Raw genomic sequence first — 72089 nt, 5'->3', positions numbered from 1 at the left:
CAAAACAGCCATGTAGATGGGGTTCCTTCTTCCTAATTTTTTTCAGAATCTCTCTTCTGGAGTAGCTTATTTCAAAATAAGGCTGCAGTGTAGACATAACCTTTGTATTACAGTTACCCTATTTTTTTACCTGTTTTGTGTTCCTGTTTTTACATAAAACAAAAGCTGTTCAAAGTATGTCTGGTGGCACATTGTGTAGGGGAAGTATAAAACCAGGTAAGTCCCAAAATCATTAAGGTGTGTTTTCTGCATACATTGCTTCCAGGGTTCCAGAAACTACTAGAGTTACTGTAGAGACGGTTGGGCAATGATCGCATTGTTTTTGCAGAATAGGTCCAATCATAAATTCCTTTTGTTGTCTGTTTCTCTTCACCACTGATTACTCAAGGAGAGAATTCCAGCACTAGACCCATACGTCAAATCCAGGCCATACTTAAATTATCTATTTTTTCCTAAAGGCCCACATGCTACTCCCACTGATGTCAATGGTGGGGGCAGGATCAGGCCCTTAACTGAGAATTTTTATTTCAGTATTTCACTACACAATTTACACGTGCAGCTGGTGCATGCCAAAATATTCTACCAGACATAGCCTTTCAGGATGACACACTGTAAATCCATAGATGCTACAATCCAAAAATCCTCTAAGTACACAGAGGAATAATGGCCTAGTTAATCTGTGAAAGAATAACACTGGACTATAGTAAAACTATTGGGCAGACTAAGATAATCAAAACAGTTTTCAAAACTGACTTTTAATAGGCTCTAATGTTTTAAAGAGGCAAGAACTACACGAGTACCTACAACAACAGTTTATTCTGCAGCACGTTTAAAGACATCACATGTTCTGCAAACTTTTTTTGGAAAGGTTGAGTCTAATTCTTGTCTTGCACCATTTTTCCACCAGTGAAGCTTAACTCTGTCAGCATCACTGGAATATCTCCTGAGTTAGGGTAACGGAGAGGAAAATCAGACCCTGGGTCTCTAAAGATGTATGATACGCATGGCAGTGAAAAATGCTTTTCTGCTTCTTGCATTTAAGGAGGCCCACTGAAAGGCTGATATTTTCACTCCCCAGCTCCACAACATGTAGGAACCCCCAGCTGAAGGTTGAGAAAACCCTTTTTCCTGTTAATTGAGAGGTAGTCTGCAAAACCTAAACCTGTTAAAATCCCTCTTTTTCAGGACTGGAGTTTTAGCAGTTAACATTCTTGCTTAGCACTCCATTCTTTGTTCAGTCTTTGTCCATCCCCCACACACTGCTCAGTTCAAAGTACAAAAGTCTTCTCTGCCAAATGCTGTGTTTTAAGCTCTCCTGTGCTGCACATTGCATGATGTGGCCTCTCATAAGACACTGTTAGAAATCCACCCCCCACCCCATATGTTAACTGGAGTGTCTATTCAGTATTTTCCAAATGTTTACTCTGTATCTTTAGACAGGGAGCTGGATTCTTGAGACACTGAGCTTGCCAGAAGAGTCCTCTAAATATATCTATCACTCTGTTTCAAGAGATCTGGAAATTATTTCTTATGGGACACATGATTTAACTTTCTAAGCACCCTGGATGTGAGAAGCATGAGCCATTCTTCACAAAAGTTGTGTTTATGAAAAGAAACCAGAAGCATCCTGTCATATTTATAGTTGGCATTTTGAACATTGTTGTGTAAACTGCTGCAGTGCATCAGCTGGTTTAATCAATGAAAAAGAAATTCAGGGCTTGATCCAAAGCCTATCAAAATCTATGGAGAGCTTCCTGCAGACTTCAATAGGCTTTAGATCTGGACCGTGCTCCACATGTTTATTCCTCAAGATATTTTTGGTTTGGAAGTACTGTAATATATCATAAATGTATATCATTCTCACAGGAATTTTAGCTGGCTGCACATTTCTGAATGGGGAAATTTCTTCATGCATTACTTACTGGATGCAAGGCTGGGGGAAAAAGAAACACTCTAGCCTGACAAGCTGCAAAGTCCAGCGTATACTCCATCACAAATGGAATTATACTGTCAAATTAATGTTATAATTCTTGGTGGGATTTATGCCAACTTTTGACCTAGCTAGCAAATTGGTCATCATTTCAAATGGGGATGTAAATCTTAATAGGAACTGAAAGAACATAACTGTTAGAGAGAATTCCCTATGGAGCTCTTAAACAGTACACAGAGTAGTCATTGCAGCTGTGAGTAGGAGGAAAGGATAGACTCCGAAAGTTCCACCTGCACACAATAGTGTGTTCTAGATTAATGAATATCTCTGTGTGCTACCAGTAAAATGGATCCTTCCTTATATCTGGTGGCTCTGCTCTTCTTACTTTTTGTAGCTGATTGGAAATCCGTTCAGGAAGCAAGATGCTATTTTTGAAATCATTTTGTATATAAGAACAGGATGGTGAAGCCTTGACATGCACACAAAGCAAATGCTCAGCAAGTAGCTTTCTGTGTTGATTTTCTAAACCAACTTTGAAGAATACTATTTAATTAATCAACAGAGGCATGGAAAGGGGATTTGTCCTTAAACTTTTCTGTGTGACCTTCTCAGGTCCTAGATAAATATATATTCTTTATCTCTCTAATCTCCTTTTCTTGATCTCACTCTAGTCTAGTAGCATCATAAAATTACTTCAGTTGAATTGAGTTCTGGTGAATGGTGGTGGACTCGCAATGGTGGAGGCTGAATTCCTGTACTGTTTCCTACCAAACAGCCTGAGCAGCAAAAGTACTGAACCAGAGAGTAGCAGATTTCAGAGGTGCAATCTGTATTACACTGCAGGGCTGGACCACAGGCCAACAGTCTGGCCTATGGACTTTTGCTGTGGAGATATTCAGATTTAGCTCTCCTGGAGCTTTGATCAGCAGCCACATTTCTGGCTGTAAGAAGAGCAAGAATATCACAGGGTCTGAAGAGCTCACTTGTTCTCTAAACTAATACATTTAATACTTTATTTCCATTTAATACTCTACATTAGTTCTCTAAACTAATACATTTAATACTTTATTTAAGAGGCATTCTATTCAGATTTTAATTGAACCTGTGATGATTGCACACTGGCATAAATAAGGACCTTTCTCTGTCAAATCCCTATAATGACATGATATTGAAAAAGAATTTAATGATTGATATGGCTGGCTCTGCTGTAGTATAGTAATATGTACTGTTTTGTAATAGAGACAATTTTCAGACAGCGGGAGAAAACAATGGGTCAACAAGTCTCTGTGGCCAGGGACTTTAAGGATGTTTACTTTAAAGATGTATTTTTGGAAGGTCCAGTTGGACTTCCAGGGATATTTGGAAACCTTTCAGCCTAGGTAAGACTTGAGTAGTTGTGGTAAACAGAAGGGACTGTGAGAACATGTGGCTCCATCTATATAGGAGCTGTTATCTTATCTTCTGCAGTAATAGAGCCACAAGAGAATCTTAGGGGTTCAAGAGATTCCTCACTCCATGTTGATAGAATGTCATTTCGGGAGAGACATCTGACCCCATGCTTACAGCAGGTTCTTTTGCCAGTTTGCTTTTTAATTCATCACTGGAACTCTAGCTGTCTTTTGGCCAGTTGAAATTTGGCTTCATATTTTATTCTTGTTCAGATGTAAAAACAAATCATGTCTGGTACTGAAACTATGGGACAACCCTCTGCTTGCAGATGTATTTGCACCTGGACCTGAACTTAAAGTGCATAATCTGCATTGCACATATGTTACTGTCATTGAAAAGAGAGAGAGAGAGAGAGAGAGAAGCAAAAACCCTAGAAACAAAATGATACGTTAATAAAAAATAAACATTCCAAATCAATGTATTTCTAATATTACTTTTTGGCTTTCTACCCCCAATCATGGAGCAAACAATCTTTCCTGGTGGAAAACCATTCCAGATAATGGAAGTGGCAAAGAAGAGCCAATATTGGAAGGTTTGGAGGGAAGGGTGTTCTGTTCTGGGGTGGCTGGACCTCAGGCAGCCACAAGAGCATGGACTCTTTTGCAGCTAGCCCTAATGAGGACTAATAGCTAATATAACTCTCCCTTTTCCCTGTGCTGGTGTTCAGTTTATTGAGTTAGCTCAAATGATGTTGGGGGGGGTTTAACCAAAAGTGGAAGGTGGGCCATTCTTTTTGACTCATCTTCTCACTGCCCACTTAGCTGAGCTTTTTTTGCAGTGTGTTCCTCCAGCTGCCAACTACCACAAGCAAACCTTCCCAGATACAGAATTGCTCCTTTCTCTAATGGCCACAGAACATGACTGGTCCTTGGAGCCAAGAGTGCAGAGTTCTGTCCCAGACTTGGTTTTCCTGTGTGATAGCCTCATGCACAATAAGCCAAGTCATTGGGGAGGCCTTTTTTCAATGCTTTTTGGTTTATGACATTATCCACCCACCCCCCGCACTTTTTCTCCTGGAAGCCTTTGGATATTATTTCCATTGGTTTTACTCTGTCTTGCAGTGAGGCAGAGCTGAACAATCGCTGAGCTCCCTGAAGGGCCATCTGTAGGGGGGTAAGGGACTGGGGGCACCCCTCCTCTTGTTCCCCCAGGCATGGGGCAGATCTGCTTGCAGACCCCATCCTACCTCTGCTCCACCCCCACTGAGACCTTTCCCATCCCATTCCCCTTTCCCCCACCCTGCACCACACAAGCTCCTGCTGTTGTGGTGAATGTAGAAATCGGCGGGGGGGGGAACACCTCTCTTGCCACCCTGCCAGGACCCTGTCAATCTCATGGGTCCTGTCCATAGGGTTGTTGGGACAACTGCTGTAGAGCCCCCAAAAGCACAGGACCTGGAGCAGCCACCACGAACCATCCTATGGACAGGACGGCTCTGCCTCTATGTTGCTGAAGTCAGACAATAGCCAGCTCATAATTCCAGCAGATGTTTTGGCTTTTTGAGACAGATGGGCCAATTTAATTTTCCTCCCAAGAGCAAATGCAAGCATTGCCAAGGCCAAGCCATTTAGAGCTAGCTTCCAGAAACCAAGTATGGATTTGTGCAGCAATCCAGTGGTTACACAAAGGTCCTTCAGTAATGACAGTCCTTCTGGTTAGACTAGCAGTCCACTGAACAGCCAGCACAGGGGGAAAAAAGCAACATGTCTTACTGCTTGTATTCTATTCTGATTTAACATGGTGTGCTAAAACCCACTGTCTGCTTTGTATACCACCTTTACAGTGGCAAAGAGTTCTCTGCTGCTTGATTTCAATCACCGATGTATGAAAACTGCAGCCATCTTAAATCACTGTTAACATGAAATGCATCCAAGTAAGCTATGTCACTTCTTGTTTTTTCAATTAAAAAAAAATTCTTTGTAAACTACTTCTGGCCTTTCTTCTCCATGGTTTATGAAATCTGCGAAAATTAAATCAGAGAAACGGGGAAACACATTTAAATGTTTAATGTTTCTAGTTAAGAAAACTTTTAACTGGATTTCTTGTTTGGATTAAGAGAGGCAAAACATAAGACTTTGATGTTCCTCATATGCCTATAAAAGAGAGAGAGCGAGAGAGAGAGAGACCCGTCAATAGGATGAAGTTGGCATGAATCCCTCTTTGACACAGCAAGCACGATGTTAAGGATTAAAGGTCTAATCTAGAAGATATATTGCATCCTAAACAGCGGAACCATTTAGGAGAACATTAAATGGCACTTAAGCTAAACAGTTGTCCTTGGGAACTGTAGTTTATATGTGACTGCTCTAATATTCATTTTAAACTTGCAGGGCTTTGAAAACAAGATGTCATTGTTTTATGAAAACACACACATATTTAATCTTCCCCTTTTGAAGCTGCTCTTGAAATCTCTGGCTGCTAAATTGGCAAAATGCTTCAGAGGGAAATAAATTGGGCTGATGTCAAAACTGGTTCTGTTGCACTTCCTCGCTAACATTATTTGCATGTGCTTGTTGGAATTTTCTGATCCCAAATAAGCAAACCACAAACTTGTTCAATGATGGAAGTCTCAGTTGATTTTTAAGCAGTATTTCCATGGTTTTTATAAGCAAATATTAATAGTACACTAGAAGGTGATGTGAGAACACCAAGAAGGTGGGTGGTTCTACATTCACTTGTGTTCTGGGCTCTTCAGAAACTTACATTTGTGGGACTTTCAGGAGTCTTCAGCCAAAAATAAAGACCACCCAGAGCAACATTTCAATTTTAGTATTCTAGGCACAATCCATTTTCAAAAATCCCTCTTGTATGCCTTATACAGTACACAGATTTTCATGCATATCACACAGTAAAAGTGTGGCCCATATTTCATTCCTATCAAATTACAGGATACATTTTTATCATTAATTTACTACTTTTCCTCATTAAGAAAAAGGCCAACATATCATATCTACCAGAAAGCCAAAAAACAGCATACAAGAAAGTATCAGGAAGAAGACTCCATTTATTCCAGAAATCTATAGTACATTCAAAATACTCTCACATTTGAAGTAGCCACTTGAATCTAAAATTAAAAGAAAAAACGATACTGTCAATCTGACAATACCTTCTGGAAATTTTTCAAATAAATGTAACAGCAACGCAGGGTCCTGTGGCACCTAATAGAGTAACAGAAAAGTTTTGAGCATGAGCTTTCGTGAGCACAGACTCACTGCCCAGCATCTGATGAAGTGAGTCTGTGCTCATAAAAGCTCATGCTCAAAACTTTTCTGTTAGTCTATAAGGTGCCACAGGACCCTTCGTTGCTGTTACAGATCCAGACTAACACGGCTACCCCTCCGATACTTCAAATAAATGGTTTCTTTGCTGAAACATGTAGTTTTTATTGACCTGAAACTATGTGCAACTTTCACAAGAATATACTAAAAAATTTCATCCAATTTTTTTCATAACTGTTGCAGTAGCAAACAACACCCTACTTACCTTCAGCCCTCTGCTCAGGATACTCACCTGGGAGTATATGCGAGACCTTGGTTCGCGTCCTTCCTCTGTGTGTTGTGGAGATGGGATTTGAAATTGTATCTCCCACATGGCAGGAGAATTCCCTCACCAAAGGCAATGGAATATCCTGGGAAGGGTCTCTCTTGAGCTTTCCCCTTAACATTCCACTATGCCTAAAAGAATTAAACAATTATTGGAGCAGGAACTGGAACCTAGGTTTCTGACAGTCTGGGAGATTAAAATAAACACAAGACTATAAAGTCATTTTTTCAATGGGCTAATGAGTATTCATTGTCATTCAGGATCCTTCATTTTTTAGAATTGACACCAAATAAAAAAAAATAATTTATTCACCTAACTCTAGTATGACTATCCAGCCTCCTGACTCCTTCCTTGTGCAAATAGCATCACAGATTTAAATGGAACAGCACCTATAAGGATGACTTGAAACAAAGGTTCAGAATCAGGCCCAAGAGTTTGCTGACAAAATGTGCACCGTAGCGAGTAGATACTTTAGAGTTTGATAATGCAGTGCAGAGTCTCTCTCCTCTACGATGTTCCATTTCAGCCCAAGTTGGGAGTGACTGAAAGATGTCGCCAGCTGGAGGATCATTGGTAGTTTATATGGAAAGGAGTTAGTGGTTTCAGTCCTGTCCTCAGTGCATAGAAGATCCCAAAACTATTTATACCAAGTCATCACTGTTTTGGGCTATTTCAGAAAAGCAGCCCAATGTTGAATCAGGAAGGAGAAGGAATGACTCACTGAGTTCTTAAATTGAGTCCTACTCACCTGCAAGGTAGGACCTGAGGGTGAGGAAGTCTACCATGCAACAGCTAAATAGACTCCAAGGATCAATCCAGCACCTTTCATGAGCACTAAGACTGTATGAAATGTTCCCCACCAAGCTATTCATGCTTCTTATCATTATCACGTGTTTAGCATTACAGCATTTGCAAAGCTGTATTAATCAGGCTGGGATGGATTAAAAATAACAGCTGATGCCTCCTGGAAAACATTTTGTTTAAAAACAAGGTAGATTCTATCACTTTGTTTGATACCTCTGCATAGTGTTCTGTCCCCATTCTATATTACTCATAACATTTGCATGAGTCCAGTGTTAAGATAGGCAAAACAGCAGTTTTGGGACTGAGGCAAGCTAAGTGCCCAGAGAGACCTTGGCTCAACAACAGCAAAGAGCAAAATAAATCTCTGGGGTGGTGTAAATGGCTTTACAAAAGGAGAGCTCTATTGAGCTGATGAATGCTGATTTCAATCCCTTTAGGAGTAATGAGCGGAAATATGGATGGGGAAGGCTAAGTAGATTTTACTCATCCTGCCAGCCTGCCTATGGAGCCTTCAGCATTGTACTGCTCCTCCACCATTTTTAGATGCCTTTCCCAAATATCCTCCTGTTCCTCACACTGTGGCCTTCTTCCCAAATGAGGCAAGCCAACCCAATACAGCAGACAATGAGCTGTGAGATGTTTGCCTCTGGATCACTTCTCTATCTAGGCCCCCATCCATCATCAGAGATAAATATCTTAAGATTTTGCCTTCATCTGTTTCTGAACTTCATAGTACATTGTGATAGGCATTGGAAGAAGTGTTACCTCCTTAATGATGGCAATATTCCTGCATTTGTACCATTAAACCTCCTCTTCCCGACAGCAGTTTTGCTCTTTCCTCCAATGTCCCCACTGGCCCGTGTCCTATACCTGGTTCTGCTCCACTTCCTGCCCTCGATCCCACAGATGGTTGCTCAGCGTCTGACTGAAAACGTGCTGTCTGTACACACACAACCCTCATTATCCTCACATAGCAATTGCTTGATTACATTAAGTTAAGAAGTGCAGGAGGGAGGGTCAAACACAAGCTTTACTTAGAATTCCATACCTGATTTTGAAAATTCCTATCATTTTTTGCATTGCTGATATCTTGTATGTTTCCTGGGTCTGTGTAAATTCTTCCTGTTGGCCAGTGCTCATTACAGAGTCTCTGGCGAGAACATAGAGTTTACTGGACAACTTAGGAGAAACAGTTTCTTGTTAGGAATGTCAGCTATTAACGGAGATGGAGAATTTGAGTAGATGATGATTTAATTCTAAGAGATTTATAGTGGGACAGCCCTAAACCAAATGGTGCACAAGGGAAGAGTGTTCCCTTTTCCCCATTTGTTCAACTTTTGAATACCTCATTTTTTATTTCATTTGTAGAACACTTCATGACTTTGATGCATGATTTCTCTGTCATATAAGATGATAAATTTACACTCCAGGATCAGTAAATCTGCATTTATTCATGCCATATATAAGCAAATCAAAATTCATTTCCTCTAAGCTTAGGCAAACTTTGTAGTTTTAAGAATAACTGACATACACTAACTTCAAGAAACTGAATAGTGCACCAACATCGGGAGGACCAATATACAACAGAGTTACGGAAGGTGCCAGCCTTAGAATGTTTACCCTAGCCCATTAGTTCACAAATCACTTTTCTTTCCTTTGCCCTCACAGACTTAAGCACAACATCAGAGAGAGCTAAAGAGTGGCCAATGGCAGGTTTCAAGTGATAAAACAGCAAGCAATGTCACACTCTTGTCAGCCATCATTGGTCAAAGATATGTTTTAAGATGTGAAAAGTTCAACTGCTGTCTAATTTGAAGCAAGGGGCAAATCTGAAAGGAAAGTATCTGAAACAGAACAACACAGGCAAGGAATTAGCAGATATACCTGAAATTAAGGACCGGAAATGTGAGGAAAGTGATGGAGAATAATTTACTTTTCCTGGTGGTATAAAGGAGAGTATGATTCAGAATATGGGTCATATCAAAAGGAGCGTAATGACATAGAAAAATCTGATTTACATGAAAAGGAGAGAAATGATAAAGAAGAATCAGCCCCTTGTGACAACAGAAAAATTACAGACTGCAAGCCAATACATCATAGCATGCTTTGTGACTGGCAATCCTAAACTCTGCCAAAATTGATCAGAACATTTTGAACAGGCTGCACTAAATCATGGACTGTTTCCAGTAAATGAGCAGAAGGAACACTTCTCAAAGTCACATGGGGAAAAAGTGCTCAAGAATGATGAGAAATTGAGTTGGCGTTGCTTAGTTTACTTGGAATTGACTGACGAAGTGTTCTGGTTTTGTTGCAAAATATTTAACACGAATGGGGGAGGCAGCTTTTATTTTCTATAGGGGAAAACGGGGAAAGCAAAAGTTGACTTTCTGCAGTCTTGGAGCATGGCAAAAGAAGTAACAGTGTTTCTATTATGTTATTGCCTAGATAGGGGTTTGATACATAAAACTGGCTTCTCAATGTGTCCCCTATTAGTTGCCACCTACATTCTTGGGCTATGTCTACACTGCTCCCCCCACTTTCAAAAGGGGCTTGCAAAAATGGCCTACTGAAAATGCAAATGAGGTGCTGAGTTGCATAGTCAGTGCCTCATTTGCATAATGTCAGCGACTCACCGTTCAGGAAGTGCTGTTTTTGAAAGCCAAAACAGCTGTGTAGATGGGGTTCCTTTAAAGGGAAGCCCCACTTACAAAAGTACCCTTCTTCCTATTTTTTTCCAGGAAGAAGGGTGTTTTCAAAAGCAGGGCTTCCTTTTAAAGGAATCCCATCTACATGGCTGTTTTGGCTTTCGAAAACACTTCCCAAACAGTGAGTGGTTGCCATTATGGAAACAAGGCACTGAATATGCAAATCAGTGTTATTTGCATTTTGATCCATCATTTGTACATGTCCTTTTCCAAAGGGAGGGGCCAAGGTAAACATAGCCTTGAAGTCTTAAAACACAAGTGTACTTTCACAACTACACAATAAAACAAGGTTCACCATATTGCAGCTGAGCTCTTCACTTCTTTCTTATATCTTTCTGACTGACTGGTGATGCCCTACCCCTTATATATACCTGTAAGACATGGCTGACAACATTTTAAGATGTTCAAGGAAAACAGAGGTCTCAGAAAATCTGGAAGGTTCTACAAGATTCTACAAAGGTGCATAACATTTTAGGAGTTTAGTGAAAAATAAATTCACATACAGAATATCTGAAACATTTTACCTCAAATGTCCCATTTTCCCTTTTGTTGCTATCAAAATCAACACCCTGAGCTCAATGCCCCCAAGCTTGACATCCATGTATCCAGCCCTGGCTTATTCAGGGCACTAAAATTAAGTTTAATTTGGAGTAGGCCAAATTCAGTGTGAGGTTGGAGGCAGGGGCTAGGGGAGTTAGGTAGCAGCAGCTGCCTAAATCTAAACACCGAAAATGGGATGTTGTGAATTTTAAAGAAGTTGTACAACCGTGATATGTTCCAGATCTGAAAACTAGGTGACAAACTATCTGACATGAGGAGAAAGTTCCCCTGGGCCTTACACGGTTTCTGTTGTGTGCTTTCATTCTATCACTGCATGTGCCCACAGTAGTCAATCACAATAGCCCCTTACAATTCCTGATAAGATTGTCTGCCATTTGTTTTTTCTAACTACTTGAGCGGATATTGTAGATGGATCAACATGATAAAGGAGTAATCAAATAACTATAATTTTAATGCTTTCAGCTTTCGGATATAAAGTGCTTTGAACCAGAAGCTCTCAAAGCACTTAACAGTGGGTAAGAATTAGTATTATCCTCATTTTACAAGGTAAAGCAGACTGGCTAGAAAGTTGGTGTGTTGTTTAGCAGTGCACAGGATGCAGGTCTAACTTGTGCCTTGGCTCTTTACAGGGGATTTACAGGACTACAGTGTTTATTGTGTCTTTCAATAAAAAGCAGCTGCAGAAACACACAGTTGGCAAGCTCTAGTACCTCAGAGATACTGTACATTTTATCCAGAACGCACATTCAAAGGTTCATTGTGATTCAGATCAAATGGTTTTTACAATGCTTTAAATTAACAGCCAACTTTTTAACTAACAGTTGTATTCACTTGAAGTGTTTGTTTATGTACAAAATTGTCTTTTGTCTGTGGCTACATCTACACTAGGAAGTTTTGTAGACAAAGCTGGGGTTTTATCAACAAAACGCATGAGAATCTACACACAAAACATGTTTTGTTGACAGGAACTGTCAGCAAAAAAAAGCTGTGTAGATGCTCCAGGGGCCCTTTAGTTGACAGAGTGGATCAAAAGATCAAACCGCTTTTATATGTAAATGTGACCTGTCAATGGAAGTTTCGTTGGAACATCTCTTCCGACAGCAACTTCTGTAGACAGATGCATCTAGTGTAGACACAGTCTGTATGTCCTCTGCCTAACGAACATCCCTATAATCCTTTTAGATTTGGCTCACTGAAACCAGATGAAGAGGTGGTTCCTACTACATTAGGCTTTGGCTGGAATTGCTGTTAATTACCTGCCAGAGCTTTTGGCGTTAACTGTATAAAATCCTTTACTTCAGCTTATGCAGGGGATGTGTTTGGAGAAAGTAAACTTCATAGTGAATAATCCTGTCTTCTTAGACCTGAGGTGAAAGAAAGGAGAGAAATACACGTCAGTGCTGGAAATCCCTTGCCCGATTTAAAAGGCATCTTTTCGTATTTGCATTACTTCATATCACATTATAGGTCAGGGGCATTGAGTACTGACTTATGTTATCTCAAATGGTGTTAGGTCTAAATAACATAACCTATTATTTCCTAGAAAATGTGAGACATAAATGATCTCTGATGACTAGTTGAGTTGGCTAGTTATGTGACAGAGGCTGTCTTTTAATTTAACCATCACCTTGTTCTTAGTGTTAGGATCCAAAGCCCACAGAAGCAAGTGGGATCCTTTCTCTGCACATATCTAAATAAACTGCATAGAAGGTCATTCAGTCAGATCCTGATTACTTTGGACCTGATTCTGCCATTATACCTCCTAGAGAGAACAAACTTAATCAAGGGTGGCAAAATCAGCCCTCTAGCCAGCAATTTGTTGAGATCATTGAGATAGTCAAATTCGCATGAGCCTACAATTTCACACCTCTTTCAGATAAAGAGTTGTACCAACACAATATTATGCCACACAATATTAGCTCTGTTGTTAAGAATTTTGCCCACATTTTTCCCACAGAATACTTGTTCATAAATAAATGATGTTGCTATTCAACCACCTCTAGAAATACTTATGCTATTCCCTAAAATAATTAAACATGTACACTCCCTCATTCTGGACAAATTTACATCCCAGTCTGAATTTTGCACCTTAGGTCCATCTCTGTCTGGGATTTTGTGACAGTCCCCTATGTTAGGTGAGAGAGAGGGCCTGTGAAACGGACACAAATCATATAGACTAATTATTGAACATAGCAAGAATAGGATCCGTCTCACCTCCTGCAAACTTAGGAGTAATTGAGTGCTTAGGGACCTGCAATAACCCCCACAAAGTTGTATTTTCTGCTGTAAGGGAGGGGAGTAGGTTTTGCAAGTATTCATGTATTCAGTTTAGTCACCAACATACAAAAATCTGTCACACAAATACGATGGTTTGAAAGACTCTGGGTGGATGTTATGATATAGTTATTTTCCCCATGAGGACTCAGTAGAGACTAGCAACTTACGATCCCATCTGACCCTAATTGGTGGAATCCTAAGGTCGTATGTATAAAGGCTGTTCCTCTTTCCCTGGCTTTAGTTTTATGAAAAACTCCTTATATATTTCATGACATTTTTTGAACATTTCACAAGACACTCAAAAATCAGAATTATCTTCTTTCGCTTCTTTTAATAGAAACCCCCTCAAATGGTTATTAGTCATTGTCGTACAATAGTTTCTTGTCTATGAGTACTTTGATGTTGTACATAAGAGCCATGGATCAATTACATCCATTTTTCCCATTACCAGGCAAATATTTGGACACTTTCTGTTGAGTTGATTCAAGGCAGAACTACAGAAAAGGAGTTACATACTGTGCAGACATTTTTAACCTTCAGAAGCTGAAGGTTTTGTGACCTGGGAGAATTAATAGATGTTTATTTTAGCAGCATAAATGGAAAAAGGCCATTTTTATTCTAGTGGGATAAATGAAAAGCAGCTAAAATGGGGTTTGTTATGACAAAAATATTCAGAAGTGGCATGTAAAAATGAGGAAAAGCAGTTATGTATTTATATTGTAGTCCTAATGGAATATTTATTGAGAGATCTTCAAGTGGCAAAATGCATTAGTAGTTGTTGTGTTCCCTCAATTATCAAAACAAATGTTTCAGCTGAAGCTTGGCAGTTGTGTTTAAATTACTTGGGAACATCCAAAATATACATCCTCGTGTCTTGTGGAAGGGAGAATCTGTGACTATTTAATTAAAATATTTATTTTTGAACAAGCACTACAGATTGCCTTTATTTTTCTTGTTTGTTTGACAAAATAGCCAGTGGGTTTTTACAACTGTACCAGAAAGACATTGAGGGAAGAGCAACAGAAGGAAAGCCGTGCTAGTCTATATACTATCAAAACAAAAAAGCAGTAAAGTAGCACTTAAAAAACTAACAAAATAATTTATTAGGTGAAGAGCTTTCATGGGACAGACCCACTTCTTCAGACCATAGCCATACCAGAACAGACTCAATATTTAAAGCATGATATTTTTGGTTCTCTGTGCCTTAAATATTGAGTCTGTTCTGGTCTGGCTATGGTCTGAAGAAGTGGGTCTGTCCCACGAAAGCTCACCTAATAAATTATTTTGTTAGTCTTTTAAGTGCTACTTTACTGCTTTTTTGTACTGAGGGAAGAGTTCACTAGCCAAGACTTCTGTGAAAAATGGAAGGCCAGCAAGGAGCCAGCTGGCATATCTAATTGTGGTAAATGCATAATGCTCACCAAAACCAGATATCTAACACCCCCGCCCCCAAGAAAATAAAGACTGACTGGACAGTATTCTCCAAAAATGCTGCTTTGTATATGCTTTAGAGGGTTCCATCCTTCTGTTTTTACTCAGGAGAAATTCCCATTTGGTTAAATTCTCAGAATCAGGTGGAGAAAGAGCTAAAAACCTCCATCCTGTGGTGGTGCAGATATGCCAGTGCTAAGAGTGCACACATGGAGAGGTGCACATCTCATAGAGCTGGAAGGGACCTTTGGAGGTCATGGAGTCCAGTCTGCTGTATTCAGAGCAGGACCTATCACCATTCCTGATTTTTTTTTTAAATCTAACCTATCCCAAATGCTTGGAAGACCCCTCAGAGTTTGAGCTTATAACCCTCAGTTTACAATGCCAGTGCTCTAACCACTAAGCTACCCCTCCCCAGTTCCTCTTCAAATTTTAAACCCAGGATTCAGTTTGAGAAAGAGTATCCCAGCTGGAATTCTGCATTAGCTGGCACAGATGAGGGCAATGGAGAAGAGATTGCGTGAGAATTGGCATTGAATATAGTGAGACCACCAACAGCCCACATGCACAGAGAGGGTGCCAGCCAGAGTACTGAAGTAACTTGTGATCATATCTTGGCCCTACCTTGGAGGTGAAATGGATTTCACTTCTCCACCCCTCACACTTCAACTCCATCAAACAAAATTCCTTCTTGTGGGGGTGTGTCTACACGACAGCTCTGTTTTGAAAGAACGTCTTTCGAAAGAGAACATCGAAAGATGCTCTTTCAAAATGGAGCGTCCACACATGTCAGTGGGGACCGAAGTTCCGATCCGTTATTTTGAAAGGCCCCCCCAGCACAATTTCAAAAGAGAACGTCCACACACACTAGGGCGCTCTTTCAAAAGAGCAGGGGCAGGCAGCGCCATGGGCAGGGTTGCATGGCAGATGAGCCCTTCCAGGGCTGCCGCCTGCCGCTCCCTTAAAGCCTCCCCCCACAGGCCTGTATCCAGTCAGAGAGAGAGAGAGAGAGAGAGAGAACAAGGAGCGGGAATCCTGGGCCCTCATGGACCCCAAGCAGCAGCATTCCAGCATCGAGGCTGTGGCTAGTGCACTGGCCGCAGTCCTGGCCACTGTACTCCAGTGGATCTGGGTAGCCACTCTGCTAGCCGCTCTCCCAGAGGCCGTCCTCAGGGCATGATGCCCCCAGCCAGTCCCCCGGGTCACCCGCCACTTGTGGAGCTTCCCCACAAGCAGCGACTGGAGGGACTGGCTGGTGCTGGAGGACTGGGGCAATGACCAGTGGCTACAGAACTTCAGGATGACCAAGGCTTGCCCCAGTCCTCCAGCACCAGTCCACCTGCATGAGGCCAGCACTCCCCCTACAGAAAAGGGTGGCAATCACCCTATGAAAGCAGGCCACCCCGGACAGTTACCAATCCATCAGCCATCAGTTTGGGGTGGGCAAAGCCACCATCAGGGTCGTCCTCATCAAGGTAAGCTATGGCCGCATCACACCCACACTGCATGCGGGGAGCCAGGGGCGGGGGGGGTGCCCCAGCAAGGGGACCTATTGGAGAGTGGTGGGGCATCCCCCACCGGGGACAGGGGCAGGGAGTGGTGGGGCATCCTCCACCGGGGATGGGGCGGGAAATGGTGGGGGGGTGGGTGTGCAGAATGTAGCCCAGGTCACACTCATAAGCACACCTGCTCACCACCCCACAGGTCGTCTGCACCATCAACAAGGTGCTCCTGCGGCAGTTGATCCACATCAGGGACCTGGACACTTCATGCGGGGCTTCCAGAAGCTGGACTTCCCCAACTGCTTCGGGGCCCTGGACAGCACCCACATTGCCATCAGGGCCCTGGAGCACAGTCATGGGGCCTGTGTGAACCGGAAGGGCTACCATTCTGTGGTCCTACAGGCGCTCGTCGATGCCAACAGCCAGTTCCAGGACATCTGGATGGGCTGGGCTGGCCGTGCCCATGACACCAGGGTTTTTAGGAACTTGGGACTGGGATGCAGCATGGCCGAGGGGACCTTCCTCCCCCAGCGGGAGCTGCCCGTCGGGGACACAACAATGCCACCACATATCGTGGCAGATGCAGCCTACCCCTACAGCCCTGGCTCATGAGGCCGTACACGGGGCCACCCAGCCGAGCCAGGACCGTTTTAACGAGGGGCTGAACTGGGCCCACAATACCATGGAGCAGGCGTTCAGCCGCCTGAAGGGGTGCTTCAGGTGTCTCCACATGAGGCTGGAGGTGGCCTGGCCAATGTCCCGGCAGCGGTCAGGGCCTGCTGCATCCTGCATAACATTGTGGAGGCCAAAAACAAGCCCTATACGCAGGGATGGGCTGCCCAGCTGGGGCACAGGTATGAGCAGCCCCATGCTGCCTGGCCCAGCAGGATGGGGTGCAGATCCGGGAGGCCCTGTGCCAGGCCTTTGAGCAGGGCACGTGGTGAGCCCCCCAACCCTGCACACACACACACACACACACACACACCACCATTCTGCACACGCGCAGATGCATGCACGTGCACACACCACCACACTGCACACTGCCCCCTCCCCACCACCCATGCACAGGAGACACAGGGTGGAACACAGAAATAAACATTTTATGTAAGTAACTCAAGACCTGGACAACTATTTACAGGGGGGGTGGAATGGCTGGTGGGAGCAGGGGGGTAACTATTTACAGGAGTGGAGAGGCCCTGGGTGGGCGGGCTCCCAGGAGGGGGGGCAGCTTAGTCCCCCTCGGGGTTCTATGGCCGTGTTCCCCGTCGTCCACACCGTACCCATCTCCCCCGTGTCTGGGGGCCCCATTGGGGTCGGGACGGTTCCATGGGCAGGTAGGGGTGCACCTGAGGCAAGGTCTCTGTGGGCTGTGCGGGTTCGGCACGGGGGGGGGTGGGGGCCACGGCCTCCCTCTGGCCAGCCCTTGCCAGCAGCATGTGGGCCAGCTGGACGAGGTTGGCCGGGGGCAGGTGGGTCGGGATCAGGGCAGCAAGGTTGGGCATCTGGGGGGTGGTTCACTGTGGGGGGGTCGGAAGTCAGACTGGGGAGTGGGGGAGGTTGGAAGAGGGGAGGTAGGAGCGGGGGAGGTGGGAGGCGGGTGGGTGATGGGCGGATGGGGAGACAGTGGGTTGGGTGTGGGAGGAGTGGCTGCAGGAGCGGGTGGTGATGGGGCGGCAGTCAGGGCCAGGCGGCTGGCCACGGGCTCAGTCAGGGTGTCAAGGTTGGCAGCCACCCAGTCCCAGGCCCATCGCTCCATCTGCAGCCACTCCCGCAGCACGCTGGAAAGGTCCCGCAGTGCTGCAGTGTGGGCAGCCTCCCCGTCTCCTCCTCCCCACCCAGGTGGTGCCAGCGGATGGCTCTGCGGTGGGCCCACATGGAGACAGTGCAGGGTCTGTGTAGCTCACCCTCGAACTCGGTGGTGGGGCTGGTTCAGCCGCTGGCTACAGGAACTGTGGAGACAAAAGGGAGAGCAGGGTGAGGCCATGAGTCCCAAGCACTGAACCTTGTGCCCCACCCATCACTGAGTGCCCTGTGATGCCCATGTCCCAGGGTTCCCTGCATGGGTGCCAAGGGCAAGGGCTACACCATGCTGCCCGCACACCCCCCTCCTGGTCCCTTCACAGCCACCGGTCTGTGGTGCTATCCTGCCCATGTGGTGCTGAGTGCCGCATGTTGTCCCCCCATCCGGGCCCAGGGAACGCGGCTGTCTGGAGTCCACAGGCCCCAGGGTGGTGGGCATGTGGGGGGGGCTGTGGCAAACCTGGACGAGACTGGATGTCCCCTCCTCAGTCCTGGGGTGGCGGGTGTGCAGGCCACCTACCTGTGGGTCCCTCCAGGAGGTCAGGAGAGGTACAGACTGATGGGGCCCGGCTGGATGGCATGGATAGGATGTCGATGATGAGGGCCCCCTCACTTGAGCCCTTGTCATCGGCGGTGGTGTCCACCCCTCGTGGGCACCTGGTGCTGGGCGCGGGTCCAGGGTGGTCCTCCTCTGTCCCCATCTCCTGCTCCAAGGCCAGGACCATTGTGTCCAGCAGCACTGCTGGGGGTCCTGCCTCCGTAGGCTCAAGGAGGCAGTTCAGGTCTTCATAGCAGGGGCAGCTGGTGGGCGCTGCCCCTGACTGCCTGGCTGTGTCCCAGGCCCTAAATATCCCTGGTGCAGCTCCTTCACCTTAGACGTCACCTGGTCTGGGGTTCGGGTGGGGTGACCCTGGCTGGTGAGGCCTGTGGTGAGGTGCTGGAACACCACAACGTTCCTGCACCGGACCCCTGTCTGGTGCAGGATGTCTTCAACTGCCCAGAGGGCAAGGAGGTCCCACACCTCAGCATCCGTCCAGGAGGGGGCCCAGCACTTGGAGGGCTGGCTCCCCTCCTGGGAGAGCTCTCCGGTTTCACTGGGGGCCCTGGAGGGGGGGCGGAGGTTGGGGTTGCTGGCCATGGTACCGAGGGGGGCTCAGGGCTGGCTGGAGCATCGTGGCAGGGAGTGGCTGTTCAGCAGCGTGTGCTCCCTGCTGCCTGCACAGTCTCAGCTTCCTGCCCGAGGGCTTCTGGGAGCCTACGTCCTGGAACGCAGCTGCTGCTGGAGCCATAGAGCTCCGCTTGTGCTGGGATACCGCCACCTGCCAGCTGATCGCAGCCATGGAGGACCCGCTCTTTTGAAGGAGTGGATTGTGGAGCATCTACACATGTGCTGTTTCAAAATAATCTTTCAAAGGAGGGTGCTCTTGCCATCCTGGGAAGGGAGGGCCGACTTCGAAAAAACAGGGGAGTTCTTTCGAAGTTAATTTCAAAATAGCGCCGTGTGTGTAGACGCTCTGTGGGTTCTTCTGAAAGAACCGCTCTTTCGATCTGGATTTCGAATGTTCTTGCTAGTGTAGACACACCCTAGGTGAGGTAAATCTTGCCCTCAGAGAGAACAGCATCAAATTTAATGGCTAGCAGCCAGATTCATATTTGCAAAAGGACACTGTCAAGTAATTTAGATTAAAAAAAAGTGTGAATTTAGAAAAAGGCAAAGTTCTGCAGCACATACCTCAACAGAATTTTTTTCAGGATTTAACAACTCAGAGAAAAAGTTTTTCCATTCAAATATTTCCTTGCACTTGAAATACTGTGGAATTGTATGGTGTGTGAGAACAAGAAATTGATGATTATCAGCTTCTTCCTCCAATGTCATTGTTCAAGGCAAATGAAAGCCAAAAAGTAAACAAGTGAGTTTTGTTAAAGTGTAGTTAATAATGTAGGTCATAATACCAGTACTTTTAAAAACATTAACATAAACTTGTCCCTTTGGCATTCTGCAGTGCACCAAATTTTCTATAGGTAATAACAGGTAGCATTTGGCCTTTGTTTTGGATTATCATAATTTAATAGAGATGATGCATTTTCTTTTATAAAAAATGTATTAGAGGGACGAGGCTGCCCTCCTTTCCCCTCAGCTATGTACAGTCAGCAACTGTCATGTACAGCTTCTTCCCTTCCATGGCACTGTCCCCTTCTCAATGTAGACTCAGAGCCCATGCTTGCAGGGAGTTGGGAAACTAGGCAGAATTGGGAGCATGCCTCCTGGATATGCCTTTAAGACTGGGTAACACAGTTTGTGGCAGAGGCATAGCCATGGGTGGGCCCCATTCCTGCTCTGATTCTCCCCTTGTGTTTGCCCTGCTCAGCCAGTCTGGGACTCATGATGAGGTCTGGGGTGGGGAAGCAGGGCTTGTTACTTTCTGCCCATGCTGTGCTCCAGCTGTGCAGCTGTGACTTGCCCCTCTCCTCCCACTGAGCACTCCCGAGGGGGAATGGGATTAGGCCATAGGGGCTTGCAAGCCTCCAACGCCCCCCATTTGCCATTTTACATGCCAGAGCAGGGCCTGCCCCTGTGCCTTGACCCTGCTCCCTGGCAGGAGCATCAGATGGGGGAAGTGGTGCAAGCCCCCCGTAGCCTAATCTCTTCTCCCCCACTGTAGCTGGACAAGCCTCACTGCCCTGACCCCACTCTGGGACTGGAAACTGGGACACTACTTCCTGCAGCTCCCATTGGACAGGAACAGCGATCTGCAACCAATGGGAGCTGTGAGCCACCGTACGTGCAGAGGCATAGGTAAATAAAGCACGTGGCAGCCTGCCAGGGCTAATCCCGGTGAACCACATCCAGCCTGTGGGTGGCTTATTGCCCACTTCAGCATTAAGGAGCAGCAGGCAAGGTGAAAGGAGTTCTTCCTAGTACAACTCCATTACCACTCTACTAGCAAGCATCACGGCTGGACCATAGTCAGAGCCACTCTGGAAGCACAGGGCTTCCACATGCATTGAATGTGAGTCATTAGAGAGGGATGATGGTTCCAAATGGGTCCTTCCCTGTGAAATGGGCCACAGGAGGAATGCATGTGCATGTTATCCTTAACTCTAAGGAAGGATATGGGGGAATCCATATATTTCTTTCCCAGGAACCCCTTTCTGAGGGCTATCCCCCTGAGGAATAATCCAATCTTATTGTGGTATAACAAGTGGTTTGTGTATCTGCCAAATTTCACTCTGAACTCCTTTAAAGAAGTTTAAGAGATGTAGGCCCAACCCTTAATCCCACAGCTCTCCCTCAGCAAAATGGGAATTGTTTCTGAGGCTGCATCTACACTACTACACAGGAGTCAATCTAAGCTATGCAACTCTAGCTATGTGAATAAGTTCTTAGGTCGCTTTACCATGGGGTCTGCACTGCGGCGACTCAACAGGCAAAACTCTCCAGTCAACTTCACTTATATTCACGTCTGGTGTAAAAGAACAGGGGTCAGCTGCAGAGTGACCTGCAGTCAATTTGGTTAGTCTTAAATAGACTTGCTAGATCGACCAGTGGTGGATTGATCTCAGAGCAGCAGTCTGGACAATAGGGTAGACAGAGGTTGAGTAAAGACAACGGAAACAAGATGAGAATTTTTTTGTCAACCAGCAATCAAAAAAGTAAATGTCTGTCTTTAGGTTGCAGAGTAGACTTGGTTGATATTTATTTCAAGAAGAAAAAAATCCTTTTTTCCTTGTCAACTAAACTTTTAATCAAAAATTGTCAGTTATTTTTGTGATTGTTTCCTGTGACTTTTTAAACAATTTTGATTGAAATTTTTTATCTATGTGGTCTGAGATTGTTATTGAAGAATTGTTATTGAAGAATCACATCTATCATAAACTGTAACTTTTAATAAAACAGAATCTTAATAATAATTTTAAGATATTTTGATAATGTGATGATAAAAATTAATTGTAAAGTTGCAAGGGAAAATGGAAAATGTGTTTATTTTGAACTAAACCCCAGAAAGCACAAATAGCTTTGAAATGCTCCTTAATTTGTTTTCCTGTTTTGAAACAAGGTCTATGGATTTGTAAGGCACCTCTCACTATGACGGGTAATCCATAGTTCTGCATTGTTAGATCTGTCATTTCCAGGACCACAGATGAAATGCTTAGCTGTGATATTATACTTTATTCATACCCTGAGCTATGCGATATCTGCTTAGAAGAGTATAACCAATGTTATCCAAGTGGGGTTCCACAGAGGTCTGTGTTAGGACCGGTTCTGTTCAATATCTTCATCAGTGATTTAGATATTGGCATAGAAAGTACGTTTATTAAGCTTGCATATGATACCAAGTTGGGAGGGGTTGCAACTGCTTTGGAGGATAGGGTCAATTCAAAATGATATGGATAAATTGGAGAAATGGTCTGAGGTAAACAGGATGAAGTTTAATAGGGACAAATGCAAAGTGCTTCGCTTGGGAAGGAACAATCAGTTTCACACATACAGAATGGGGAGAGACTGTCTAGGAATGACTACAGCAGAAAGGGATCTAGGGGTTATAGTGGACCACAAGCTAAATATGAGTCAACAGTGTGATGCTGTTACAAAAAAAGCAAACCTGATTCTGGGATGCATTAACAGGTGTGATGTGAACAAGACACGAGAAGTCATTCTTCTGCTCTACTCTGCGCTGGTTAGGCCTCAGCTGGAGTATTGTGTCTGGTTCTGGCCACTGTCATTCAAGAAAGATGTGGAGAAATTAGAGAGGGCCCAGAAAAGAGCGACAAGAATGATTAAAGGTCTAGAGAATGTGACCTCTGAAGAAAGGCTGAAACAATTGGGCTTGTTCAGTCTGGAAAAGAGAAGATTGAGGGGAGACGTGACAGTGGTTTTCAGGTATCTAAAAGGGTGTCATAAGGAGGAGAGAGAAAACTTATTCTTTTTGGCCTCTGAGGATAGAGCAAGAGGCAATGGACTTAAACTGCAGCAAGGGAGGTTTAGGTTGGATATTAGAAAAAAGTTCCCAACTGTCAGGGTGGTCAAACAGTGGAATAAGTTGCCAAGGGAGGCTGTGGAATCTCCATCGCTGGAGATATTTAAGAACAGGTTAAACAGATGTCTATCAGGGATGGTTTAGACAGTACTTGGTCCTGCCATTGGGGTAGGGGGCTGGACTCAATGCCCCTCGAGGTCCCTTCCAGTCCTAGTATTCTATGATTCTATGACCTGATTCTCTTCACACATTAAAAGCTAAATCAGAAGTAATTTACTATGCTGGAGTTACACTGATATTAAACTGGTACAAGTGGCAGGAAGGCTATACCCCTAGCATTTTCTGTTCTGTATAAATATTCTCTTTCACAGTAAGGAAGGGCAAGGAATGGGGAAAGACTCACAGCCAGTGCTACAACTGAACAGTCTTATGGCAGAGAACTACTCCCAAATCAATGTATCTTTCATTAAATATTTCCTTGAAACTCCCTGTGGGGACCTGAACTTAGTGGCAACAGAAGCTAGTGTATTCATACCTGAAAAAATCATTATTTAATTTCCATCAAATGTGGACTTGTCAATTCCAAATACAAGAGAAAGACATTTTATTCCCCCTGCACATGAACATTTACACCTCAGGTTGTTCACGGGAAGCATCATTCACAACACTGCTGCAGTCAATAATCATATTGATTAGTTTGCCTTTTAAGGAGAAGCTTTAGTTTTGAAAGTGAAAGTACCATTGTGCTGAGTGTATGTTTTTAACCTCTGAGTGAAATAGATGTAGGATGGAAATTAAGTTAAAGGTCTGATCCTGTGAGGTCCTGGGAACCTACTGCCAGATGCCAAGCCCTCTCAGCTCCCAGCAGACCTCATGAGGATTAGGGACTGTTTTGGCTCTTTCAGAGAGTCAGTCTCCAGATGATTAACCAATCCAAGCAAATATGATCTCATCCAACCTTGTCTGGAGCATTATGAAACATGAATCAAAGAAGGGACAGATGTGGTAGCAAAATGCAAAACACTAACACACCCAGCATGGTGCTTAAATGTTTTTCTTCATAATCCCATTTTTCCCTGGCAAACATTTTGTAAACATTAAAGTAAAACCAAACATATTTCTTTTAAATTCAAAAAAGATAAAAAATTATTTTAAGAAAAAGACCCACTAGAGTAACAGCAATAAGGAGGGGCAAACCCCTCTACAAAGTCTAAATGATATTTCCAAAGATCAGGCTAGGATAACTGTGCTCACATGTTCACTTTCAACACTAGAGCAAGAAAATGTTTTAATTTTTTTCTGTATTGTTGTAAACATGTTGATCCCAGGATATGAGAGAGACAAGATGGGTGAGGTACGATCATGTTATTGGGCCAATTTGATGGAAGAGGCAAGCTTGAGTTTACATGGAGCTCTTCTTCAGATCTGGAGCTCAAAAGTTTGTCTTTTCACCAACACAAATTGGTCTGATAGAAGATATTACTTCACCCACCTAATCTAACCTCTTTTAATGTAAGTATTTAGAAACACATTGAAATAGCATGCGTAAGGACTTCACTTCACATAAGGGTATATCTGTACTTCCAGAGTATCATCACTTCCAGACTTATCATCACGTCTGGTAAAGACGTGCAAAAATCGATCTCTCCGGGGCTGGCAGTCAACCCCTACACTCCATGCTATTGCATGGAGTGACAGAGGTCAATGGTAGATTAAATACTAAAGTCTAGGTCTATACTAGAAAACTAAGTCAATTCCAATACGTCAACTCTACCTATGCAAATGCCATACCTAGAATTGTGTATCTGAAATCAATTTACTTCCCTAGTATAGACTTAGCCCAAGTGGTGCCTCATGCCTTGAATGATCTAATAACGGATAGGATATGGGACTGAGATACAGGAACCCTAGATACAAATCACTAGGGCAAATCACTTGATCAACCCTGTGCTTCAATCCCACATCTGGATCTAATGAAACAAAATAAATGACACACTCATTTCTTTTAGCCACCAGTCCTGTAGGTGTGAAAACTGTGTGTGCGTACACGTGCATGCGTATAGAACCCACACAGAAGTGTAAGCACGTGTGTATATCTATCTACTCCATTTTTCTGAAGAAGTGGGTTTTATCCACAAAAGCTCATGACCAAATAAAGTTATTAGCCTCTCAGGTGCTACAGAACTGTTTATTATATATGTACCTCTGTTATCGTAGCAGTCTGGCTGAAAAGTAAAACTGCTTTTGCAAAGTAAAGTGTGAAGTTCATCTTGTTACATCACAATATTTGCAAATATTCAGATAATCTCTAAGAGATGAAAATGCTCATGAATCCCAAAGTATTTTGTCTAAATGATTGTTTATCTGAAAATTGATATTGTACCTATCAGTATTTAATCCATTAATCTCCTGTTTGCAAAGTTCCAGTCAAGAAGCAAACAGTGATTTATGCACGTACCACAAATAAGGGTAGTCAACATGAACAGTTCACAACAACCTGCAGTGTTGGCATTTATATAATAGAAGTCTGGTGAAGACTTAGGAGTTGAGAATGCAGTCAAATAAACTGAAAATCAGTTTCAAACATTCACTAACAAAAAAAAAAGGCAGGTAAGTACCTAATGTCTGAAATTTGTGCCAAATACTTTGACCCACTCTATCTGCTGATCAATTTGTCTTCTAAACTTGTGCAACTCCACCTTAAGGCAGCAGTGTCTTTCCTTATAGGCAATGTCTACACTAAAGAGTTTTGTAGACAAAACTCATGAAGCGTGTATACACAAAATGCATTCTGTAGATACTCCAAGGGGCTCTCTTATCGACAGAGCAGATCAAAAGATTGATCTGCTTTTATGCGTAGATGCAATCTGTCAACAGATGTTTTCTCAGAACATCTCTCTTCCGACAGTAACTTCTGTAGACAGATGCTTCTAGTGTAGATGTAGCCTTAGAGTCAGGCCATTATATACAGGTGGATGCTCAAACATCACAGTGATGAGTATGGTCTAAGAACCTGAATACAATCATGGTAGATGTTCATTGATTTTTTGTTTAGATTTTCCCCTACGTTAAATCTCAAATGACAGTCTGTGGCCAAATTAGTTTTATGTTGAAGCTGTTGGTCTTCCACAAAACATTTTGAAATTGTCTTGTTTGTTTGGCAAAGAGCAGAAGCATAACTAGAATCTAATGCCTGGTTAAATAGCAGTGCAAACTTGGCTGCACATATTTCATCTTTTCTTGCAAGATGCAACATATTTGATCTTCTGCATTTGATTTTCTGTGTAACATTGTGAAAATCTCAAACTTTTTTTGATTCAGTTTCCTCATCAGTAATATGTGGACATTTTTGTATAAATGCATATTAGTGCAAAATAGCAGTGTTACTATTGTTAAGAAGATACAGGCTGCTGCAGGGGCATCTTTTAGATAAAATGTAAAACTCAGGTGCTGGCTGCTGTGTGAGCATAAATATCCCTTGACTCTTTTTTGTAAGAGTAGGAATAACAGTAGTGCTAGTTAAGAGCATTGGTGAATTCCAACTGATATATTTATGTGGCAGCCTATCCATATTTCTATTCTAGCTTTAATTGGAGAAATTAATCTTTATTTCCTGTCCTAAAGTGTTCAAAATTCTAGACACGTTAAAATCATGAACTACATCCCATAGGATCTGGAATAGTAGCTGCCTTTCATTGATTGATGGATTTATATATATTAGACACAGATGCACAAGCATTTGTTCAGAATAAAGGTTTTATCTGCATGAATTTGGCATGGCCACGTTACTCATAAAGCACTGAAGAATTGCGGAACTGGCTCTTTAGTTTCCATTTTGGGATTTGAATCCTATAAAGGAACCCAGTAATTTTGTAACAATGAATGAAATGTGAGGGAAAGTGGAAAACCAGAGCTTATTGTGAATTATGAACAAGAATTCACTTCTGTTTACCTGAAGAGGTGAAATGTAAGAATGTTTTAAGGTTCTTTCTTTGTAATTTGGTGAAAGGATAATTTAAAGTAAAACTAGTAACATATCATAGTAGCTGCTGCTGTGGTTCAATAAGCACACCTAATTAAATGCATCTTAAATTTTGAATTTAAAAATTGCTGATATGAGAAAAAGGCATTAGGGATTCCTCAAATGCACTAAGGAGGGCTTTTATCACAGTGTTTATGTTAAATCCAAGGTCAGCCCTGAACTCCACCATGCGAATCACATATAATAAATGGACAATGGCTGATCTAAAAATTACTGCTGTGAATTTATCAGGCATACCAGTTCTTCAGTGATCAAATATCTGTTTGCAATCATTCAGTAAATCTCTGATTTTGGTTTTCAAAACAATGTTGAGCTATTTTTTTGGAATACCACAAAACAATTTAAAGGCAGTCAAATGGAATTTTTAAAAAAAAGTCTTCAAAAATGAATAAGCCGCGCATATTTAGCAGTAAGTCTGACCACGTTTTGTCATTTTACCATACGGGTTGCATCAGCTGGCAGCAGCATGAGTAATCTAAGCTTCAAACAATATCATTCATTAGATAAATCAATAGATACAGACAGAAACAAGCTGCCTGCCTAATGATCAGCAGTTTTTTAATAGCTTGTCAGACTTGTCAGGCCTGAAGATTTAGGGACACTGATTCACTTGGGATCTGCTGACTGCCCTCCCACTGGGCTATCTATGAATCACAATAGAAAATTCCTAGAACTGAGAAGAAAATGGATAGCTTTCAGGGTTTTATGAGGTACAGCTCATTGTTATGCCTTAACCAAATCCTAATTACTCTGATTAACAATGCAGCCCTGCCAGTGCCCATGCATAATAGCTTGCAGTAATTACTATCAAAATCTGCCACTTTTTCTGTGGCCTCCTCACTTGCCTTCAGAGACAATGCCTCTCCTGCATGTCATTCATCCATCTGTTGTCTCCAAAATAATGTTCCCCAGATTACCTTCATTTGCAATTCAGAGCAGACCTGAAAACATGCTCAAATGGGGGTCAGGCAAAATCAGTTGTCTCATAGGCTGGGTTGTGGGATTCAAATAGTACTGGGTCTGCAGATCAAATTTCTTCTTTATATTAGCTCTTCTCTTAAGGTCAAAGGTTTATGGTAGGTTCATTATTTTGGCTTAATCTCAATTTTCAGTGGATGTTCTTATCTTTTCTTTTTAACACCTTGGTTGTTTTATTGTTTATTTTCTTTCCTTTACCTGCTAAATTCACAGGTGGATTAATAGTAATATCACTGTGAAAATGCGCACAACTCTGTATAGAAAAAATTCCAAGCTAAAGGCATTTAGCTAAAGGTGTAACTATATAGCATTCACCTAAAGTAGGGATGAGTTCTGAAGTGAAGGCTAGCTTTTATTTACAAAGGGAAATTAGACTGTGATGGTTAAACTGGAATAATAGGAGTCAGTCAACCATAAAACAACTTCCCAGCTGAGAATGTTCAGCAAAGGATCAGACCATAAGTAGTTCATTGTAATTGAATTTAAAGGCATTGTTGCCCTGAATACTGTTAGGTGGAATTTATTATACCTCAGGTTTCTATAGATTCATGTTAAAAAGGCTGCAGAACAGTACTCAGTACTGTACTGACCAGCAGTAAAGGCTTTAAATTAAATCTTCAGTTATATCTCTCTGTTGCAAATTCATCTTTATCAATAATATTCTCAGGGTTTTCTTTTACACAATGGATCTGATCCTGGAAAGTGCTGAGCAGCTTCTTGTATATTAGCAGTGTTCTGAGAGTTGAAAGCACTCCATCCTGTGAACAGGAGGAGGCCTTCCAGGAAGAAAAGAGGGAAAACTTAACTTTTTAACGTAAATGTGCACATCTGTAGTTTGTTAATTCTTTCTCTTGGCCAATTTATCCGTCGGGCCGTTGGCTTGATCAAGTGAAAGAGAGAGTAAAGTTTTAAAAACCAGCTAGTTCGGAGTTAATTTACAATTAAATCAGAATGTATATTAAGATGTAGTAATATGTAGGCAAGGCGGGGACATGTGTATGTGCATGTGTGTTACAGCTGGTCAAAATGGCTAGCTGGCTGGCTGGGTTCCAGGCTTGCCAGCTTGCCTTTTGCCTGGATAGGCTGCTGTGCCGGTTCCTAGTTTGCCAACAAGCCAACTTACCAGTTCCCAGCTGGAGGGTGGGCTGGTGAGCGGATGCTGAAACAGATTGTTCCATTTTGCTGGACATTCTGTAATTCTGAAGTTTCATTCTGATGTGGAACAAAACAAAATGCCAAGAATCCAGAATTCCCAAGAAGTGGAAACTCCCTTTTCCAGCCAGCTCTAATATATATCTGTGCAGAATTATCAACTGTTGTGTAACTACATTGGCCTAGATGCTTGCCTGCAGCGTGTGGTGTGGAGGGGAGCCAGCTCACAAAAATCCTGCATTAGAGCACTCACTGGTGGCTTCACAGAATGGAGAGGCGGCCATGTGGCATGTAGCCACCTGGAGCCCTGCAAGCCATCTGCCACGTAGGAAAAGGAGTGCAGCTCATCCAGGAGCATAGGAAGAACCAAAAGGAGAGTGACTCCATCCTGTATGTTCACCTGTTACTCTGTTCAAGGACTGAAGTATTGCGAGGGAATCATTAATGCGCTGCTCGGCTTGCCCAGTGAGCCTGCTCAAGGGAGTTGAAACAATAGCAATGCAGAGCAGACACATTAGTGCAGTGATTTTTCAACTGGTGTGCCACAAAGAGCTGGGGAAAGGGGAAATTGACCAAGCCTGGGTCATCTGGTGGCTCAAGCAGCAAGGCTGCCTGATTCCCAGCTAGTGCGAGATTGGTCGATTTCCCCTTGCAGAGGCTTTACAAAGTGGCTGTAGGAGGGAAATTGATGATACTGTGCTAGCTGGGACTCAGGCAGCCTTGATGCTTGAGCCCACAGGAGCTGACTGATCAATTCCACCCATTTCCCCCCACCCCCACACACACACTGAAAAGTGGGGCACGGGAAGGGGAAGAGGCACAGGAAATTGCAAAGCTCTCTAGTAAGACTGTAACTGTAGTAAACATAAGTCAACATGGCATTTATAAAAACAGTAGATTCAGCTGGAAAAAGCGGGTGTGCTGTGGAATTGTTTCTCATTGAAGTGTGTCGTATTACTGAACAGGTTCACAAGGGCTGTGTCTAGACAACAGCCTAACCTCAAAATAAGCTACACAATTTGCATTATGCAAATTGCGTAGCTTATTTCAAGTAGATTTCGAAATAGGCTAATTGGCATGTGGCACTGTCTAAATGGCGCCACATAGAATCCTAGAACATCAGACTGGAAGAGACCTTGAGAGGTCATTGAATCCAGTACCCTCCCCTCATGAAAGGGCCAAACACCGTCTAGACCATACTCAATAGATGTCTATCTAACCTGCACTTAAATATCTCCTGTGATGGAGATTCCACGACCTCCTTAGGCAATTTACTGCAGTGTTTAACCCCCCGACAGTTAAGAAGTTTTTCCTAATGCCCAACCTAAACCTCCCTTGCTGCAATGTAAGCCCATTGCTCATTGCTCTATCCTCAGAGGCCAAGGAGAATAATTTTTCGCCCTCCTCCTTGCAACTCTTTTTGAGGTACTTGAAAACCACTATCATGTCACCTCTGAATCTTATCTTTTCTAAACAAAACAAGCCCGGTTCTTTCAGTCTTCCCTCATAGCTCATGTTTTCTAGATCTTTAATCATTCTCATTACTTTTTTCTAGATCATCTCCAATTTCTCCACATCTTTCTTGAAATGGGGTGCCCTGAACTGGACACAATACTCCAGTTGAGGCCTAATGAGCACTGAGTAGAGAGGGAGAATGACTTCCCATGTCTTGCTCTCAACACTCCTGTTAATGCATCCCAGAAACATTTTCTTTTTTTGCAACAGCATCACACTTTTGATTAATATTTAGCTTCTGGTCTACTATGACCCCTAAGGCCCTTTCCACAGTATTCCTTCCTAGACAGTTGCTTCCCATTTTGTATGTATGAAACTGTTTCTTCCTAAGTGGAGCACTTTGCATTTGTCCTTATTAAACCTCATCCTGTATATCTCAGACCATTTCTCCAGTTTGTCCAGATCATTTTGAATTCTAACGCTGTTCTCCAAAGCAGTTGCAACCCCTCCCAGGTTGGTGTCACCCACAAACTTAATAAGCATACTCTCTATGCCAATATCTAAATCATTGATGAAGATATTGAATAGAACGGGTCCCAAAACAGACCCATGCGGAACCCCACTTGTTATGCCCTGCCAGCATGACTGCTAACCATTAATAACTACTCTTGGAGAATGGTTATCCAGCCAGTTATGCACCCACCTTAAAGTAACCCCATCTAAGTAGTGTTTGCCTAGTTTATTGATAAGAAGATCGTGTGAGATCATATCAAATGCCTTATTAAAGTCTAGCTACACCACATCCACTGCTTTACCCTTATCCACAAGACTTGTTATTCTGTCAAAGAAAGCTATCAGATTGGGCTGGCACGATTTGTTCTTCACAAGTCCATGCTGGCTGTTACCTATTACCCATTTTCTTCCAGATGTTTGCATTAATTAATTGCTCTAATATCTTTCCTGGCACAGAAGTTAAACTGACTGGTCTGTAGTTTCCTGGGTTATTCTTTTTTCCCTTTTTATGGATGGGCACTATATTTGCCTGTTTCCAGTCTTCTGGAAGCTCTCCTGACTTCCAGGACTTTACAAAGATGATAGCTAAAAGTTCCAGTACCCCCTCTATCAGCTCCTTGAGTATTGTAGGATGCATTTCATCAGCCCTGGTGACTTGCAGGCATCTAATTTTTCTAAGTAATTTTTAACTTTTTTTTAAATTTTAGTCTCTAAACCTACCCTCCTTCCCACTATCAATCATCATGTTATGCATTTCTGCATCAGACCTCTTGGTGTAGACACAAAGAAAGAAGTTATTAAGCACCTCTGCCATTTCCAAGTTTCCTGATATTATTTCTCCCTCTTTCCTGTCCTTGGCCTTCCTCTTGCTTCAAACATATTTATTGAATGTCTTCTTGTCACCCTTTATGTTTCTAGTTAGTTTGAGCTCATTTTGTGCCTTTGTCTTTCTAATCTTGCCCCTGCATACATGTATCGTTTGCTTATATTCATCCTTTGTAATTTCTCCTAATTGCATGACAAAATAAAGCACTATTTCAAGGCATACCTGTTCTCCTGCAGTGAGGTGTACAGGGATGCTGGAACAGTGCACTTGTTATCTCAAAAAACATTTCAAGACAACAAGCACATTTCTTAGATGGGCAGCTATTTTGGAATACCACCATATCCGATGTAGATGTAGCCAAAAGGAGCGCGGCACCGTCCCGTTTTCCACAGGCCCCTTACTGCATCTCTGTAGGACATAAAGAATACAATTTATAGCATGAGCAACTGTCAGGTGATATGATTCACTTCACATGCCACATCACAAAGATCCACTCATTTCAAATGAACTCACCCAATTACCTGAGGTGACTAACAATAGATGCTACATGATCTGTTTACTAGAATCCAGATAAACTGTTTTCTGGACTTAAAAAAAATGGAATTCCACCCCAGATTCACTTTGGAAGGCTGTCCAGAGCAATCTTTAGTCTGTAAGCAGAACTTACTATAAAAGCAGGGAATGTTGTAAAGTGATGTTTAATTTGACAGTTCAGAAAGTATATTTCAGACAGAGGCCTGGTGTGGAAGCTGATAACTGACCAAAGACCTTTTTAAAAGGCTAATACGTGAATTCCCTTTTTATTTTTAAATTATGTCTAACTCATTTTGAAAGCTTGAAAATATGCCTGTCTTTGAAATAGCAATTTAACATCTCAAGGTGGGTGAAATAACTCTGTTGGACTAAAATGCAGTCTTTTAAATACCAAAATCTACTTCCAGCTCAATCTTGAAAAGATTTGTCAGTGCTCAATTTACTATCATGTTTCTTCACACCCTAGCCAAGGTTTGGAGGCAATGCAAACATTGCTTTATATGGAATAGCCAAGAAGAGAATTGATCATATAAAATAACTGTGGGGGCCCCCCATCACTTGACTTCCACTATCAGTTAATGAGAATTGTCATAATAAATAATAGAAAAGTAAAAGAAACGAACTGGATTTCCAGTTACTGATCAAAAAAAGAAGCCAACTTCTGGATGCCCATAAGCAAGTTTAAACATTCAGGCATGTGAAGTGGGTATGAAGAGCATCTCCAGAACTTCACCCTGCTCTAAAGGCACTGCTTCTTAGGCTATAATCTAGCACATCACTTAAGCACTTGTACTTTAAGTCAAATGTGAGCCTATGTGCTTTGCCAGGTCAGGGCCACAACCAGTGAAAAGCCATCGGACACAATTCTGCTCTCATATACACACAGCATGTAGTAAATTCATTGATGTTGTCAAGTTACTCTGGATTTTTACATTTAATATATGAGGGAGCAGAATAGGTTCTGTTACTCTTAACTATCTGAATCCAAGGATTTGGGTTGGCCAGTGAAAAGCCTATAGATCTGAAACAGTCTAATGTAAAGTATACTAGAAAAACGAGCATTCAGTTCCTGGTTTTACCACATACTTCCTCTGTGATCTTAAGTGAGTCATTTGGTCTAACCTGTGCCTCAGTTCCCCTGCTAGCAAATGGAGATAATTTCCTGTTACAGAGATGTAACAAAGGTTAAGTCTACTTATGGTTGTGAAGAAAGCCATAAGATTATCCAGATAGGCTGTGGCCTGTATTTCAGTGTATAGGCTGAATTAAAAATCATAATACGGGAAGGGTTTACTTGCTTCCCCTATGAAATTCTATATTTGATTCTTCCAGTGTAAATCAAAATGCAATTTGTTCAATGGATTGTCATAACCTTTTGATGGGTCTTGAAGAGTTTTTCTGTCAGTTTACCTCCCCTTCCAGATTGACTCAGCTATGATGGGAAGAAAAACCAAATTTCCATTAGCTCCCTACCCCTGTGTGGCCTGTCAATTCCCCGCTCACCTGAGTAGGAAAGGGAGCAGCAGACACGTATCAGTGGCCATTCGTCCCTTTTTTCTCCTCTTCCTGTGCAAGGACCAATGCTTCAAGTAGCTTGTTCTGGAAGCAAGGATGAGACTTCCTCCCCTGAACAGGCATGTTAGGCAGCTTACAGATGCCCACATTCTCACCACCAAGCGCATTATGTAGCTGGTCAAGTCAAGCTTGTTTTTCTGTGTCTTCATCATTCATTATAGCTGAGGGATGGCCACTGTGCATGTCCATAAGGAAACCAGACAGTCTTTGCCAGTGGGGTCAGCCTGCACACAGGAGGCCTTCCTCTTCTGAATGGCCCCAGTAAAGAAGGGGGTGGGGTGACAAAGGCCCCACTGGTGGTTGTTAGCGGCACACATGATCACGCCACATCTGAAGCAACTGAGCTTTGTCCAAAGATGGCATGGAATGTCAAAGACAGGGAGATGGGCAACAGAGTTGTTGTATATGTTTATAACTTGTTCTTGGCCATTAGCATGCTACCTGGAAAAGAGACAGACTCCTGAAGGGAACTGTCCAAATGAAGTGTCTTGAACTCTGTGGTTTAAATATATTTTTAAATAGGTGTAAATGTGGCCCGTCTTGCACCTTAAGTTACACATGCTGCAAGGCAACATGTCATCTGATGTCAGGAAGGGATGATGTTAGACAGGAACAAGAAGGTAGGCCAGGTTAGTTGGTCCCATGGTACCTGTTATACGCACAGGTATGAACTCAGGTTCAGCTGAGTTTCTACCAGTCCCGTGTGAGAAAAGCTGAGCCACACTGCGGAACAGTATTGTGCTACAGAACAGCTGATGGTCAGGCCAAAGCTCCTTAATGTTACATTTGCTTCCCAGGGAGAACCAGCTAATTTGCTGTTGGGATTGTACCTCCTACTTTCAGCAGGTCTTAGTAAGATGTTCCTTAAAAATCAAGGTACAGTCCAGTGTAATACTGAGATATGCAGATTTTGTGTTGTGGTTGAGCTCGTGTTGAGATGTTTGTTGGCCTTTGTTTAGCTGGGAGGCAGTAGAAGACTGTCTTTTTGGCACTGTTGAAAATCTCCATCTTTTGCAACAGAGGGCTGTCTTTCATATCAGCATTCATGGTTTCGTCCAAGGAACAGAAATCCTGAGTCTGTGCCAGACTGATGCCGTCCACACAAATAAAATGCCTGATGGTGGTACTGGGAAGATCACCTGTTAAGAAATCAAAAACAAGGTCCATGTAAGAGCTGAACCCTGAGGTAGACAATTGTTTTTGGACCTCCAACAGCTGGAGCCAACAGCCTGTCAGCAGCAATTTCATAGCCATGATGATTACCCACTTTGGTAGAACCAAGGATTGTTTATACAGTATTTATCATCTGCCTGGTTTTGGTGTAGGTGATAAGTGTTAGCACTTAATCACAGGTGCTGTGGTTTGGTCTGAAGCCTGCTTGATCTCAGGATATCAAAAGGTGGAGGCAATTCATTGAAAGACAAAATGTTCCAGAATTTTTTTTTAACATGCTGCTTAGCAAAGAAACAAGGAAGTTCCAATTCTGTCATCTTTCTGGAGGTTTTAGCTTTGTAGGTATTTTACTCTCCTCAGTGACTCCAGAGAGAAAAAGATAGAGGAATGAGAAGAAGCTAACTTTCCTGAGTATTTGAAAATCTGAATAGAGTCAGGAAATGAGGGAGAGCAATGGGTTCCTCGCTGGGAAAATGCTGCAGAGTGTATGAAGTCTGGAAGTGCATGCTGTGAAATGCCCAGGCAGACAAAGCAGCAGCCACCTCTTCTCTTCTTTGCCTCGTCTCGTTTCTTTCTGGTCTTTAAAGTTTAGCCACATGATGCAACTCAGCCCTGACGTGGCTTTCCTGGAAGCAGAGCGTCCTTACAGAGGCATTGTTCCTGGCAGGGTGGATTTCCTGGCTGAGATTTTTCCAAGCTGCCTAGGGAATTTGATTGCACAACTTGGATCTGTGCATCTAAGTCTCTTTGGCAGCTTTGAAAATCCCAGCCCTTGTCTTTTTCCATCTCTTTTCTTTCAGTTTTCTCTTGTTTTCTGCATCTTCTCTCCCTCTATTTGCCTCTCACTTTCCCCAATCTCTGATTTTTCTCTCAGTCTTCACACACACACACACACACACACACACACACACCTTCTTTCTCCTATTCATGTCAGCTGCTTCTACCTCTTTGCTTACCCACTGCCTGCCCCCTAACTTTTCCCACTGCTTGGCCGCCAATCTCCTCTGTCTCTCCAATCCCTCCTCGTAAGGGGAGGAGAACTGGATGCTTACACCCTATGCTACCTCTGTGAATGAGAACAGCTTACCACATTTGAATTCAACACAGTGTTTCTTTCTTCATGGCAAGTCTTTAAAGTTCACCCATGCCACAGGTGTGCGTCCAGGCCTGCTGATGGAGTAAAAAGAGAAGACGGCAACTGCCCCAGGTCCCAGTGATTCAAAAGAGCCCAGGGCACCTGGCCACTGCTGCCATGACTACAACAGCAGTAGTGGCTGGAGACCTGGCCCCTTTAATTCACTGCTGGAGTGCAGTAAAATGCACACTGGGCAGTACTGAGGGCTGGGGGTGGAGATGGGGAGCAAGGCGTGGTCCAAGTGGTGCTGTCTACACGCAGCACTGCACCTTTGGCCCCAAAACTCACCCCTTCTGGGAGTGCAGAGCCAGGACTCCTACCTTGCCGAAGGGCCAAGCAAGGCTGTCAGCTCCACTTCATGTACCTCAGTTAGACTGGCAGCAGCATCCCTCTCCATTAGTCATTGAGGGAGGAGGTGGTGGCAGCAGCATACAATGTCTCCTTTGCTGTGTTTCTGTAGTCACCTCCTTGATAAAGTTCAAATGCTTTTGTATGCTCACCCTCCTTCCTCATAGGGTACCAGCCTTCCCATCACCCTAACTGGGGTGCTTCAAAATATTTTGTCTACAAACTTAAGTCTTCACTGTGCAAGTGCAAATGCCTGCCTCGTGCTAATACATGTTACCTGCTATTTGAAAAGCATGCCCCGATGGCGTTTCATACATCATGTGGATTATACATTCAACTATATAGGCACAACCCACCAGTACTTGGGGGGGAAATGTTAAAAGTGATAAATAACATAGGTTGGTTTTAAATGCTTTCCTGAAAGTACAAAAATCATAAGAGCAAGTATTTACTTTATCTGGCCACTTTCCCAAGAGACTGAATATTTTATTTCCTATATTTTGTCTAACACCTAATATACAATACAGTTTTTTACCTTAAAATACTTTGGTCTTTTCAGGTCAGGGCTTTTTTTCCCATTACTTAGTAACTAAGGGCTGTTAAAGTCTGCCAATTCTATAATACAGAATTTATGGCTGTAGGGTCAAAGGACAGTTCCTAGAGGAATTCAGCAGCCCTGTGCAGTAAATTAGCAGGCACGTCTTTGATAAATCTCCCCCGAGCCCACCAGTAACTTCTCATCAGTGGTGAAAGATAAAACAGTGGACTCCATATGGGGTATGTAGTTTAATGAAAGACCCATCAGTGACAGGAACTAGTAAACAACTTTCAGACAACTCACAGTTAACCTTCAGGTGGTGAATCTGCATGGAGATTTAACTGCCCTGCTAAACAAAATGGAAGCATTAACAGACACATGACTTCAAATTGATTGTTCAGACAGAGAGTGTGCAGTGCCATAAAGAATGGCAATTGCTATAAATTCAACCACAGCATATAATAACCTCAGGTGGATAAAACTCCATCCTTGCCAACCCCCATTTTACAGGCATAGGGAATTGCTGAGCCTCCTGCTTCCAGTCTGTTGTTCTATTGATAGGTAATGCTATACAATTTTGGATCTGTCACGCAAAGAGCATTATGTTTGCCAAGCTCTGTTTTAATAGTGTGGGCCCTGATCCTGCTGCCTTTAAGGACGTGAGCAATTTTTGTTCATGTGAATGCTGTTCAGTTGAACTGCTCGCATGAGGCTAGATTTTGCCTTTTGCAGACAGAATCACTCTATGGAGCTGCTCCATAGTTTGAGGTCTTTTTTGCTGACTTTAATGAACTTTGGATCAGACCCAGTAAGAGGCATGGAGATAGCATGGCTCAGAAGGGATTCTGGCTGACTCAGGCATCATTCCTGTTGTTTGTACCTCCCAGATATGCTGAGCCAAGTGAAAGTTCTGCTGTCCTGGGAAATGCTGCAGCTTGTGCATCTCTTCACACAGGATCATATCCATTGCTATGCATGGCAGCATAGGGCTTTGGTTTCACTCTGAACCTTTTTGCTCCTTGTCAGACAGCTAGCACTCCCAAGAGCACAAGAGGTTAGCAGGTTCTGCACTGTCCCTCCACTTTGTTACTGACCCCTAAGCAATCCAGGAAAGGTTCTTGTGCAATTACCCTTTGTGCTCTTCTGCTGAGCACAGAATCCCATTCAGTCTCAATGTTTCATGCTTTTCTACATGTTATAATGCTGTAGGAGACAATTCTACAGACTAAGTCAGTGGGACAGTGAGTAGGTCATAGAATTCTTCTGGCTGAGACTTACGGTACATCTCCTGGAAGGAAAATTGGTGGTGGATGTGAATGAAAACAAATGGGTGAGAATTAGCCTAACTTGTCTCTCTCTGGCAAACAAATCACTTTGCTTTTTCTGTTTATAAAATAAAAAGTCAATCTTGTTAAAAACTTGGATAAACTCCCATCCAAACCAACAGATCATCATCCAGGTACTGGAACCAAGCTAGCAAAAATATTATTCCAGATTCTTTTCTTCCATACTCAGTATCTGGCCTCTTTCCATGCAGGCAAGGGAAAGCCTCCCTTTGTGAGGGATGGCATCATGCCCTCAGTTAATTCTTTGCACTTTTTTTTTAGGTTTATTTATCTTAATTACTTTTTAAAGTGACTCCATCCAGAGCATGCTCATTATGGAGTGTTTTTGTATCTCTCCTCAATGGTCTTCCCTATCCACTGAAAAGACAAGGCGAGTCTTCAGGTTTCTCTACACAGGGAAATTGACCAGGCCAGGTAATCTGGAATAACTATTCCACTCTGTTCTAGAGTTCCCTGGCCACGTCTACACTGGCCCCTCCCTTTTGAAAGGGGCATGTTGATGAGGGAGTTCAGAAGATGCTAATGAAGTGCTGCTATGAATATGCAGTGCCTCATTAACATAATGGTGGCCGCACATGATTCGAAAGTGCCGCTTTTGGAACGCATGCTGCCCATGTACACAGGGGACTTTCAAAAGCACCTGCCTGACTTTGAAAGCCCATTTGGTTTTAGGAAGAAGGGGCTTTTGAAGTCTGCGGGTCCTTTCAAAAGGCCCCCGTGCACACAGGCAGCGTGCATATTCTGGAAGCGCCTCATTATCATCTTCCAAACTCCCTCATCAACATGCCCCTTTCGAAAGGGACGGGCCAGTGTAGACAAGACCCCTGTGTGGATACCATTCCGAAGTAAAAGTGACTTTTTTATAGAATACTTTGGAAGTGGAGTACTTATTCAGGAAAAAAAATGACTTATTCTTGAATTAAACATCTCATAGAACTGGAAGGGACCTCAAAAGGTCTTCTAGTCCACTCCCCTGCACTTACAGCAGAACCTATCACCATCCCTGACAGACCCTTGAAAGGCACCCTAATGGATTGTACTCACAACCCTGGTATTACAAGGCCAATGCTCCTATCACTAGTGTCCACTTGGAGGGGAGGGGCGCGGAGTTTTTCTGGAACAGCTATATTACCCTGAAATATCAAGGCTGGACTAGTTGTTCTGCAATAGCTATACAGTCCTTTGCCCCTGCGTACAGGCCACTTTTGAGTTTCCCACAATATGGGAGATGTATTTCTGTTCTTTGGGGAGAGGATACATTTTTGTTCTTTAAATCCAGGAGAAGTCTCAAGGAAAATTAACCCATTGAATTCTACAGCACTCTGCCCATTGATGTCTAGTGTTAGTTTGTCAAAGCACTGGATTGTTTTATTTAAAAAGTTTGTATTCAAGGAGATCCATCAATGCATAAAATATGTCATTGTGGAATATTTTTAAAGCCATTCTTTGTAAAGATTCCTTCAATTATAGGAAAGATGGTGCAGCTGAAACTATAATAGCACGTGTCTACACAGCAGCCTTATTTTGAAATGAGCTATTCCAGAAGAGCTGTTCCAAAATAGCTTATTTTGAAATACTGCTATACACAAAGTTAGCATCTACATTACCCCACCCTTTCAGAAGGGGTATGTAAATGCCATGGACTGGAAATGCTAATGAAGCACTGATATGAAAAAAATTGGAGAGAAGGGTGCTTTCAAAATCAGGGGTTTCCTTTCTAAGGAACCCCGTCTACACGGCTACTTTTCAATTTGAAAACAGCACTTTCAATGTTCTGGGTGGCTGCCATTATGCAAATGAGATACTGAATATTCATATTGGTGCCTTATTAGCATTTCTGATCCACAGCACTTACATACCCCTTCCAAAAGGGAGGGGTAGTGTAAACACGGCCCATGGCTATGTCTACACTAGAGAGTTTTGTTGACCACATTCCCTGACTCTGTGCCCAGCAGAAGCCATAGGGCAGCAGGGAAAGCGCCTCCCTGCAGTTGTACCTGACCCCCTCCCTGGCAGAAACCCCCAGGCAGGGGGCTCCCCAGTGCCTCTCTCCCTTCATCAGTAGAAGCCAAATGGTGGCAGGGGAAGCCCCTATACCCAGCCTGCTTCCCAACAGATGCACTGGCCAGAGAAACCCAAGCACTCCTACCCTGTTCCCCCCCAGATCAGGACTTGGACCTCTACCACAGCCCTCAGGCTGTGTCTTGGGGACAAGGCCTGTCCAGTCTTTGGGCCTCTGTGGGGATGGGAACAGAAAGGAGCAAAAGGCTGCAGTGGGGTGGTAGAATGTGGGGGATGGGCCAGGGCAGGCCCAGGGAACGGTCAGAAAGGAGTGGGACTGTAGGTGAGCCACAGGCAGAAGGGATGGAGTGGGGGAGGATCTATGAATGGAAGGGGAGGAGAGGCAGCCTGTCAGTTGTTCTGGCCCAGAGCCCCAGAAAACCTTAATCTGCCTCTGACTGTGGACCTAAAATAGACACTAAACTGGTTGGTGCTAAGAGAGCGATTAAATTCCCCTCCATAATTCCTTTTCTTTTCTCTTCTTTATATGGATAGCTGCACAGACGCACCAGTGGAGCCCATTCCTGCGTCCCTTGAACATGAACAATTGCTATTGATTCAGTGGAAGTTTTGAGTGTACAAAGGAGTGACAGGATTGTACCCAAAACCAAGCCTTTTCGGTTACTGCTAGAGTCATAGCTTTATAAATTCTAAGATAAGAAGGGAGCTGCCAGTCCTGCCATTGGACTCCCACAAAATAATTCTCAGAGCAGATCATTTAGAAAAACATCCAGATTTGATTTAAAAAGTGCCAGTGATGGAGAGTCCCCCATGACTCTTGGTAAGTTGGTCCAGTGACTGATTACTTTCACCCTTAAAAACTGTCTTGTTTATAGTCAAAAGAGTGCATCCACACACAAAAAAGCAGATCAAAAGAGTGATCTGCCCTTTCAAAAGAGAGAATCCACACAGCCCCCTGCCCTTTCAACAGAGCAGGCCAGGGATCGGAAAAAAAAAAATCAGGTGCCATGAAGACTGCTCTTTCGAAAAGAGGGCCCTGTGGAGCATCTACACAGGTTCTGTTTCTAAAGAAGCTTTCGCTGTTCCTGAAACAGGAGTGGAAGAGCTCTCTCGAAAGGAGTGCCGCATTATTTTGATTTGCTTTCAAAAGAACGCTTTGTGTGTAGACTGTCCACAGGATCTTTCGAAAGAGCCCCCTTCTTTCAAAAGAAAAAAAAATCTTTCGAAAGAACTTGCTAGTGTAGACGCAGCCTAAGAGTCCTCTCCAGTCCCTTTTGAACTGCATGCAACACAAATGGACACAGTATTCCAGCAGCAACTGCACCAGTGCCAAAGACGATAGACAATTTCTTTTTAGCATGATCATTCTGCCTTGAGCCTTATGGAGAAACTGAAATAAGAACTGAACTCTTGAGCTGCATAATCAGGTTTTGACAAATTTAAGGTTCTTTCCCTCAAAGATCCATGTTTGTGTAGTATTAGCAATTAATAGACTTGGGCTAAGTCTATGCTAGGGAAATAAGTTGATTTCGGATATGGAATTCTAGCTTTGGCATTTGCATAGTTAGAATCGACGTGTTGTAATCAACTTACTTCCCTAATGAAGACCTAGCCTCTGTACTCTCACATCGACTTCCCTTACTCCAAGCAATAGCATTGAGTACAGGGGTCAACTGCTGACCCCAGAGAGATCAGTTTGGCTGTGTCTTCACCAGACACACAAAAAATTGAACTCTGGAAGATTGACCCTGACGGGGGTCGATCTTCTGCTTAGTATAGACAAGCCCTAAGAAACTGTAATCAGGAGGTTCAGGAAATTCCCTCTGCAAGTAGAACGAGGAAGTATGAATGGAATTTCACCCATCCTGAGAAGATTTTTACATGCCCTGGTTGTATCAGAGTTGTGGTTCTCAAAATACATTGCCCCAAAACCCCCTTCTGAGAACCAAAATGATTCTCTGACTTCAGCAGGGGGGACTGAAGCTTGAACTTACTTGAAGTACCCTGTAACTGGCGGGGCAGTGGGGTGGAATCTAAATCTCACCTCCCAGGCAGTGGGGACAGAGCCAAAAGCCTGATCCCCGTCATTCAGGGCTGAAACCCTTAGGTTTCAGCTTTCATCCTCATTGTCAAGTCTCAGACTGCAGCCTCAGAGGCTCCAGCAAGTCTACTGCCAGAATAATAGGATCATGATCAGTGTTCCCTGTAAGCTGAGAACTTGGGTGGCTACCCAGAAGAGATTCAGGTGTCATCCAGATGCTTAGGAGCGCACCTACAGTCTCCCACTGACAGCAGCCTGTGTTTCTACTGGTGGTGCACATCCACACATGCATCAGTGCATATAACAAAATTTATCCTACACATGGATGGCAAAAAATAGAGAACATTGGGTTGTGATCCACTTTGGGATCCTAACACACCATTTTAGAGCTGCTGAATTATGCAGTTCCCCTCATTGCCTGTGGTATTACGTGCTTTACGTTTTAACATCAGATTTCAATTCATGTGTCTGTGAATGCTTCCATTTTGCTCGCAGAGGCAATTAAGGCTGTATATATAAGCACTCAGTTAACGGAGACTTGCCTGAAAGTTGTTTATTAGTTCCTTGTCATGGATGTGTTTTTCACTAAACTATATAGCCATAAGGAGTCCACTGTTTGATGTTCCACTACTGAAGGGAATTTACTGCTGGGCTCAGGAGACACTTATCAGACAAACAGTTTACCTTTCCTCTCATTCTGGCTCAGCCTCTCTCTCTCTGGCTCATGCATGGAGAAGAGCCCTATTGCCAGCTACTGTCTACAACCTTCCCTACCTTGAGGGTAAGCAACTGAGCACAGGAACAGAGCACATCTACTTATATTAGAACTAGTCAAAGTCTAACTTCTTATTAATGAAGATGACATACTTCTTTAGCAGCAACAAAGGGTCCTGTGGCACCTTATAGACTAACAAAAGTTTTAAGCATGAGCTTTCGTGAGCACAGACTCACTTCATCAGATGCTGGTCTTTGAAATCCAAGACCAGCATCTGATGAAGTGAGTCTGTGCTCATGAAAGCTCATGCTCAAAACTTTTCTGTTAGTCTATAAGGTGCCACAGGACCCTTCATTGCTGTTACAGATCCAGACTAACATGACTACCCCTCCGATACTTGATACTTCTTTAGGGTACATAGGTAAGACTTGGGTTGGGATTTGTTACAAAAGAAAGAGTGGGGAGTTGTTTTACTTTACCATATAAATTCAGGTCTTCTCTCCCCTGCTTTTCCTGAAAGACACTACACTTAATTATCAACAAGAAGTCCTGTGGCGTCTTATAGACTAACAGATAGTTTGGAGCATAAGCTTTCAGATGCATCTGATGAAGCAGGTCTTTGCCCATGAAAGCTTATGCTCCTAAATATCGGTTAGTCTATAAGTTGCCACAGGACTTCTTATTTTTGAAGATACAGACTAACTCAGCTACCTCTCCAATACTTATGCTTAATTATAGAACTAGTGGTGTTATTACATCAGTGACATGAAGCAAAGCTAGTTCACTTGGTAGAGAAAGAGATTTTTAGTCATACTAATTAATGCCCTCCCCCATTTAATTTAAAAAAAATAAAACTAAAGTGAAATATTTCAGAAATATTTGGAAGAAGAGAGGTGTATGTTAAGCTTCTGCCTTTTCTGTTAAGAGTTAGGAAAATGCAAGGAAAATCTGAAACCCTAAAGAGTAGAACTCTGGTGGGAATCTGGAAATTGTGTTTCATGAAGAATTTCAAGAAATTGACATTTACTTCTTTGTGAATCAAAATGAAATGGGAATATTTTGGCTATGGTTGCACTGACCCAAACTGCCGGCAGTAGTATGCAAATGGGCGGTCTGCAAAATGCAAATGGATGCTCATTTGCATATTTGCTCACTGACAAATGCTGCCATTGGCACAAAATAAGCTGTGTAAATGTGTGTAAATGTGGCTTTGCTGGCAAACATCCCACCCCCTTTGTTGGCAGCCTTTCACACCTGGAAAAAAAAAACAGATATAAGAGGTTGCCAACAAAGGGAGTGTTTCACCAGCAGAACCATGTTTACACAGGTTTTTTTTTTTGTGCTGGCAACAGCATCTGCCAGTGAGCAAATATGCAAATAAGCATTTCCGAGACCGTCCATCTGCATACTGCTGCTGGTGGTTCAGGTCAGTGTAACCATAGCCTCTGAGATATTCAGCATATAAAGTTTTTGCAAACATTTTTGTAGGCGAGTCAAAAATTTTCTTTCTTGTATTAGAAATATATAATAATAATAATAAAATATATAATAATAATTCTTGTATTAGAATATATAATAATACACAATGAAAAATTTGAAATGAAGAGTCATTTCAAAATGAAAAACCAGAACGTTTAATTCTGAGAACACTGAAATAGGGTGTTGTGGGGGTCTACTTTTCTTTGGAAACAAAATTATGGCAAACAACTCATTTTCGAAAGGTTTTGATTTTTAAAAATGGTATATTCCAACAGGACATGGTTAGATCAAAGATTCTTCTGTCAGCTGTAATGAAGAGTCCAACACAGAAGCCTAAACTTGATAGTCCTGATATTTTAAACACACACACACACACACACACACAAATAAAAATTCAGATCTTTATATATTGTAAAGAAGAAAGTGCATTAACCCATTTTTGATGCTCAAAGATTTATGAATGCTACAATTTCCATTTGTCACACTGATGACTCGGAACAATTTCTGGGGACAGTAACCTAATTTTGAAGTGAATTTAATTGAACTGTTACTTCTTATTCTTGAGAATCTACCATTTTGCCATGAAATAACCAGGAAAAAAAAGAGTATATTCTCATTCTAATGTTATCCTTTAGGCTATGAAAGAGACAAAGCAGATGAGGTAATAACTTTTATTAGACCAACTTCCAGCAGTGGAAAGCACAAGTGTGCAAACTTCATGGAGTTCTTTTTCAGGTCTGGGGTAGGAAACCAGAATATCTAAGAAAAATACGGGTTGGGATAGATTGTTAAGCAAGGGATTTTATTGTAGGAGACCTCAGAAGATGAAAAAACGGACGATTAAAATAAAAAGTAGGAAAAACTAACCATAACAATTCATAAACAGAACACCATCTTTGGGAAAACTTTACACACCTTGCCCATCACACAGACACTACATGACACCACAACGTAATCAACCTAACAAGACCACACCATGGATATAATTAATATCCAGGGGACTAAATTTATAAACATACTAACATATGTTCTTCTTTCTCAATGAATACTTCCATAAAGATGACACCGCCCAGCACCACCACCCATTACAGTCATAAGAAAAAAGAATCATCTGCATAAATACCCTCCCACTAGACAAACCCATATGCTGGAGCGTTACATCACTTGCTTCAAAATATTCAACTGTAAAATCCTCAAACATTAAATCCACCAGACTGCCACCAAAATAGCTGTACAAACCACCAGATAATTATCAAACCAGCAAGACAACAGGGATCCTGTAGTCATCATGATTAAGGGCTATACATCAATAAGGCCAATGGACAACTCCAACATCATCTACTATTGAGAATTCAAAGGAGGAGCCCACACCACAGTTCATACAGATACCAGATCAAATCATTCTCCGAGTAATTCCAAGAAAAGCTAAATCACCTCATCCTCCTCACAAACCTATCCCATGGACCTTCAATTTGCTTCCCAAGATGAATAAACAAGGAAACCTAGGCAACCCAGAATTATCTGGCCACAGCACTCTTGCTGAAGGAATAGTGGGACTCATGGGAACTATCTCAAACCACTCAATACACAAAGGGCCATCTTCTTCTAAGATACCACTATTGATTTCCTTCAGAGACTCTGCAACATTAACAACCTCCCTAAGAACACCATCCTTGCCAGTAGGCATGTCACCTCCCTATTTACTAACATCACTGCACACCTCAAATTGCTACAAAATAGTATACAGTGTTTGGAAACTTCCTAAACCCGTCACCAAATTCATCTTTTATTCTATTTCATTGACAACAAATTTAAATTGAGTTGCAAATACATTGGCTAATCTGTAGTAACAGCTATAGGTACTGGAAAGGTTCCCCTGTACGACAACCTTTTCATGAGCTACCTCAAAGAATAATTTCTGGAAAACTGCTCCTTGAAAACTAATGGTACACTTGAGATTGATCAATGATATCTTCATACAATATATGTAAACTTAAACTGCCTCATAGACTAAACACAATGTGACCATCAAATACTTGCTGGAACACTTCCAGCATCAACCTCCTGGATATCACAATTATCTTCAGAAATGGAACCCTGCAAATGACTGCGTACAAGAAACCTGCAGCTCAACAAATATGTCTTCAGAGATCCAGCAACGACTTAAAAAAAATGGTTATCAACACTTAGGCACTCAGATACCACAGAACTTACTCTTCAAAGCAAGTTTAGTTGGGTGATGCAAACAAACAAACATTCTCAAAACCACCTCCACAAAACAGAGGAGCACCAGGGAAGCAGATTGAATCATGGAAAGTGCCAACCAAATGCCTGAAAGGAACCTACTTCACTACAAGGGTAGAAAAAACACTGAACGCCACTGGTTGTCACCTATCACCTCACCTTGGGGCCCATATAGGGTGTCACCAATGAGGATTGTATCTTGAAATGAATCTCTGCCCCTCCCCTGCCCTGCCTCTCTTCTGGCCTTCAAAGAGTTTTGTCATTAGAAACCAGCTCCCTAAAGACCCACACACACCAACACAAAGCAGCACCAGACTCAACAGAACAACAGGTGTAAAACCTACAGATATGTCTCCACTGCTACAATAGTCAGTATTCCTCACAACACACCATTCAAGGTTCATTGTTCTGCATGCCTATCACAACATGTGGTATGCATCATCCCGTGCATCACATGCTCTAATAGCAGCTATGGGGATGAAAACAAAGCCACCACCTGGTTCTTGAATGAAGTCACACAAACAATGATAAAAAGACAAAAACGTGCATGACCTGTGGGCAAACACTTTTCACACCGTAGTCATTTCTGCATCCAACCTGTTTGTGCTCATTCTCACGGGCAATCTGCACACCATCTTCAAAAGGGAAAGCAGGGACCTTAAATTCATAACTCTACTGAAGCTCTGCTTAAGACATGGACTCAACACGGACACAGGTTTTATGGTTCATTCTACAGGCATGTTAACAATAAAAGAGTTACCAAGGAGCGTGTGGGGCTGTTACTGGATGAGGGAGGTAACCTGGTGCAAGATGATGTGGGAAAGGCTGAAGTATTTAATGCTTTTTTGTTTTTGCCTCAGTCTTCATGGACAAGGTCAGCTCCCCAAATATAGCACTAGGCAATTCAGTATGGGATGAAGGTGGGCAGCTCTCAGTGGGGAAAAAACACATTAAGAGCTATTTAGAAAAACTAGACACACAAATCCATGGATCCAGATTTAATTCATCCAAGGGTACTGAGGGAATTGGCAGATGTCATTGCAGAGCCTTTGGCTATTATCTTTGAAAGCTCATGGAGATCAGGAGAAGTCCCAGATGATTGGAAGAAGGCAAACATAGTTCCCATCTTTAAAAAAGGAAAGGGACAATCCAGGGAACTATAGACTGGTCGGCCTTACCTCAGTCCCCAGAAAAATCATGGAGAGGCTCCTCAAGGAATGCACTTTGAAGCACTTGGAAGAGGGAAAAGGGATTGAGAGTAGCCAACACGGATTCATCAAGGGCAATTCGTGCCTGACCAATCTGATTAGCTTCTATGATGAGGTAACTGGATCTGTGGATATGGGGAAGTCAGTAGATGTGATATACCTTGCTTTTAGAAAAGCTTTTGATACAGTCTCCCACAACATTCTTGCCCAAAAGTTAAGGAAGTAAGGATTAGCTAAATGGACTGTAAGATGGACAGAAAACTGGCTGGATAGTAGGGCCTAATGTCTGTTTGGCGGTCAGTTTCAAGTGGAGTGCCCCAAGGATCAGTTCCAGGGCTGGTATTTACCTGGATGAGGAGATGGATTGCAATCTCAGCAAATTTGCTAGGGGTAGAGATAGATATGTTGGAGTGTAGGGACAGGGTTCAGAGTGACCTAGATAAATTGGAGGATTGGATGAAAAGACATTTGATGAGGTTCAACAGGACAAGTGCAGAGTCCTGCACTTGGGACAGAAGAATCCCAAGCACTGTTACAGGCTGGGTACTGACTGGTTAAGTAGCAGTGCGGCAGAAAAGGACCTTGGGATTATGGTAAATGAGAGACTGGATATGAGTCAACAGTGCGCCCTTGTAGCCGAGCAAGTTTACAACATATTGGGGTGCATTAGGAGAAGCATTTCCAGCAGATCTAGAGAAGTTATTATTCTCCTCTACTCAGAACTGGTGTATTGAGTCCAGTTCTGCCCCCTTCCCCCTCCAGTATAAAGAGGATGTGGATACATTGGAGAGGGTTCAGCAGAGGGCAATGAAAATGATTAGGGGGATGGAGAACATGACATTTGAGGAGAGGCTGAGGGAGTTCATCTTATCTAGTTTGCAGAAGAGAAGAGAGAGGGGCAATTTGATAGCAGCCTTCAGCTTCCTGAGTGGGGGCTCTAAAGAGGATGGAGAGAGGGTGTTCTCAGAAATGATGGATGGCAGAACAAGGAGCAATGATCTGAAGTTACAGAGGGAGAAATGTAGGTTGGATATTAGGAAAAACTATTTCACCAGGGGGGTGGTGAAGCACTGGACTGTGTTACCAAGAGAGGTGGTGGAATCTCCATCCCTCGAGGTTTTTAAGTCCTATCTTGACAAAGACCTGGTTAGGATGATTTAGTTAGAGCCGATCCTGCTTTAGGCAGGAGCTGGACTAGATGACCTCCTAAGGTCCCTTCCAGCCCTTAGATTCTATGATAACAATTTATAAAATATCCCATTTTTTGCTGACCCCTAATTTCCCACTTCATTTTAAGTGGTTTTCCACAACCTGCATTTACCCCATACACTTAGCAACCTGTCTTAACTTGTATCTACCTCAGATACTCTGGCTTCTTCCCCAGATCTAAATAAGAACTCTATGAAGCTTGCTAGCTTGTATCTTTCACCACCAGAAGTTGGTTCAATAAAAGATATTACTTCACCTACCATGTCACCCTCATCCTCAGACAAACTTGGCTGCAACCACATTGAAACTGCTTAAGGCTACAAATATAAAATAACAATATTTTATCATCTTTCAGGACAGGAAAGAAATAAGTATTAGAACTAATGCCCCCTGGCATCAGAGTGTATTGGAATGTACTGTTTTAGCATGGGTCACTGATCTTAAAGCTTTCCAAAGTGGATGCACATGTCAATCCATTAAGTAACGAACATCAAAAAGTTTTGCTCTCTGTAGGACCTGTCTTAATAAATAAAAAAGCAGTAGCCTTGCAGTCTGCCAATAGACACAGCATTTATTTTTTTCGCTAACATCTTGTTTCTCACAAATACAAATTAACATTTGAAAGACAATGAGCAAACACATGACTCAAATGTAACCAAGCTTAACTGAATTGTTGGGACAATGCAAATAATGAATATTCATTAATATTCATTTGAATAACATTCACTAAGTTTCTAAAATATTAACAGAAAACAAAACTTTCATGATTTTTTTAGGGCAGAAGGGTTTGCACAGCCATTTTGAAATCTCTTTTACGGGGTGGGATTCCAGTCAGATAGTGGAAACAATATTCTGTTTCTTTAGAATCAATGGAACCAGGCTCTATTTGAACAACAAAAACGTTTTGTAAAAACTGAAGTCTGTGAATAATTCATGAAAATGCTTGATTTACCAAATAAATGGTTTATGGTGAACTTTAGATTTAGGCAAATTATTCAAGTACTTTTACAGAGAACTTCAGTATATCTGCAAATGTAAACTGTAAACTTAGGGGACTAAAACTAAATTCAACATTCCAGCGAACATTTTGAACCTCTTATATGTAATATACAGCATACTCGTATATAAAAACAGCTGTTTAACATATGAGGATATTACTATTGGGTTTATTTTTGCCATTTTTCCATTAATAACTGTACTGAAGATACAGGTTTAAGATGACATTTAAAACAGACCCAACAAATCCAGCAGTTTGGGGGACCCAGGAAACTGACAGCACAGCAGCCCTGGTCAATTTCCTGGCTCCCCACTAGTACAGTTAAACCCTTCATTTAATGGACTAATAAGGCTGCCCATTCTTCCCCATAGTCTGTTAATGTGAGGGTGTACTCCCCCTCCCTGCAGGGTCCCCCAGCTTGAGTCCCACCCCGACTTCCCTCCCACAAAAAAAACCTCCTGAAAACAACTCCGCCCTCAAAAAAACACCTCTCCAAATAAATAAGTAAAACCAAGCCCCTGCCACTCACTGGCTCCAGTAGAAGAGCTGCTGCAGCCTACTAGCTGGGGATGCCTGGTCACAGGTAACCAAGGGCACCAAGGGTAATGTGGTGGGGTGGGTGCCTGCCCATGGTCATCTGGCCCCCTGCATCAGGAGCTGCCAAGTGGCAGGATGCCTGGCCCCAGATGTGGCTTGAATCGCCTGGCAGTGGGGTGCCTGGCCCTGGGTGCATCTCGAGCCTCCCGGCCCCATGCAGTTCAAGCCACCTGGCTGCAGGGTGCCTGGCCCCCCGCCACAGGAGTGCAGCAGCCTGGTCAGTTTCCCAGCTGCTGCTAGTAGTGGGGAGCTGGGATCCAGATTCAGCATGCACAGCTTTGTGGAATATGTTGGGGTCACTTCTGGAGGCTAATAAATTCAATTTTAAGATATGGCACTTCCACACTGGCCTTTAATTGGACTTCTGAATTTGAGCTTGACACTATACCCATCAGGACTGCAATATTGTAAACTCCATATTAGTGCTCCCAAAAATCGAGCTAATGTTATTTACAGTGAAGACAATCGTGGTAATATCAAGCTAACTACCTTAAATTCAAATTTCTCATGGTTGTAGCTGCAGCCTGCGTAGCAGTGTTATTTCAAAATCAGCTAATATCTTATTTCTAAAATAATGCTGCTGTCAAAACTGAATAGTCCCAGTCTTATTAAGCTCTCCTCATAGGGAAGTGTTCTCTCTCACAGGCTCAAACTTAAGTACAGAGTAGTGAAAAGCTGCAAGTCTGTCTCTGGTAAATCTCTGAAATTCTCTAAGGTAAGTTTCAAGAAAGTTCTAAGGAGAAAATAATTAAGATGCATCTTTTTCTAGTCCTGATCTTCAGCAGTTTTTCCTCTCCCCAACTATTCTCACTCCCATATGAAATAAGTACGTTTCCTAAATGCAAATGCATTCCATTAAGTAGTGGGCAGTCTCCCCACACCTTCGGTAATGAGGGTTCTGTAAAGTGTCTCATGTTGAGCACCTGAAGAAAAAAAAAGAAAAAAAAATCAAGGCACCCAAAAATCACTAGTTACTTTAAAAACCTGGGACATAAATCTTAGCAGCATCCAATTTGTATTCATTTTTAATAGTGAGCCAAGCAGCAGAAAAATCTGTGAGCTTTATCAAGCCAGACTAGACATGTTTGAGGTCTCTGCTTAGAATCAACAGCAAGCTACCTCTACCTGATCTGCTGATTGTGGAGATGACAAGCAGGCAGGTTCCCACATTTATATTCCTTTGGGTTCTTTGGGGCAATTTTAGATGAATTTAGAGGTCACCACAAAGTGAACCCTAACAGGAGGGAATGCTTAAATTGCAAGGAAAAAAGCAAACAAACTTGACCTCTGTTCATCATGATGGGCCTTACAATAGGGGATGGAAAAAACCCAGCTAAAATTGCTGAAAGGAGAATCTTGCTGTGCAAGCCTGGAATATAAGCTTTGTAAAACTGAAAGGTTAAGCAAGTGTTCCACTGAACCTTTCACATTTGTTATTTCAATATTTTCTCCAAAAAGTATATGGATTCAGAAGGTGCATTGGATAAGAATTCCAGTTGCTTTTCAAAGAGTTCTAGACGAAAATGATCTCTCACTTTGTAAATATAGCTGGTTTCAGCAGGAATGAAAGAAATGACCTATGACATGACCTGCTAGCTCACTGAAGTCATTTTTTCTTCTCTTACAAAAGATAAGAGGCTGAGGTACTGACTGCTTACAAAGTGCTCTGGCATACAGACAAATTAGGGCTGCCCAGACTCCAGCTCAGCTCATGCAAGGTATCAAAAAATGAAGATAAGCAAAAGTTTGAAATGTTTGGAGGAGGAGGCTGACTACACACTTTCATCCCCTCTCCAAGCAACTGTATTGCAAATTAATAGAGTGGCACTAAAATGACTTGCCTGATTTCAGGTTCCTTTGCAAGTTTCAAACTCATAATACTGTCCTAATGAGTACAAAAAGTAGAAAGGATGTTCTAGTGGAAGGAGTAGTGGACTAAGCCTCAAAAGAGGTGGGTTTGATTGCTGACTTGACTACAGACCGTGTGTGATATTGGGTATGGGTATGTTTACACTGCAGCTGAGAGCATGCTTTCCAGATTAAACAGACAAGGGGTGGCCAGCTCATAGCTCTCAAGCCACATGCAGCTTTTGGACCCTTTAAATGTGTCTTCTCCTCAGAGCTGCACACGGGGAGTACCATCCGTCCATTCTGCATATGCGCCCCACCACCTGGTGGCAGTGGCAGCTCCTGTGAGTCACCAGCATCCAATTAGAGTGGGGGTCTCGGGGTGCCTGGCACTGGGGAGAAGAGAGGGCATTCATTTAGAGAAGGAAGGCTGGGGGTTCTTGACTCAGGGGGAAAGAAGGTGGATTGGGTTACAGCAGGGGGTGCCTGGCTCTGGGGAAGGAGAGGGCATTGAGCCATGTATTATATATCTATTTTATATATTGATATATATAAAATATAAATATATAATACATGGCTCTTTGCATTCTATCCACTGCTGTTCTGCCTCTTTGTCTATAACTGGTTGGCCACCCCCAAGATAGACAGATTTGTGCTAGGTGGTTCAAGCAAACAAACAATCATATTATGTTTGCTGCAGCACCAGTAGAGGCTCAGGCTTGCTATGTGAGCTCTCGGGGCTTGTCAGTGCCACAGCATTCACACCGCTATTTTTTTGTATGATAGCTCGAGCTGAGCTAGCATGAGTCTGTCTGTCCAGGCTGGGAAGCATTCTGTCTGGTGCAGGGAAATATACACCAAGAGGCTTAATCTACCCTGACCTCCATCTGAGAAGTGGGGAGTAATATTTTCCTGCCTTATAGGGGTGTTGCAGGGATAAAATAATTAGTAAGGAAGGGGTGCCTGAATTTGTCCGTAAGAGCCACATAGATAGATCGAGGCTATGGCTACACTACAGCGATCTGCCAACAGAAGTTACTGTCAGAAGAGATCGTCCGGTAAAACTTCTGTTGACAGATCACATGTTGACAGATCACAATCACACACAAAAGTGGACTGGAAGAGCAATCTGCTCCATTGACAGAGAGTGGCCAGACTGCCCGGCCACGCTCTCAACAGAGCAGCCGATGGGAAGTTCAACAAACGGGCTGCCCAGTGAACTGGAAGCCCTATCTGTCGACAGTGGGCCCCCCGGAGCATCTGCATGGCTTTTTTGTTGACAGAAACTGTCAACAACAACATTAGTCCTCATCCCAGAGGGGCAGAAGGTTGTCAGCAGAAGTGCCAAATTTTGTTGACTGACTGCCGACAAAACGCATTTTGTGTGTGGATGGTCAACGAGTTTTTTTGACAAAACCCCCTCGTGTAACAGTAGTCACACAGAAGACAGAAATGTCCTGGCAAGTCTAGAATCAGGTTTCAAGTGAGCCTTGAGTGAGTATTGCTTGATATCAGAGCAAAGCAACTCAAAATTCAAGGATTTTAGCAGTGATTTGCTTTGAGATTTGAATTTTGGATACCCCCAAGCCTCTGGGCAAAATAACCCTAGAATCACTGAAACCAAAACCAAATAAAAAAAAACCAAATGTTCCTGAAAGCTGGAAAGCCAGCAAAACTAACTTTCATTAAATTCTACAAAGAAAACTCCAGACTGTCCCAAAAAGGTCAAAATCATGAACTAATTAAGTAAAAATTAACAGAGCAAAAACATAGTTTTCTGGAAATCTGTACTCCTGCCTACAAATCTTAACAGGTTCTCCCACTTCTGTTTGATCTGCTGTGGGATTATAGAGTACTAGCAGAGTTTCCCCTAAAGTTTATCTGAGGCAGAGATGCTCCCAGCTGCAAGCTGTGGCTTAAAGTAACTAACCTACAGAAAACTGGTGAACATGCGTCCATCTTCTCTCAGATTCTGAGTCACTTTCATTTTCCATCCATTTAGTCAGAGGTTATTAAATGTGATACAACAGCATTTCAGACTCTATAGCAATATAACATTCTTAGGAAATTTTGGAAAATCTGCAAAATCAGAAGTGTATCCTAGATCCTTTGATGTACATTGCCACTGCTTGCCAGAACTTTGCTGTCAGATAGTTTAAGGATGAGATCCAACAAAGCATTTTAGTGCACACTTAACTTTGGGCATATAAATAATCCTAGAGAAGCCAATGGAACTACTGCTATGTTTTAAGTCAAGAACATGCTTGAATATTTTGCAGTGGCCAAAGCCATGCTCTGTGATACTTGTAGCTGAACATGACTCTAGTGGCTTTTGTATTTCTTACACTGATACAATATATTGGAAAACCCCTTAATTTTGTCAATAACCCGGTTTGTTGCAAAAGGGACACAGAATAGACACTAGGGCAAGTTCCACTCTCATACACATCTGAGAGAGAATTTGGACCAATGTATTTGTCAGGGCAGCTTCAATCAGAAGCTGAAGCACTGAAGAAAGATGTAAATTCTGTCGTTCTTTTCCACACCACACCCCCAGTGTCATACAGCCGTGTTTCTCAACCTTTTATTATTAAGCACCACTTTTAAAAAAAAATTATACATACCCCCAGATTTCTCTCATGTACATCTAAGGGTGTACATACCACCCATGGAGAAACATGTTTCAAAACCTCAGATTATTTTAGGACCAATCACCATTCAACCTTTCCAGATTACTGTACCCTCTTCAGGAGTCAGATTTGTTTTGCATGCCACCAAGTTACACCTCACTTAAAACTACTTACAAAAACACACAAAGATATCACAGGAGACTACTACTGAAAACTTGCTGACTTTTTGCCATCTTATTATTAAATAAATTAATTGGAATACAAATATTGTACTTACATTTCAGTGTAAAACACATGAAGCCGTAGAAACAAGTCATTGTCTGAATGAACTTTTAGATTGTACTGACCTTACTAATGTTTTTATGTAGCGTTTTGTAAAATTAGGCAAATATCTGGATGAGTTGGTGTACTCCCTGGAAGAACTCAGTGTACCTCCAAGAATACATGTACCCCAGGTTGAGGAACACAGTCCTAAAGGTGCCGATATTGTGTCATTCCAATCCTTATTATGTTACTGAAATATCTGGGCATAACTGCACAATGATTCACCATGTGGGGCTAATATTAATAAAGTCATGTGGAGACTTTTATTGCCCTTGTTTTAGAACATAGCAAACATATTTGGCATCTGGTCTTTTTTAATGGCATCTGGTGTTGTGTCTAGGCAGACACCAAAAATGTGGCAGGTTTTAATTGTATTTAGAATTTCATTATGAGCTATTTCAACACAGACATGATCTTATTTTAGAAATGGCTGAGCTCAAAAGCAGCAAAGAAGATTCTTTCTAGGGCACTGTTATGGGGTGAGATCCTACACTAGTCTTTCAAGCACAGAATTAGTGCAAATGGAGCCAATCAGCTGATGAGGCTGCAAACGGGAGCTTTTGGCAGGAGGCAGCTAATTTGAGAACGGTCACCTGTGCATGAACAGATGGGGTTTATAAAGTCAGATAGCCAGTTACATGTTGGATGGCTGTTGAAAAGGGGTGGGGGGGGGGAGGGGAGAAGAGATTGGTATTGGTATTTACTCTATAGGGGAAAGAGATGCTTATGAAATTGTAGCCAGCTGTGATTCCCTGAAAGGAGGGTTCTTGGAGCTGGTATAAAGACAGAGATGGGGGACCAGAAAGGTAGAAGTAGTGCAAGGAAAAAAGTAGTGAGAGGAATGCCTGGTATTACTGGGCTGAGGCTCCTTAGACTAAAAGTTAAAGTAAAGGGCTGGCCTGAGTGTGTCTACCAGCCCCTGAGAGAGAGCAGTGAATGAGAAGACTGCTGATGAGCTGAACCCTGGAAGGGGGAATAGTGAGTGACCCAGATGGAGGGGTCCTGTGTCATCTTAAAAACAAACAGATTTATTTAGGCATAAGCTTCTGTGGGTAAGAATCACTTTGTCTGACCCATGGAGCCCCCTGAGGAGATTTGTATCAGAGGGGTGGCTGTATCTGCAAAATCAACAAGTCCTGTAGCACCTTATAGACTAACATATTGGAGAATAAGTTTTGGTGGGCATTCATTCATGACGATTCACATGAACAGCTTGGTGACCAGAATACCCACAGCCCAAGCCTCTCACCCATTCAGCCCCCTACCCACCCACATGAACATATCACCTGCTTTAGGCCATGGGAAGGAGTTTGTTCAGCAGACTTCCTGCCTCTTCTGTACTTTAAAATGTTGCTATTACTTTTTGAGTTTTTAGCTAGCTGTTCAATTTTCTTACCACCTTAATTACATTTTTACACTTCATTTGACAGAGTTTATGCTCCTTTCTATTTTCCCCATTTGGATTTAACCTCTACTTTTTAAATAATGCCTTACTTCTCACTGCTTTTTTTACTTTGTTGTTAGGCCAAAGTGGAACTTTTTTTGTTCTCTTACTTTTTTTTTTTTCCCTTTGGGTATACATTTAAGTTGAGCTTCTATCATAGTGTCTTTGAAACACTTCCATGCAGCTTGTGGGGATTTTAATTTTACAACTGTACCTTTTAATTACTGATTAACTAACTTCCTCATTTTGTGCAGTTCACCTTTCTGAAATTCATTGTCATGGTTTTGGACTGCTGTGGAATTTTTCACACCCACAGGGATGTTAAATTTAATTTCACTATTTCCAAGTGGTCCAGCTATATTTACCTCCTGGACCAGATCTTGTGATCCATTTAGGACTAAATCAAGAATTGCCTCTCCTATTGGGGGTTCTAGAACCAGCTGTTCCGGGAAGTAGATCTATGGAAACTTTATCTCTGCATGCCAACCTGAGGTCACATGTACCAAGTCAATATGGAATACTCTAAAACCCCTCTTTATTATTGAGGGTTTTTTATTTTTATAGTCTCTAATATCTCTTATGACTTCTGTCATCATTAGCATCCTGGTTAGATGGTCGGTAATACAGCCTACTGCTATATTCTTACTATTAGTGCATGAAATTACTATCCATTGTGATTCTATGTTACAACCTGGTTAATTTAAGATTTTATTTCATTTGATTCTATGCTGTCTTTTACATATAGTGACAGTGCCACCACTTCCCCCCACCATCATGACCTTTTCTGTCCTTTCAATATATTTTGTACTCTAAGTGTCCCATTGATTATCCTCATTCCTCCAAGTTTTTGTAATGCCTATTATATTAATATCCTCCTTTCATATGAGGCATTCTAGTTCACCCATATTATTTAGATTTCTAGGGATTCCGTATAAGAACTTATCACTTTTTAGCTGTCTGCCATTACATGATGCAATTGAATGGGACTCTTTTTCCTTTGACTTTTTCATCAGAACTTACCTGTATTTTATCTTCCATACTTTCCATCCTTTTTCCTTTACTAGGGCATAGAAAATTTCAAATAGATCATCCCCTAAGGGATGTGTCTCTGATCCATATTCTTTCTCCTCTGCGTGTTCTACAACTTTTAAGTGTCAAATATCTTGTTCCATTTTAATTTAAGTGGAGCTCATCCTTCTTACACAGTCTTTCCCTTTACCAAAAATTTCCCCAGTTCTTAATAAATCTAAACCCCTCCTCCCTAAATCATTGGTCTCATCCATGCATTGAAACCCTACATTTCTGCTTGTCTAACTTGCCCTGTGCATGGAACTGGAAGCATTTCAGAGACCATTACTATGGAAAGCCTGGATTTCAACCTCTTACCTAGAAGCTAAATTCGGCCTCCATGTCCTCTCTCGTATCCTTCCTTATGCCATTGGTACCTACAGTTACATGACCATTGGCTCCTCTCCAGCACTACACATACATCTATCCAGATGTCTTGAGATATCCACAGCCCTCGCACCAAGCAGGCAAGTCACTATGTGGTTCTTCTGGTCATCACAAATCCAGCTGTCTGTTTGTAAGGACTGAATCTCTCATTACTAACACTTGCTTTTTCCTAATTACTGAAGTTCTCTCCCCTGCGAGAGGTTTCCTCAGAGAGGATATCATGACATCATCTGGAAGTAAGGTCCCAACTATGGTATCACCTCTCTCTGCCCCAGTTGGTTGTTCTCCTTCCCTGAGACTCTAACTCTTCTCAACAATACAGAGGCTTTCTGATCAGAAGTGGGACCATGCTACTGTGTGTCAGAAAGTCTCTTCTATGTACCTTTCTGCTTCCCTTAGCTCATCCAGTTCCAACAGCCTGGATTCCAAATCTTATATATGTTCCCCAAGGGCCAGCGGCTTCTTGCACCAAATGCATAAATATGCCACCAGGAAATCGTATCTACTGCACTGGGTACTATAAACAAGACAGTCCCCACTCTACTGGTAGGCTTCCTGCCTGCAATATCTTTTTACTTCTAGAGCTTATTCTTTTCTTGATATTTATTTTTTTAAATCAGGAGGCTTTGATTTTACTTCAGACGTTAAATAATATTAAGCATAATTGCCCTTTCACCACCACACCCCCAACTCTGCCGCTAAACTCCCTAGCAAAACTTCCCTGTTAGCCGACCTTTCGTTCATCCTTTTTACTGGAATGCCTGACAATGCTTTTGGGTCTTTGCCCACAAAAACTTATGCTCCAAAATATCTGTTGGCCTATAAGGTACCACAGGACTTCTTGTGGTTGTTTTTAATGATTCTTAGTTGATTTTAATGACAAGCCTTTTGTTATATTAATCACCCTGCTTCTGTTTATACACTAACTCCCTGCTGCAAAGGCTGTGCTGCTCCCGAATTCATTATACTCACACTCAGGCTGGGTTGCAGTTAACATTGCTGAAGCTGACTCTATCCATGCTTGAATATTCATGGCGCCTGAGTACCTTGAGCCCATGTGACTTGCTACTTATGTCCTGAGAATCAGTGTTTCTAAAAAAAGATGTGTGAGTCATAGTCAGTGTTCCCTGTAAGCTTGAGGGTTACCCAGGGGAGATCCATGTTGTCCAGATGATTAGCAGAGCACTCACAGCCACCCACAGTGGACAGCACCTGTTTCTATTGGTGGTGCACATCTGCACATGCCTAGGTGCACATAACAAAATTTATTCTTCCCTGGGATGGGAAAAATAGAAGGAATGCTGATTATGGTGGATAATTATCTGAACATGGGCTCCCAGGGAGAATGCATTTCTTGGGTGTATGAAAAGGAGAAACTCAAGTAGGAGCAGAGAGGTTATATTACTTCTATATTTAGCACTGAGGGAACTAGAACAAGAATACTATTTCCAGTGCCAGTTGCTACAATTCAAAATGTTGTATGTTGATAAACAGGAGAGTTGATAAATATGGATGTTGATAAATTGGGGACAACTCAAGAGTCATGATCATACTAAAGGATTGGGGAGTGCTTTATTGTGAAAGACTCCAGGAGTTCAATCTATTTAGCTTATCTAACGAAAAGATAAAGGGTGACTTGATCTCACTCTATAAATATCCACATAGGAACACAAATTGTGATAATGCAAACCTCTTCTAGCTGACACAGGTATAACAAGGTCAAATGGCTAGAAGTGAAAGCTAGATAAATTCACACTAGAAATAAGGTGCAACTCTTTGAGGGAAGGTAATCAACTGTCAGAACAACATATGTAGGGTTGTGGTGGATTGTCCATGTCTGGAAGTTTTTAAATCAATACTAGATGTTTATGTGAACAACATTTTCTTCCAACAGGAATTAATTCAGCCAAGTCCTATGGTTAGGTCAGACTAGATGATCATGACCGTTCCTTGAGAGCTTATAATCTATGCTTATGCATATAAACATACTGCCAAATAGAATGAGCGAATGTTCTGAAATTTCTCAGTTGTCATATTTATTTCATATGTCTTCTCTGAGCTTGCTATAACTCAGTACTAAGTACCATCCCGCAGTGTGTATTTTTGGTGACGCCTAAAATTTAAGTCTTTTAGCCATTATGTTAGCCTTTAGCAGGAATATTTCAAGTACTTTATTAATAGCTAATCAATTATTAAAATCCCCAACAGAAAAAAGTCTAGAAGAAGTTCCGTACCATGCATTGTCATTCTTTTGACTTTCAGCATTTATTAATAATACAGCCACAGATTCTGCATCCTACCAGGAATTCAACAGGATGTCACCTACTTAATTTTCTGCAGAATAAGTCTCAGGCTCAGCTGTGTATATGATTGTTCTACTGATGTGTATACAAACCTATGGCCAGAATCGGCAATTAGTTGTGGCTGCCTTATGCTGTTCTGGTGAAGCAAAACAGCTAGAAACCCAATTTATCGGGCCAGTTACACCAGGCTTATGGTTGTTTCTTTGCTTGTTTCACTGGGGCAATGCATGACAGCCAGCATATCCTGGAGAATCTGCTTCCCCATCTCACATGCAATATTCCTGCCTCCAAAAGTTTCCCGTATTTATCTTGTTTGTAGGTAAAAACTATAACCATAAATTATGAGAATGAAGGTTTTCTAACTGAATGGTCTTTAGTTAGTCTTTATTCTGCTACATCTACACTACACTAGAAAGTTGACTTTAAGCTATGCAATTCCATCTACACAAATAAGGTAGCTGGAGTTGATACAGTAGGCCCTACACCACAGGGAGTCGACAGAAAAAAACTCTCCTATCGGCTTCCCTTATTCTTCTTGTCTAGAGTAGAGTGACAGAGTCAATTGCAGAGTAATCTGCAGTTGATTTGGCAGGTCTTTACTAGACCTACTAACTCAGTCGCCGGTGGAGCTTAGAATTTTGATCCAGGCAGTACTGTACATGTAGCCTTAGAGGCCAAAGCCAAAACAGTGTCAACTTTTAGAGCTGAATAAACTATTTGCTGCTAGTGGAGGTGTGTTTTATTTCCACACTCATAATTTTAAAAAAAATAAATAAAGAAGAGGTTTTTGGAATGGGATGTTGCAAACCAATAGGTAAATTTTCATGCTTTATGAGCTTTTTAAATTAAGCTCTTGATACGTATGTTCTAAAACCATTTACACATTTTTAAATGTCACAGAATGAGTTTGGGAAAAATTAGTTCTGTTGGGATCACAAAGGCTTTGGTGATCTATTTAAATGTTATACTTAACAAAGCTATCAGAATCCTTTCTCATAATCCAGGACATAAAAAAATCTTTAAGGTCGCAAACATCATCTTCTGATATTCATAGCTGCCCATCTTTTTGGATTTCTGAAGATCTTGGTTTACACACATGGAATCCTCTTGTAGTAAATGTGGCAACCACCTACCCACTTGCCCCCTCATACCTTCCTTGTCCACCTCCCGTCGCAATTGCACTTTTTTCTCTGCCTCTCTGTTGTCTCTCTGTTCTGGACAAAAAAATGAAGAATTCTCTCAGTTACAAATATATCTTGGTATTAATGTGTAAACATTTCCAATGTCCATTAGCATCTTTCCTTGTCTCATACTCCAAAAATACAGGTTGTCATGAAAATGGCATGCTCTATGTAACTAAAACCATTCTGGCAAACAACCTACAAGAAAGAATTCAGGGCCCAATCCCTCTCCCTCAGAAATCAGTTTCAAAACTCCCAGCACCTTATTCAGATTTCACAGCAATGTGAAGCAAGTGAAATTACTTTGGATTTGTACCAAATTAATTTGGATGTAAATATTTCTCCAGTTACTTTGGGGAAGACTTTTGTGACCTAAATTACATCTCAGTGGCTTTAGTGGTAGATAAGACTTGTCATATACTGCAGGATGTGGAATACACCCCAATATACAGTATCATTAAGAAGGCATCAGTTGCAACTGCATAATTAAGGCTGAGTTTTGCATTCTAAGACCTGTGATTTCACTCTAACGTTTGCCTGGATTAATTCATTTGCCTACAAATAGGGATACTTCAACTTGGGAAGGAGAATGATTGACTAATTTTTTCCAGATTTTTTTGTTTTGGAATGTGAAAGAAGTTTATGAAGTACGTAAGGAAAAATGGGTTTTTTGCTAGTGTTTCATGATATTTGGGCCCCCGTACTCTCAGGAATTGTCAGTACTCAGTTTTAATATGAGCATTTAATGATGCTTTCTTAAATTGTACTTTGCAAACTTAACTGGATTAAAGATGAGCATAAGAGATTTTATAAAGTGATTTCAATAGGGCAAATTCTCATCTATTATAAATTGGCAACTTAAACCTGCTCAGGATCTGTCCCAACAAGGGGTTTAAAATAGCCCTTGATCTTCAAGAAAGTCACTCTAGTTCTGCGTGTGAAGTTTTGTATTTCTTGGTTGCTGTTGATGGTGTTGCATATTGAAACCACAAATGTGTCATTACATTATAATGCACCAACCACTATCTCAGCTCAAAATTATTTAGCAATGTCAGTGACTTTTGAAGTGAACTCTGTTAATGGCCAGTTGAATAGAGCACTTAGGGTGTATGTACAGTCTTATGTTTTTATTAAAACCTCTTGTGTAAATTTAAAATGAACACTGGAATCAGTTACATTTTATTTGTTCAACCTTACTATGTTTTTCCTTGCTTTCTTCCAAACATTTCATGACACTTCAAGAGACCCCACTCATCTCTAACATTAAAGTAACAGTCATTCCCCTCTGCCCCTTCTTGGTATCTCAGTTAACATGAAGATACTGACTTCTATTTGAGTGTGTTCTCAGTTTGGAAATGACTTACTTTTTGAAATAATTATTTACAATGGCACCGATAGCAGCTGTGGGCCCTGGGGCAAGGTGAGATGAGGGCCTGTCTCCATGGCCTTGAAGGGGAAGAGCCACAAGTGGAAGAGATGGGGCCGAGGGTAGTCAGCTCTCAAAGCTGCCTGGACCATGGTACTGATGCCTCCACACAAACTCCCTCACAGCTGTGTGCAGCCAGAGGAGTGTTGCTATGGCATTTAAAAGGGGCTGAAACTGCCCACAGCCACTGCTGAAGTAGCTTCAGCATCAGCTGGAGCTCCTGGTGCCTTTGAAATGCTGAGCGTAGGGGTAAATGCCCTCTTTGCCCTTTCTCCCCATTGGCAGGCCTGATTTGTTTAAAAAGATGAGCTGTACAGGTAACTAATCTTAACAAAAATACCCTAATAGGTTAGTAAGCTTTTTGCAAAGTCATTTGAAAATACTACTTGAGGCTAAGGCCAGTAAGTTGTTGTTGAGTTGTGCCCATCAGGAACTATTGCATCAAAAAACCCATGCACCAGACAACAAAGCAGGTCAGCATGGAGGAAGTGATATGTTCTAGCCCTTGGATGAATGAATGTTGGATTTTGCTCTTTCACCCTTACTGGAGAGCTCAAGGGAGCACTGTGCCTCCCAGAAGCAAACAGTTGCCTTGTACTAGGTCTGAGGCCATGCAATTATACTTTGCCACCAGTACAGTGCTATGGCTAAATGCCACAATTTAGTACTGTACACAACCAAGCATCAATATAGGTTGGGATTGCAAAGGAACCTAAGAAAAGTAGTCTTAGAAGGATAGCCATGTTAGTCTGTATCTGTTAAAACAATGAAGAGTCCTGTAGCCCATTAGAGACTAATGGGTTTATTAGGACATAAGCTTTCGTGGGTAAAACCCATCTCCCATAGTTAATAACTAATCCCATGGCATTTCCTCTTTACGATAATTTGAAAATCGCATCCATAAACATTTTGGACCTGATTCTGATCTCTCAGTAGTTTCACTCTAGTTTAATATCCTTCACTTCAGTAGAGACATTCATAATTTACTGTGGTGAAATAAGTTCAGAATAAGCTCCATTATCTTTATATCAACAGAATAGATTTTGGACGTGCTTCACCTTCTCATCTCAGATAGAAGTAGACTATGCCATTTATCCGTGTGCACCATCCTACCACTGAATCACTGTATTTGGTCCCAAAAGTATTTGCACTATCCAAATTCAACAATATATTTTGACAAGCATTTGCTTTGGAGGTTTTTAGTTTTTGTTGACACTACCTGCACCAGTTCTAGGAGTAGATATTTTAAGTCATTCAGTAAAATAAATGAGGCCAGTTTCTGCTAATCTACCATTCATTGTAGGGTCTTTAGAGGAAAAAAAAATTTTAGAAATATGTTGAGGGAATTGCCAGCAAACTCAGTAACTTTTATGTTTAATTTAAGAGTTTTAATGTTCAATTATCCTAAACTCCTAAACTGTTTCATTAAATTAGATGTTATTAACTTTTAGCAATACCAGATCTGGTCTTTCTTGCCAAATGGATAAGCTTGTTTTGATATCTTTGTAATAAATAGCACCTTCAGCCTTGACCATTAATAACTATGACAATGTTGAGTTGGCATCAACTGCATGTGCTCAAGTCCTTTATTTCCAGACAAAAAGAATGAATGGTTTTATCAAAGCATAATGTACATTGCAGCACTTTGGACAATGTCTTTATTGCTACAAATTCAGCTTTTAAAATCTATAGATTCTACTTATGAACCAAAAATTCCTTATACAGCTGTATTGTGTTGTTTCCTCAATTGTTTAAACATAGGATCCTAGCCAGGGAGTATACAAATGATTCATAAAAACATGCCCATTTTACACATATGTGAACCACATGGGTAGTTGTGTGTGGATTTCAAACTGTGTCATACACGTTCCTTTTTATGGCTATTTGCAGTACACGGTAAGTATGATTTTCAAAGTATGGACTTTTTCAGTAACATTTTTTAAACGGTAACCTCCAGGAGTATAAAAATGTATCTCCCAAGATACATGACCACACATATTGCAGGCAGCTGTTTGGAAGGATCAATGGCCTTCTGAAAAAAGAGGATGGGATAAACAGTATCTATTCTCTGTACGCCAAATTTCCCTCATTCCTCATAATTAGGAGTGGCAATGCTTGAGAGACAGCAGACATACCTTTCCTTCATCTCCATATTTATGAACAGCAGTTTAAATATATGATTATAAAAGTTAGACTATTCCAGCATTTGCTGGGACAAACCAAAAGGAAATGGACTGTGGTAATGCTTGAAATCATCTGGAATGACGGAGCCCTCATTTTAAAATAAGAGGCCTGTAGGCCCAGTCCACAGGTTGATGGAAGCAATGCAAGTCTTTCATTTGACTCCAGAGAACTTTGGGCCTCTAATAGGAAGCATGAACTGAGGTACAAGGTTTGAAAACAAGCCTTGCAGTGCTAATAGTAATAGCATATATGTTAGAAGGAGGCTCAGCCACACTGGAAGGGTAATGTAAGGTTGCCAGCTAACAATTTTCTTGCAATAGCCAAGAAATTAGGGATATTCAGTTTTGTGTTCTTTAGTGATGGTGCAAACAGCGACTGCCAACTTGTGATTTGTTTTTTCCCTTGTTAGAGATGAAAACCTAGTTATACAAGGATCTTGGGTCTAACTGAGCTATGCTCAGTGCAGGGCTTGAAGGGAGGCCAAAAGCGACCTTAAGCTACCTTACATGTGCACCTGCTATACTGGGGATAGGCCAAGGCTGGCCTGGCCCCTAGTATCTATAAGAGCAAACTGCTCTGCCCTGATGAAATGGTAAAGTTCCTGTTGCATCAGCCCAGGACAGCCTGAGCACAGTGACACTCCAGCCACACCCATAACATGGCCTGTCCATCAAATCTCTGCCACTAGTCCTGCAGGAGTCTTGTCATGGCAGCTTTGTGGCCCTTCTGCTCTTCCAAAACAGCTTTAAGGACTCAGAACTCAAAGGAACCAACTAGTGACCCAGACTCCCTCACTATAATCCCACCTTTTTCCTTCCCTTAAAGTGTAGCTCTTAAAAGTTTCTTTGGAAACATGGCTGCTGTCTCCTCCCTGTGTACGTGTAGACTACAGTTGAGCTCTTCTGAAGAGTTCTGGGTGTTCTCAAATCGCATTGAAGCTGATGAAAACAGAATGCTAAACTATACATACGAATTGCTTAGCAGTTTCCAGGGATAAGTCATCAGTTCCTCTGACATTTTTTCTGTGAAGCACTTTGAAAACCTAGAGCCTTCTGGATATACGACAATAGTATTAGCATTAGTGATGGATATTAGTTTATTGCAGACCCTACCCTCAGCAGTCCAGCACAGTGAACACAAGTATTGGAGGGGAAGCTGGAGTCTATCCTGGCTTCTGCATCAGCAGATTCCTGTTGGCAACACATTCCAGTGGCAGAGCCACAGACAATGGAATCATATAGGTGTGAATGAGACTATAATTTGAAAACAGTAAGATGGCATGTGTGTGACTGAGGTAATTCTTTGAAAGTCCAGAATTCCTAATGTAGTAAATGGGAGGTTCATATGTTCAAGGACATCCAGGTTCAGGTCTGCTGTTACTCTTAGATATGTTTTATCATTCAGATGTGAATGATTTGCAAAGTCCAGCTTTGTGCAAACCGTTTGATTGTCAGGGAGCAAACTTTTCCTGTTTCTATTAATTCTTTCATTTCTGTGAGCTTTTATTCCCATAGTGAATATGTTTTTTGTAACCAGAACACATCATTAGCCTTCAATCAGAATAACAAACACTGATACGATGCCTGTATTTCAGTAAAAAGGACACTTCCTTAATGCCAGACTAATGGGAATGTGGGTATTATATGGGTTTCATAAAATCCCGCCTCAGTTTTCTGAAATCTGGAGTCTTTCACGTTGGGACATTCCCAAAACATATGAAGGCTCTAATATCATGGCATTTCCTCCAGTATTCTGTTGTGAAATTGTATTCATACAGGCGAGAATCCCATTATTTTAATGTCAACTCAGATTTGTTATATAAACCACTTTCTGGCCTTTCTCCTGGTGTCTTCTCCTCTCCTGGCAAAATGTCATTGCTTTTCCTTTCATGAAACTGCTACATATGGAAGCAATCTGCAGTTCATGTAACTCTGAAAGAGCCCAATCCTGCAACTGCTGTAAACTCAGGCCCCAGACTTGCACCCATTGGAATCAGTGGATGTTCCTCAACTCCTGCCCCCAGCAAGAGCAAGCCCTCAATAGGCCAAATGGGGATAAGTGCAACCTGAAAACATAAACAGGTAAGAAATGTAGACAGAGAGAGAGAGATGCCATTGTCTTCAGCCAGTATAAATGAGATCAGCATCTGTCTCCATGAACTAATCCAAAGAGATTCCAGGTAAGGTTATAGCTACCAGCTCTTGATCTACCAAACATCCAGAGCCCAAAATAGATGTGTATGTTTTTGATGGAAGGAATACTGTAGTGACAAAATGTAGTGATTTTCCATGAAACTGAGACTTACGCATTTTGACATTTATTTTTTGTGACTGAAAATTGATTGGAAATACTACTTGTTTGTTCTGAGACTAGTTTTAGCAGCTTTGGGGGAAATGATCAACCTATCTCATTCTCAGTCTAAAATAAAGGCTTTAATATCTTGAGTGCTGAAGCCAGGATAACTGAAGTGATGGCAGATCCCATGTGCTGGAGTTAGCCTGTCTCGCATCATCAGACAGGAAGCTATGACTGAGACAATGTGCAAAGTACAGAGCTACATATGTAACTGTTATCATGCAAAGTACATATTCACACTGGCTCCACTGTCAGATACTTTGAAGGCCTGGAAAATGCCCCATGAGATAAGCTATACTTCTTTGTTCATTCTACAAGTTTAAATAGTCTGCTCTGCACCATGGTCTTTATCAAGCTCATTTGTACAAAAAGCAGTCTGCTTCTGATAAATATTGCGTGTGCCATTACTATTAGAGGCTTGCTAGAGTCATTTTAATTTCCTAGCAATGTACAATAGGCAGCCAAAATCATGTAATCTGTGGTTTGTTCGCTTATCTATTAGGATGTTTTCTTGACTGTGGGTTGCCCTGTCACTCAGGCCTGGCTACAAATATATGATTAGAATTGCGATAATTACATCACATCATGAACGGCACTAAAGGTCTGATTCTGCATGCCTTGAGGACTTCAAATCCTCAGTTACTTGAATGGGGTGTGAAGGACCAGGCCTGAAATAGCTGAACAGATTGGAAATAGTTTGCTTTTTCTTCTCCGGGGGTGAAAGTAACTTTAAGTTCTTACACGTACTTTTCTATCGTACACCACTGGTGGGGGCCTCAGGACAGGAAGATACTGGGAGGCGTGATGTGACAGTACTGGTAAGAAATTTAAATATGGGGTGGAGTTTGTGGGGCTCAAGGCAGGGGGCTGAGGGTGTGTGTAGGGATGAGTGGGGGAGAGCAAGGGCACAATTTCAGGAGGGTGGATTGGGATGGGGGTTGCAGCTGCCCATACCGGGATGTTGCTGCTCTTCTTCCCCTTCCCTTGACAATTAGGGAGGGTGAAGAAAGTGCACAGCTTGTGTGAATTACTCCTCTGCCCCTCCCTTTGGCAGCCATGAGTGAGAGGAATACATACTAGCTGTGCACTTTCTCCTCACTCCCTGACAGTCAGGGGAAGGAGACGAAGAATAGCAGAGTCCAGATACACATGGCTGCAGCCCCTCCCCTCCCAAAATGGCACTGGGGGCTGGAGTCTCAGGACTGGGGCAGTCCCAGACCCATGTGGGGCACACTCCCAGCCCATGCCTTTCACCTGCCTGGCTGCCTGCTGCTTATCATGGAAACCCTCCTCTTGAAGCTGAGTGACCCAGCCCACTGACTCCTTCTGGCTGGAACAGCACAACAGGGAGCACTGGCTTACCTCTGTGCTGAGCATTAACAGATATTGGAGGTTAGGCAGCAAAAGGCAGAGAAAATCCTTCCAAACTGCCTTTTCCCTGCTTGTTATTAATCTTAACAAGAGCCTGAAAATGCCAAGTCAGGGCAATATTTCTCCCTAACTTCTTAGGTACATAAGAACAGCCATATTGGATCAGACCAAAGGTCTATCTAGCCCAGTATCCTGTCTTCTGACTGAGACCAGTGTCTGATGCCCCAGAGGGAGTGAACAGACCAGGTAATCACAAAAGCGATTCCTCTCCTGACATCCATTTCCAGCCTCTGACAAACAGAGACTATGAACACCATTCCTACCCATCCTGGCTAACGTCCATTGATGGGCCTTACCTCCATGAATTTATCCAGCTCTTTTCTGAACCCTGTTTAAGTCTTGGTCTCCACAACCTCCTCTGGCAAGGAGTTCCACAGTCCTACTATGCACTGCATGAAGAAAAACTTCCTTTTGTTGGTTTTAAACCTGCTACCCATTAATTTCCTTTTGTGACCCCTAGTTCTTTTGTTATGGGAACAAGTAAATAATACTATTTCCCCATGTGCATTACTATACATTTATCAACAATAAAATGCATTTGCCATTTTGTTGCCTAATCACTCAGTTTTTTGAGATCTTTTTGAAGCTCTTCACAGTCTGCTTTGTTCTTAATTATTTTGAACAGTTTCACCAACAAATTTTGCCACCTCACTGTATACCCCTTTTTCCAGATCATTTATAAAAAGTTTGAATAGGGTTGGTCCCCATACAGACCTGCTGGGGACACCACTAGTTATCCCTCTCCATTTTGAAAACTTACCATTTATTCCTACCCTTTTCTATCTTTTAACCACTGTTCAGTCAATGATTGGACCTTCCCTCTTATCCCATGACAACTTATTTTACCTAAGAGCCTTTGGTGAGGGACCTTATCAAAGGTTTCCTGGAAATCTAAGTATACTATATCCACTGGATCCCCCTTCTCCACATGCTTATTGACCAAATCAAAAAACTCTAGTAGATTAGTAAGGCATGATTTCGCTCTACATAAACCATGTTGACTTTTCCCCAACAAGTTATATTCATCCATGTGTCTGACAATTTTATTTTTTACTATAGTTTCAACTAATTTGCCCAATACTGATTGTAGACTTACTGATCTATGGCTACGTCTACACGTGAAGCCAACATCGAAATAGCTTATTTCGATGTAGCAACATCGAAATAGGCTATTTCGATGAATAACGTCTACACGTCCTCCAGGGCTGGCAACGTCTATGTTCAACTTCGACGTTGCGCGGCACCACATCGAAATAGGCGCTGTGAGGGTACGTCTACACGCCACAGTAGCACACATCGAAATAAGGGTGCCAGGAACAGCTGCAGACAGGGTCACAGGGCGGACTCAACAGCAAGCCGCTCCCTTAAAGGGCCCCTCCCAGACACAGTTGCACTAAACAACACAAGATACACAGAGCCGACAACTGGTTGCAGACCCTGTGCCTGCAGCATGGATCCCCAGCTGCCGCAGAAGCAGCCAGAAGCCCTGGGCTAAGGGCTGCTGCCCACGGTGACCATAGAGCCCCGCAGGGGCTGGAGAGAGAGCATCTCTCAACCCCCCAGCTGATGGCCGCCATGGAGGACCCGGCAATTTCGACGTTGCGGGACGCGGATCGTCTACACGGTCCCTACTTCGATGTTGAACGTCGAAGTAGGGCGCTATTCCGATCCCCTCATGAGGTTAGCGACTTCGACGTCTCGCCGCCTAACGTCGAAGTTAACTTCGAAATAGCGCCCGACGCGTGTAGCCGCGACGGGCGCTATTTCAAAGTTAGTGCCGCTACTTCGAAGTAGCGTGCACGTGTAGACACAGCTTATAATTGCCAGGATCTCTTCTAGAGCCCTTTTTTAAATATTTGCATCCCATTAGCTAGCTTCCAGTCAATGCAAAATACTTTCATTGTTATAGTCTGGGACGCAATCCAAATTCCATTAACACCACTGGCATCTCTGCCATTCTGTCAGGTCTCGTTTTGCCCAACCTTTTGAGCAGTCTTATTTGTTAAGGACCTGTCTGATCTGCTGTTCTGACTGTTCTCTTTGCTAGTCTCGCAGGGACTAACAGTGAATTTCAGGATGCCACCAGTAGAATAGGGCTACAGAAGAGCTCAAGAGCATGTATTTTAATATTGTCAGGAGGGAAGCCCTGCTGACAATGCTCATTCTTCCATACATATATATAATTACATCTAGACAGTCCTGCAACTTTTGTAACTGAGCCATGGAGTGTTAGTGCCGGGTCCACCAGCACCCATGAGCATGATTTAAGGCATAAGCCAACCTTTAACTATTAGAGGTTAGAAAGAAACTTTCCATAAGCACCAAATTGACCCTTAGCTGCCAACTGTGGGATTCTTACACCTTCCTCTGAAGCAGCTGGCATTTGTCAATATCATATGC

Source organism: Carettochelys insculpta, chromosome 3, assembly GCF_033958435.1.
Source record: "Carettochelys insculpta isolate YL-2023 chromosome 3, ASM3395843v1, whole genome shotgun sequence".
NCBI classification, from domain to species: Eukaryota; Metazoa; Chordata; order Testudines; family Carettochelyidae; genus Carettochelys; species Carettochelys insculpta.
Note: the sequence above shows the minus strand (reverse complement) of the source record.